Below are 71678 nucleotides of genomic sequence, written 5' to 3'. Positions count from 1 at the left end.
CATCTCACGCCTTTCTAAGTTTTTCAAAACACAAGCAAGGTATACCTAGGTGATTGTGAGATGCTCTGGCTTTAATCTAGGGGTACATGATATCTAGGGGACGACCTAGGCGTAATCCAAATTTTTTTTGAAACTTCTAAGAAATTGGAATTTTGAAATAAGTATTTTCCTAGAATTTTAAAAGTAAATGATAAGTAAACTCAGATTTTGTGAAACTGAATAAGCATGCAAATAAGTACATCCACAGAATAAGGAAGTCTAAACAAGTGAGACAACAATCCACAGAATGATGCATAACAGAGTCATATCAACTAGCAGGATCATCTGCTCGAGGAGAGCTAGCTGGAGGATCATGGGGCTGCTCAGGTGCTGGCTGACCTAGCCGTCACGAAGGGACGTAAATCCGGCAGCCATCTCGGATCGAATAGAGAGAACTATCCGTCGTGTCTGGATGGACTCAACCTCGAGTCGAGCTAGTCTGTCCTCAACGGAGAGTGAGGAAGAGGTCGAAGGTCCAGCTGAAGTGGATGGTCTGGCAGACGGGGAGGGATCCGCGAAAAGATCCTCAGCTAAGAAATCAGCCCACTCCTCTCCCTCGCCTGGTAAATCATCGGCTGCTGGAGCGATAGGGGCAGCTGCCTGCTGTGGTCGTCCTATCCACGCTAGAACTCCATCAGCTGTGATATCGGCACTGGCTAGTCTACAACTACGGGATCCTAGCTCATCATATATAGTAAGAGGAATGACTGTTCCTCTGGTCACATCTATACCCTCTATCGTCGAAAAGAAGCGTGTCAGAATATGACAATAGGGCATGTGGACTATCTTGGAGGTGACTGTCCCAGATGCACAGATAATGTTTTGGAACATATGCAGGGCAATATCGATGTCAAGTCGATGACACAGGGCGTACAAGAAAAATGAGTGTGATGATCTCATCTTCGGGACATCCCGAGATGAGATCGGCAGTATACATGCTGTCAGGACCGTATACATCATGTAGTCGTGAATCCGAAGAGTAACTGACCTGAACTCAGTCAAGTCAGCAGGTCTCTCTCCCCCGAGGAAATACGTATAAATAGTATCTAACGTAATGTGGGAGTAAGGATCGCCAAATGGCAGATCCCTACTGGGGTAGCATAGAAAGGTAGACTCAGAAGCCCTAAGTCCTAGGGTGGTGCGTAGCAGAGTGGGAGTAAGCTCAATGTTCACGCCAGAGACTCTGGTGCTGTACCTATTATCATCAATCCTCTCAAGATTATGATAAAACTGTGCACATAACTCCTGGTTTACTGTATCAGTGCAGTAAACCAATTGATCCAGTTGATAGTGCTCTATCATTTGAATAGTTGGTTGACAATACTGGGTATAAAAAGTCTTATTCACATATCTAGGCTTGATAGGTTCAAAGATGTAATTAGCAAAGGTATCCCTAAGATGTATAGTCGGGAATCTGATATCTGCTGATGGAATTCTAGCTGGATTAAGATCAACATGTCGGCGTTTCCTATTTTGAACGATTTTACCAAAAATTGACAGAAATAAGCAAAAAATTCTAAGTAAAACTTAATGGGAAGGGATTAGGTTTATACCTAGGAGGCATTGTCACGTAGAGAGGGGAAAAAAACGGTTGAGGGCGCCTTAGTTGGGAGGAAACAGCACGAGTATCGCGTGCTCGGCGTCGACAAAAAACGAACAAAAAGGCTTCTGTTCGTTTTGATATAAAGTGTTGGTGCAGTAAGCATCCGACGCTCGAACCTCAGTTTTGATAATGGCAAAGGGATTCAAAGTTAAGATTCCTTGTTATCTAACGTGGTTAAATAAGGTTCAGGAAAGTCCTAACTGCGGTTAGGTAAGGGAAAATCCTAAGGGGGGGTAACCTTAGGTCCTAGGGGGCGGTAACCCTAGGTGAAGGAAAATCCTAAGGGGGGGTAACCTTAGGTCCTAGGGGGCGGTAACCCTAGGTGGAGGAAAACCCTAAGGGGCGGCAACCTTAGGTCCTAGGGGGCGGTAACCCTAGGTGGAGGAAAACCCTATGGGGCGGCAACCTTAGGTCCTAGGGGGCGGTAACCCTAGGTGGAGGAAAACCCTAAGGGGCGGCAACCTTAGGTCCTAGGGGGTGGTAACCCTAGGCGGAAAGTCCAGTCGATCTGGAGGATCGTACTGGCAACAGGTAAATCTCCTGAGTGGAGTAGGTGAGGACGCGTTCCCCGTAGTGGGAACAGTAGGCGTCGGGTCGACCTAGGGTTTCCGGTTGGAAACCTGAAGTCAGACTCGGACAGTCCGGAGACTGTTAATACTTCATTTATAATATCTATTGTATTATGTGCTAACTTTGTGCTGCAGGATAGTGTTTGGGACTAACGTATCTTGCAGGTGCAAAGGAGCAACTTAAAGCCTCGGATGAACAGTGTCCAAGGCGCCTCCATGGAGCTTGGAGGCACCTCGGGTACAAAGGAAGAGCTGGCTGTGAAACAGTGTTCAAGGCGCCTTGAGTGGTGATGGAGGCGCCTTCAACTGTGATAAGCGCAGAATGGTCAGCGCTTATCTGCACGATGGAATCGGAGCGGTGGAGGCGCCTTGGATGGCTTTCAAGGCGCCTTGGATGCCCTTTATAAGGGGACTTCGAGCAGCTTCTTATGACAATAACTTCCAAGCTTCCATTCTGCTGTGTTCTGCTCAAGTGCTGCTTCCGAAGTGCTGTTGCAACATTCCGACGACCCGAAGCTCAGATTCCCTTTCTACTACTGGTGTCGGTATAATTTTAATTGCAGTTACATTTTTGTAATTAATCTGTAATATTCATACGAAATTATAGTTGTTGCCCACGGAAAGCGATCAAGGATCGCGGGCCTTCGAGTAGGAGTCGACCTAGGCTCCGAACGAAGTAAACCACTGTGTTCTTGTGTTTGTTTCCTTTATTCCGCTACTTTAATTACTCTACGAACATTTTACGATTCCGATAATCGAACGAAATAGCCGCGAGCGCTATTCACCCCCCCCCTCTAGCGCGTCTCGATCCAACAAAATATCCTATTACTACATGATGTATGAATGTCATGACATGGTATTTTGGGATTTTTCATAATAAAACATGAATGCAAAACTAGACATGATGTCATGGCATATTATGGGCAAACAATCATGGCAAGATTTAGCATAAATAAAATATACCTAGATTAACTATCTAAGTATCCTTAAAGTCTTAGCTAAACTTACAACTTAAACCTAGATTGCCCTAAAGTGCTACAAGAGAATGCCAAAGCCTAAATTTGGCATTTCTAATTTCCTTGATTTAATGTATGCCAATTGAAAATAAACATGTCCTCAAATGTTGGCATATTCCATTTTTCCTCAAGAGTAGCACTTTTAAATTTAAGGCCCGGATTGCCTTAAATTGCCTAAGAACATACCAAAATCCCAACTTGATAGTTCTTATGAATTTCCCAATATGTGCCATTTAAGATTAAAATCAATTCTTCCACCATTAGGCACATTTTACTCTTTCAAAGAGTAATCAATAGGTCCATTTCATTTTCAAAGGTTAACTAAAACCTTGAAAATGCTCCTTGAGTGTCAATTTCCTCAAAGTTGGGTTAACTACCCTTCTAATCGGAGTTGACACTCTCTAACCCATCTATGGGGTAGAGAAGATGCTCCTAGGAACCCAACACCTATTGGTGCTCCTTGGATGCTCTAGGTACTCACTAGGGATAACTTCCCTAGATACCTTCCTAGTGACCTTGTTGGGCTTCTTAGAAGCCTTGGTCACATTTTCTAGGTCAACTCTAGGGATAACCTCCCTTGTGACCTTGTTTGTGACTTTCTTAGACTTCTTAGAAGTCTTAGTCACATTTATTGCAAAAATACTCTTAGGGATGACTTCCCTAGTAGTTTTGGCTTGACCACTAGACCTAGGGTTTGTTCCATAACTATATGGAACTCTATGGTAAGAGGGCACATCCTTCTTAGCCTTTGGTTTGTATCCCAAACCTCTATGGCCATTGGATGACTTTTGTACCCCTAAACCTAGGTTATGCTCATTTTGCCCTAATAGGATATTTTCCATCCTTTTTAGGGTCTTTTCCATTTTATCAAGTCTTGACCTCAAGACTTGATTTTCTATCACTAAGTCCTTAGTTTTAGATTTTTCATTTGATTCATGAGCATATTTGTTTTTGGGCTTGTATCTAAAATCTTTAGAGTTATTGCCCAAGTGCCTATCTACCTTCCTAACCTTAGGTTGGGTAGTTTTGGCATGTAGGGCCACATGTTTTTCCTTAAAGCCCTCATGCTTTCTATTCTTATGGTAAATTGCATTAAAATGATAAAAATTTAACCTAGCATACTTTTTACCATTTTGTAAGGGAATAGGCTCAATGAAAGTTACCTTCCTTTTTACCTTAGAGGCTCCCCCTTGACTAGTGCCTCCTTGAGCCGTGACCACCTTCTTCCCTTTGGGGCATTGACTTCGGTAATGCCCCTTTTGATTGCAAGAGAAGCATATGATATGCTCCTTGAGTGTCTTCGTTCCGGGGATGGTCTCCTTGGGCTTCACCTTGCCCTTTTGTGCCACTTGGCCCTTCTTCTTGGTCAATTTAGGGCACTTGCTCTTGTAGTGCCCATGTTCCCTACACTCAAAACATATTATATGATTTTTATTATTAATTGAAATATTCATACCTTTGCTTGTAGGGGTGGCATCTTTTTCTTTGGATCCAGAGGTAGAAACTTCCTTTTGATAGGACCTTGATTCTCCTCCATTTGATTTTTCTTGACTTGTGGAGGTAGAAGCTTCTTCCTCCTCTTCTTCTCTTGACCCGGATGTAGAAGCTTCTCCTTCTTCTTGATCCGGTGTCACCAAGGATTGCTCCCCCTCAATCCTAGAGGTGGAGGCTTCATCATCTTGAATATGAAACAAGGAGTATGCTCCCTCCTTGTTCCCTTCGTTGCATTCCCTTGAGGATGAAGCATCTTGGATTTCCTCTTCTTCGGAGGTTGAGCATCTATCAACCTCGGAATCCTCCTTTTGGTCTTGCTCCAAAGAGTCACCCTCTTTGGATTCTTCATGATCTTGTACAGTGGAGGGGATCTCTTCATGAAGCTTGGCCAATTTGCTCCAAAGCTCCTTGGCATCTTCGAATTCTCCAACTCGAGCCAAGATGTGGCTAGGCAATAAGTTGACCAGAAGCTTGGTCACTTTGTCATTTGCCTCGCCCCTTTGAATTTGCTCTGAGCTCCATCTGCTTTTCTTTAGAAGCTTGCCCTTGGAGTTCGTTGGAGCTTTGAAGCCTTCCATTAGAGCAAACCATTGCTCTATCTCCATCATAAGAAAGTTTTCGATTCTTGATCTCCAAGAATCGAAGCTTGCCGATGTGTATGGTGGAGCCACCCTTGTGTCAAATCCAAGTCCATCTTGGAATTGCATCTTGAAGTTGAGCTTGATAAAGTCTTGAACTTGAAGAATTTGCTTCAACTTCTTCACCCTCTAGCTTTTCTTGTTATGCTTGACCTTTCCGGCGATGATTCCGGTGAAGAGCGGCCTTGCTCTGATACCACTTGTTAGGACCAAAAGTAGCTAGAGGGGGGGTGAATAGCTCATCGCGTTCGCTCGTTGCTCGGCGTTGCTTGTTCCTTCAAAGATGTGCAGCGGAAAATACAGAAACAAACACACAACGCTAACACGGTTGGTTTTACTTGGTATCCACCTCACAAGAGGTGACTAATCCAAGGATCCACACCAACACACACACCCTCCACTATGAAAACACTCCTTTTCGGTAACTACCGAGGGCGGAGAAGCCCTACAAGACTCTCAGTACAAGAAGAAAGGAAAGGGAAACAAAATACAAGCGCAAAGCTTACAATGAGTACAGAAAACCCTAACCCTAGCTTCTCTTCTTGCCTTTGATCCGCCTCTTGACTTGGAAAGCTTCCAAGATCCTTCAAGAACTGGCGATCTGATCTTTGAGAGCGCTGTGGAGGAGCTGGCGAGTAATCTGGAGTTAATCGGAGAAGCGATGCCGCAGCCATCACACGCCTGCAGCTATAAACGACGCCAACGGTCGGATCCCGATCGATTCGAATATTCCCAATCGATCGGGGAGGCTTTGGATCGATCCACGGATCGATCTAGAGCACCTCTGTGCTCTGAACCACGCTTCGATCCAGCGCTTATCGCGCGAAGCAGCCGCGTCCCAATCGATCCACTAATCGATTGGGACCTCTGGATCGATCCAGAGGCTCTCTGTTCGCTGGGACAGGTCTGGATCGATCCACTAATCGATCCAGAGCCTGGATCGATCCACTGATCGATCCAGAGCCTGGATCGATCCACTGATCGATCCAGCACTTGATTTTTGTCCAAAACCAAGTCCCAAACCTCCCAAACCAACATCCGGTCAACCTTGACCTGTTGGTATGTCATGCCTAGCATCTAGTCACTCCCTTGACCTGCTAGGACTCCCTTACCAAGTGTCCGGTCAATCCCTTTGACCCACTTGGACTTTTCTCTGTGCCAAGTATCCGGTCAATCCCTTTGACCTACTTGGACTTTTCTTTCATGCCAAGTATCCAGTCAATCCTTTGACCTACTTGGACTTCCCAGCACCAGATGCCCGATCATCCTTGATCCATCTGGATTTTCCCTTGCCTGGCTTCACTCACCAGGACTTTCACCTAGCTTCACTCACTAGGGTTTTCCATCTGCCTAGCTTCACTCACTAGGACTTTCACCTGGCTTCACTCACCAGGATTTCCATCTGCCTAGCTTCACTCACTAGGACTTCCTTCTGCCTAGCTTCACTCACTAGGACTTCCTTCTGCCTGGCTTCACTCACCAGGACTTTTCTTCTGCCTGGCTTCACTCACCAGGACTTTTCTTCTGCCTGGCTTCACTCACCAGGACTTTCATACTGCCTAGCTTCACTCACTAGGTCTTTCATTTTGCCTAACATCCCAGTTAGGACTTCCCAGTCAAGTATCCAGTCAACTTTGACCTACTTGACTCTTCTTCAATCAATATCTTATTGTCAAACATCTAAACTCAAACCAAGACTCAGCTTGGTTACCCAGGTCAACCTTGACCTGAGGGATATTGCACCAACAATTAATTCCATTAAATATTAATTTTCATAATTGGTTTCCAGTACTGACGTGGCGAGGCACATGACCTTCTTGGATATGGGAGCAACCACCACCGACTAGACAAAACCTTTTATAGAAATCTAATATTTAATTTCCTAAAATAACTTTAGATTAACCGAAAAGAACAATCAAATCACAAGGAAAAGAAAAACAAAAGAACACTATATCGAAAACAAATTCGAAACACTAGAATCGTATGCCTTTTGTATTTAGTATTATTTCCAAAAATAACTAGTATGATGCGGAAAGAAAAATACTAGTTATACCTTTTAGAAAAACCTCTTGATCTTCTACCGTATTCCTCTTCTAACCTCGGACGTTGTGTGGGCAACGATCTTCCGAGATGAGAAACCACCAAAGCACCTTCTCCTTTCTTCAAATTTCGGCCAAGCACAAAGCTTCCAAAAGATGAAGATCTTTTCCACCAACCAAGCTCCAAGGGATGTAGGCTTTCTCTCCTTCTTCCTCAAACTAGATCCGGCCACCAATTAAAACTCCATGAGCATGAAGAGGTTCGGCCACAAAGAGAAGAAGAAGAGAAGAAGGAAGGGCCGGCCACACCACCAAGGAAAAGAGGAAGAAAAATAGAATAGAGTCGTTAGCATTGAAGCCTCCTCTACCCCCTCTTTTATAATCCTTGGTCTTGGCAAATAAGGAAAATTTAATAAAAACTTCCTTAATTCTTTTTCCATTGAAAAGGAAAATTTATTTAATTAAAAATAATTTTCTTTCTCAATTTTATTTGGCCGGCCACACCATAAAATTTCCAAGCAAATAAAATTTTAAACACAAATTAAAACTTCCTTATTTGCTTCTGGAAATTTATAAAATTTCTCCAATAATTTTTATCCCTTCATGATTGGTTTATAAAAAGGAAATTTAATAAATTAAAATCTTTCTTTTAAACATGTGAATAAAAAGAAAGTTATCTCTAAAAATTAAAATCTCTTTTAATCTACAAATAAGGAAAGATATCAAATCTTTTCTTAATCTTTTGTAGAAACTTATAAAAGAGAATATTTAATTTTAAACTCTCTTTTAAATCATGAACATGGTTTAAAAAGGAAAGTTTTCTTAAAATTTAAAATCCTCCTTTAATCAACAAATAAGGAAAGATTTCAAATTTTAAACTCTCTTTTAAACATGTAGATGATTTACAAATAAGGAAAGTTTTTACCAAAAATTAAAACCATCCTTTTAAACTACAAATAAGGAAAGAGATTAATCTCTTCTCTTAATCTTTTATAGAAAGTTATAAAAGGAAATTTTTAATTTTTAAACTCTCTTTTAAAATCATGATATCCACATAAGAAATAATTTTAATAAAAATCCTTTTTAATATTCTAGTGGTCGGCCACCTAAGCTTGGGACCCAAGCTTTGGCCGGCCACCTACATGACTCATCCACTTGATCTTGGCCGGCCCTAGCTTGGGTTCCAAGCTAGCTTGGCCGGCCCCATTGGATGGGTAAGAAGGTGGGTATAAATCTCTATATACTAGAGGCTACGATAGAGACCGAGAGGAGGAATTGGTTTTGGTCTCCCGATGAAATTAAGCATCCCGTGTTCGCCCCGAACACACAACTTAATTTCATCAATAATAATTCATTCCACTAAAGAACTATTATTGAACTACCGCACCAATCCCAAATTACATTTTGGGCTCCTTCTTATTATGAGTGTGTTAGTCTCCCTGTGTTTAAGATAACAAATGTCCACTAATTAAGTAAGTTACTGACAACTCACTTAATTAATATCTAGCTCCAAGAGTAGTACCACTCAACTTCATCGTCATGTCGGACTAAGTCCACCTGCAGGGTTTAACATGACAATCCTTATGAGCTCCTCTTGGGGGCATTCTCAACCTAGATTACTAGGACACAGTTTCCTTCTATAATCAGCAATACACACTATAAGTGATATCATTTCCCAACTTATCGGGCTTATTGATTCATCGAACTAAATCTCACCCATTGATAAATTAAAGAAATAAATATCAAATATATGTGATTGTTATTATATTAGGATTAAGAGCACACACTTCCATAATAACTGAGGTCTTTGTCCCTTTATAAAGTCAGTATAAAAGAAACGACCTCTAATGGTCCTACTCAATACACTCTTAGTGTACTAGTGTAATTATATAGTTAAGATAAACTAACACCTAATTACACTACGACCTTCCAATGGTTTGTTCCTTTCCATCATGGTCGTGAGCTACTGTTTATAATTTATAAGGTACTGATAACATGATTTTCTGTGTGTGACACCACACACCATGTTATTTACAATATAAATTAATTGAACAACTACATTTATCACAAATGTAGACATTTGACCAATGTGATTCTTATTTCTAGATAAATGTTTATACCAAAAGCTAGGCTTTTAGTATACACTCTAACAATCTCCCACTTATACTAAAAGACTAAGCTGCCATATCTGCTGCCATACATCTGATTCCCATGCCTTTCAAAAAACTCTTGCCTTAAGGACCTTAGGTTATCATCTGATGCAATCTAGGCGGCAACAACTTCTCCTCGTTATACAATTTCTCGTATTGGGTAGTACTTGCGCTCTATTGTGTTTACTTGCCTTATAGACTCATGGTTTCTTCGAGTTTGTTACTGCACCATTATTATTACAATAAATTGTAATAATCTTTGGACAAACTAGAAATCATATCTAAGTCTATCTTGAGGTAATTAAGTCATTCAGCTTTATGGCTACCTCAGAGGCTTGCCATATACTCAGCTTCTATGGTGGAGTCCAGAAAAACACCTATGCTTATCACTCTTTCATATGAATATGACTTTTCCTCCTAAAGTAAACACAAAACCCCGAGGTCGACTTATTATTGTCCCTATCCGATTGGAAGTCAAAATCCGTGTAACCCACATGGACCAAATTAACTGCCTTGTAAGCTAGCATATAATCTCTAGCGCCTCTAAGGTACTTTAATATATGCTTTACTGCAGTCCAATGTCCTTGTCTAGGGTTACTTTGATATCTGCTAACTATGCGCTTGGCAAAACAGATTTCTGATCTCGTGCATAGCATACATTAGGTTGTCTAACTGCTGAAGCATAAAGAACTGCCTACATGTCCTCAATCTCCTTTGATGTCATCGGAGACATCTCTTTAGATAAAGACACTCCATGCTTAAAAGGTAAGATACCTTTCGAGGAGTTTTGCATGCTTAAAACGAGCAAGGATTTTCCGATGTATCAAGCTTGGGATAAGTAAAATATATTTTTTCTTTCGATCCCTTATTATTTTGATCTCAAAAATATATACATTCTCCCAAGTCCTTTATATCGAATTATTTGGACAATCATACCCTTACTTCTGACAACATTTTGATATTGTTTCCAACTACCAAAAATGTTATCTACGTATAGTACAAGAAATACCACCACGTTTCCATCACACCTTTTGTATACACAAGACTTATCCGTTTACTCAATAAATCCATAGACTTTGATAAACTGGATGTTCCAAGACCTTGAAGCTTTGCCTCAGTCCATAGACTGATTGAGCTTGCACACAAGATGCTCTTAGCCCTTTGCAATGAACCCTTCTGGTTACTTTATATGGATGCTTTCATCAAGACTTCCATTAAGGAATGTTGTCTTGACATCCACCTGCCAAATAGATAAAAGAATCCGGATAGACTTAAGCATGGCTACCAGTGAAAAAGTTTCCTTTTTCATCAAGCCTTGCTTTGAAAGTTACTACCTTCCTTTCTATCCCTCTTTTCCTATTATAGACCTTTTTACACCCAAAGGCTTTTACACCATTTGGTGGTTCTACAAGCTTCCAGATTTTATTAGAATACATATATTCTAATTCTGTTATTCATTACTCTATGCCAAGATGTTGCATCTTTATCTTGGAGTGTTTCGTCATATGTCCGGAGATCAGATTCATGTCCTCCAGGGATCGAGTCCAAAAACTCTCCCAAAACATGAATCTTTTTAGGTTGCCTAACAACCCTCCCACTACGACAAGGCAAATTTTGCTATTGTGTATCATTTGTGATACGTGTTACAATTTCCTTGTGGTATCTCATCTTGTACAGTTGGTACTAGATTAGACATGCCTTTTATTATTTCCTTAAGAACAAATTTTCTTATGGGCACATGGTTTATTACATAGTCCTTTTCTAAAAATCAGTCATTGATGCTAACGATGACCTTCTGATTTTTAAGACTATAAACCTACTTTCATTTCACTAGGATAACCCACAAACAAGTGAATTCCTGTCCAACTTATCATTGTCTCTCTTCTGCATATGTGTTGGACTACCCGAATCCGAATATGCTTCGAAATAGGCTTACGCCTATTCAGCAATTCTATATGAGTAGAGAGTTCTGACTTTAGAAGGTACTACATTCACTCCCGTTTCCAGAGTATATCCTTAAAATGATTTTGATAATATTCTTAATAACTCATCAATCTACTTATTTCCATAAGAGTCATATACCTTCCTTTTCCTACACCATTCTGTTGGGGTGTACCAGGTGCAGTTAGTTGGGATTGAATCCCTATTTCTGATAAGTGACTCCTAAATTCTTCTAAGAGGTACTTGCCACTACGATCTTACCGTAATGTCTTGATACTTTTACTTTGTCGTTTCTCCACATCAGCTTCGTACTCTTTGAACTAATCAAAGCACTTAGACTTGCGGCACATCAAGTAAATATATCCGTATCTCAAATAGTTGTCTATAAAATAGATGAAATATTTGAAACAACCTTTTGCCTGGATGCTCATAGGATCACACAAATCAGAATGAACCAATTCCAATATATCTTTGACTCCATACCCCTTAGACTTAAAAGCTTCTTGGTTATTTTTCCTTCCAAGTAAGACTCGTAGGTTGGAAAGATTTCCACTACTAATGAACCCAAAAGTTCATCAGCTACCAATGAATCCTACTCAAGTTAATATAACCTAGCCTTAGAAGACAAAGATATAATTGGTTCATTTTCGAAGGTTACTTTCTCTTAAAGTTAGAAGATGTGTTACTAATTTCCATTTGTTGTATCGTGAGAGTTATTGGATTTATAAATTGCCAACCAACGTACCAGAACAGATAACTTCCATCTTTTTCTTAATAACAACTTTGTTATTAAAAGAGGCAGAATATCAAGTTCTTTGAATAGTTTAGAAACTGAAAACTAGTTCTTTCTAAACTTGGTGCGTAAAGACAATTACTAAAAAATCCATGTTTTATTCTTATCAAAAGATAAACATCTCCCACTGCAACAGCTACCATTTTTACAGTAGTGCCCATGTAGACGGTGTTTTAATTTTTATTTAGTTGTCGGGTTTCCTGGAACCCTGCAATGAATTGCGGACATGATTAATGGCATCTGTATCTACACTTCAGGTTCTGGTAGATAACACCACTAAACATGTTTCAACTAATGAATTAAATACACCTATATTGTTCTTAGTTCTAAGAAGACAGTCTACCTTAATGTCCAAGTCCTATTTCCAATCATTACAATTGGGATTACTAAGTCTTTCTTATAGTATGACTACTAGGGGATTGACAAACATTTTAAATCCTAAGAATCACAAAAATACTTGGTCAAGATCAACTCAAAAATCTCCATGAATTTTGTATGCCACGTTAGTGTGGACATATACAAAATCGAAGAGGAGATTTTATTCATTAATTTTATTATCTCGTCAACTTTACTTTATGACGAATAAAATTAATAGTTGATCTGTCTTTGATCAAATATTTGGTCAAAAACTTTTGAATTTAAAAAAAAAATATTGATTCTTCAAACAATATTATTTAAATTCACCAACACCTCAAACACCGTGAATTTTACATGCCACGTTAGTGTGGACGTATACAAATTCAACATTTGTAAAAGGAGGGTTTTAACCCATTAATTTTATTATCTTGTCAACCTAACTTTTTGACAAATAAAATTAATAGTTGGTATCATTTGGTCACACAAATAATAGCAGTGACTCCGATGGGGAGGATACTATTAGATGTGTTTAAGTGTATATCATTACTTGACACTAAGTCCATTAATAAGATTATGCCCCTTCCGTTGGGGAAGATCACACGCTCTTAATTAACTTCCTATAGTCATCCAAAAATGGAAGTTTGTTCTAGTGATCCACAAACAAGCTCATCCGTTATGGAGGAAGGCACTCAGAGCCAACGCGCAAGCTTGTTTGCATCACTTACAAACCAGTAATGGAGACCATGAGATTTACTTAAAAATCCCTCTCCCACTTAGTTATTTATAAATGAGAAATTTTAACTATACTAGCCTACTAAATATGTAAACTAACATGCACACATAACACAATATAAAAGCAATAAATAGAAAATCTAATTTCAACTATTATGGCTTTTATCTCTTGTTGTCCTCCGTGTGTTGTCATCCCAAGCTGCTGCCATATTTGGCCACTGCCACCGGGTCTAGCTGTCGCATCCATCTTGCTCCTAGTTCCGCTGCGCCTCTGGTCCTTAGAAGGTTCCACGCTTTGCAAGATTCGATCCGCGACATAAATAGAATTTTACATTTTGATCCTATATTCCTCGAAGGAATGTACATGTAAACTAGATCGAACATAAAATAAAATTTACATCCATTGATCCTATATTCCATAAAAGGATTGTACATGTAACTAGATCAAAAATAAAATCCTAATAAAACTAAATACAGCTCCTGCTGTATTTTATAATACAATCATGCACACACAATAAAATGCCCTTGACATGTCCAAGGGTCCAATCACACACATAATAACTATAAGCCATAATAGTTGGATCCTGCATCCACAAAGTTAGCACATCCTACTATTAACCTGCCTAAATTATGTATGACATGTGCATAATTAAACTAATACCAAATACACAGAGGCAAAACCCTAGCTCTGATACCAATTGTTGGTTGCTACTCGGAAAGCCTAGAGGTTCTACTGTACAAAAATTTTGTACAAAGGTCTGAACCTTTCCTAGCTACAATGTGTTCTTTTAAATTAAATTTTGGATCGCTTGCGAAACTTAACACGTTTGATCCAAAACTTAATCTATTTGTTCTTTTAGATTTTGACTTGGATCTCCTGCGGAACTTAACACGTTCGACCCAAATCACCTTAAGTTATTAATTCCATTAAATATTAATTTCCATAATTGGTTTCCAGTACTGACGTGGCGAGGCACATGACCTTCTTGGATATGGGAGCAACCACCACCGACTAGACAAAACCTTTTATAGAAATCTAATATTTAATTTCCTAAAATAACTTTAGGTTAACCGAAAAGAACAATCAAATCACAAGGAAAAGAAAAACAAAAGAACACTATATCGAAAACAAATTCGAAACACTAGAATCGTATGCCTCTTGTATTTAGTATTATTTCCAAAAATAACTAGTATGATGCGGAAAGAAAAATACTAGTTATACCTTTTAGAAAAACCTCTTGATCTTCTACCGTATTCCTCTTCTAACCTCGGACGTTGTGTGGGCAACGATCTTCCGAGATGAGAAACCACCAAAGCACCTTCTCCTTTCTTCAAATTTCGGCCAAGCACAAAGCTTCCAAAAGATGAAGATCTTTTCCACCAACCAAGCTCAAAGGGATGTAGGCTTTCTCTCCTTCTTCCTCAAGCTAGATCCGGCCACCAATTAAAACTCCATGAGCATGAAGAGGTTCGGCCACAAAGAGAAGAAGAAGAGAAGAAGGAAGGGCCGACCACACCACCAAGGAAAAGAGGAAGAAAAATAGAATAGAGTCGTTAGCATTGAAGCCTCCTCTACCCCCTCTTTTATAATCCTTGGTCTTGGCAAATAAGGAAAATTTAATAAAAACTTCCTTAATTCTTTTTCCATTGAAAAGGAAAATTTATTTAATTAAAAATAATTTTCTTTCTCAATTTTATTTGGCCGGCCACACCATAAAATTTCCAAGCAAATAAAATTTTAAACACAAATTCAAACTTCCTTATTTGCTTCTGGAAATTTATAAAATTTCTCCAATAATTTTTATCCCTTCATGATTAGTTTATAAAAAGGGAATTTAATAAATTAAAATCTTTCTTTTAAACATGTGGATAAAAAGAAAGTTATCTCTAAAAATTAAAATCTCTTTTAATCTACAAATAAGGAAAGATATCAAATCTTTTCTTAATCTTTTGTAGAAACTTATAAAAGAGAATATTTAATTTTAAACTCTCTTTTAAATCATGAACATGGTTTAAAAAGGAAAGTTTTCTTAAAATAAAAAATCCTCCTTTAATCAACAAATAAGGAAAGATTTCAAATTTTAAACTCTCTTTTAAACATGTAGATGATTTACAAATAAGGAAAGTTTTTACCAAAAATTAAAACCATCCTTTTAAACTACAAATAAGGAAAGAGATTAATCTCTTCTCTTAATCTTTTATAGAAAGTTATAAAAGGAAATTTTTAATTTTTAAACTCTCTTTTAAAATCATGATATCCACATAAGAAATAATTTTAATACAAATCCTTTTTAATATTCTAGTGGCCGACCACCTAAGCTTGGGACCCAAGTTTTGGCCGGCCACCTACATGACTCATCCACTTGATCTTGGCCGGCCCTAGCTTGGGTTCCAAGCTAGCTTGGCCGGCCCCATTGGATGGGTAAGAAGGTGGGTATGCGGTGGGTATAAATCTCTATATACTAGAGGCTACGATAGGGACCGAGAGGAGGAATTGGTTTTGGTCTCCCGATGAAATTAAGCATCCCATGTTCGCCCCGAACACACAACTTAATTTCATCAATAATAATTCATTCCACTAAAGAACTATTATTGAACTACCGCACCAATCCCAAATTACATTTTGGGCTCCTTCTTATTATGAGTATGTTAGTCTCCCTGTGTTTAAGATAACAAATGTCCACTAATTAAGTAAGTTACTGACAACTCACTTAATTAATATCTAGCTCCAAGAGTAGTACCACTCAACTTCATCGTCATGTCGGACTAAGTCCACCTGCAGGGTTTAACATGACAATCCTTATGAGCTCCTCTTGGGGGCATTCTCAACCTAGATTACTAGGACACAGTTTCCTTCTATAATCAACAACACACACTATAAGTGATATCATTTCCCAACTTATCGGGCTTATTGATTCATCGAACTAAATCTCACCCATTGATAAATTAAAGAAATAAATATCAAATATATGTGATTGTTATTATATTAGGATTAAGAGCACACACTTCCATAATAACTGAGGTCTTTGTCCCTTTATAAAGTCAGTATAAAAGAAACGACCTCTAATGGTCCTACTCAATACACTCTTAGTGTACTAGTGTAATTATATAGTTAAGATAAACTAACACCTAATTACACTACGACCTTCCAATGGTTTGTTCCTTTCCATCATGGTCGTGAGCTACTGTTTATAATTTATAAGGTACTGATAACATGATTTTCTGTGTGTGACACCACACACCATGTTATCTACAATATAAATTAATTGAACAACTACATTTATAACAAATGTAGACATTTGACCAATGTGATTCTTATTTCTAGATAAATGTTTATACCAAAAGCTAGGCTTTTAGTATACACTCTAACACCCCCCCCCCCCCCCGTCTAGCTACTTTTCGGTCCCAACAGATACACATGTGAATCAGGTTGATGGTTTCAGGTCCGGTGAAGGATGGAGCATCCGAGGGACCATGGACAAGGCAGCGAGGACAAGGGCCGAGGGAAGCGACTTCGAGGCATACTCGAAGGATGGCATTGGGGACGAGTCACGGGCTTGAATGCATCCGAGGGACGAGAGCCAAAGGAAGTAGGCTTGAAGGCAAGAGGTCAAAGCTGCAAAAGAAGCGTCAAGTGAGTCATAAGGGTGAGGGTACGAGTGCACGAGAGATTGTACTCAGAGTAAAATCCTAGTTTTTGGGTTTTACTGTAGCAGTGCTGTAGCGTTACTGTAGCAGTACTGTAGCAGTCGACTGTATGTTTTAGCAGTCGACTGGTGCAGTCGACTGGGTGCGAACAGAATAGTTCTATTCGTTCGGTCAGTGTGGATCAGTCGACTGCATGTTTTAGCAGTCGACTGCACCAGTCGACTGCTAAAACTTGCAGTCGATTAGTATCAAGCCGTTGGGATGTAACGGTCAAATTTCCACAGAGGGCAGTCGACTGCATGTTTTGGCAGTCGACTGGTAGGCGGGGTTTTCAACCCGCGGCCTATATAACCAAAGCTTGGGAGCTTGGTTATAGTTGACAAAATTAGTGGTGGGTAACCTCTAATTAGTAGTCAACTAGTGCCCTAGCAATCCAAGTGCTCTTGATCGAGTTGTGGCGAGGTTTCTCCACCGACAAGGAAGATTGTGCTAGCCGGAGTTTCCGGGGATTAATCCATCGACGGATTGAGGGATCGTCCACCTTACGGACAGCCGGGGAGTAGGAGCAAGTTATCTCCGAACCACGTAAACGAGCTTGTTAGTGGTTTGTATTCTTTCTTATTCTTGTCTTTAGTTTAGCTTGTTTGTTTTGTATTTCCGCTGCGCAAGCTAACAAGTGTAGTAAGCAAGGATTTAGGGGTGTCGTCTATCCAACCCCCCTTCAAGCCGGTCATCCGATCTCCAACACGAAATTCCATGCCAACTCGTGCCCGATAATGGAAGACAGTTCACCGGTCGAGAGCTTAGAGAATGGTGCAAAGGCTATGGAGTTCAATAAGCTTTCACCTCGGTGGCCTACCCTCAGAGCAACGGACAAGCCAAAGTCACCAATCAGGAGATCCTCAGAGTTTTACGCGCTCGGCTCAATCACATGGGAGGCAGCTGGGTTAACGAGCTCCCCAGTGTATTGTGGACTCTCTGCATGATTCTGAAGGAGGCGACCGGCGTAACTCCATTCTAGTTGGTGTACGACAGCGAGACAGTTGTCCATGTAGAGGTTAGAGTAGAATCCGATCGGGTGCAACTATATGACGAAGGAAACGTCGAACGGAGGATGATGGAGCTCAACTTGGTGGACGAGGCGCGGGCAAAAGCCGTCGTTCGGCTAACGGCGTACCTAAAGCGAATGAAGCAGAACTACAACTGGCGAGTGATCCCGAGATCCTTCCAAATCGACGATCTCGTCTAGAAGAAAGTGAAACCGGTCGACGACGTAGCCAAGCTCGAGGCACCATGGGCAAGACCGTTCAAAGTCATGCAGAAGCTTCGTTCCAACGCCTACTATTTGGAGGACGAAGAGGGAAGGCAACTCGAGAGGCCATAGAGCGCAAACCATCTTCAACCCTACCGGGCGGGATGAGAGGTGCGCGAGTGAATACTATATTTTTTGTATTCTTTGCATGCCTTCCGAACGCAGGGCAACCCATGAATGAGAAACGAAGACTTCCTACCAGTGCGTCTTCGTGCACGGTCGAGCGGCGACGTTAAACATGAGTCTCCATCAAACTGTCGAGCGACAACGTTAAATGCGAGTCACCACCAAATCATAGAGCGGCGACGTTAAACGCGAGTCTTCACCAAACTGTCGAGCGGCGACGTTAAACACAAATCTCTACCAAACCGTCGAGTGACGACATTAAACTCTTGTCTTCATCAACGGTCGAGTGACGACCTTAAAACCGAGTCTACATTAAATTGTCGAGCGACGATATTAAACGCGAGTCTACATCAGCGGTCGAGTGGTGACCTTAAACTCAAGTCTTCATGAATTTGTCAACAGCGATCGAGCGACATTCTCAAACACAGACATTTATCAACAGTCGAGCGGTGACTATAAACCCTTGAGTCAGAAACTCCCGTGCCGCTTGGCAATATTTGAAATTGCATTCAAGTCACGAGCCCGACGTTCGGAACTCATATCTCCCCCGTTCGGGGTCAAGCATTCTAAGTCTGCAAAAGGCGGAAACTGTTCGACGCTAGCCTTTGGAACATGCCCCGGTCAAGCGAGAGGCCGCGTGAACATGGACTCTGGCTACCAGTGGGTCGGTCGGCTGATAGAAAAATTATGAGTGGAGCTAGGAGCTTTGACAAATAATCAGAAGTCGAAAAACATGCAAGGAGGAAGAACTCGTCCAAACGGATGAGCATGCATTAATACTTCAAAATTTACAAAAGAGAGATTACAAGGATAGAGCTCTCAGCCTCACTCAAGGTAATCTAGGACGTTGTCGGGCAGTGCGGCTGTAAGCTTGTCCCGGCTTATGACCTTGCTGGTCAGAGCGACTGACATGTGGCCTCCCTCGCGAAGCTGATCGATCGTCCTGTCGATTGCCAAGTCGAATAGTCGGAGGGTCCGGTCGGTGACTTTATTGAAGAATGCGTCCGAGCAGATGTAGGCTTGCTTCATGGCCTCAAAGCTACTCCCCTCGGCGTCCTGATAGATCTTCAATACCTCCCGAGAACCCTCTAGCTCATCCTTTGCGGTGGTAATTTGACTGCGAAGGGTCGTTTCTTCAGCTTAGCGGTTGTGCCGCTCGACAACCAGGAAGTCTTCAGCTTCCTTCAACTTCTGGGTGAGAGCCCGGGCCTCCTTATTCTTCTTGTCCAGGTCGGCGATGGCCCAGTTCTTCCTCGCGTTCGCCGACTCAATCTTGTTTATCAAAGGTGGCGACCTGCTTATTCAGCCACTCCAGCATGGTGGTCTGCCCAGCGCTCTTTGTCCGTTCGGCCTCGAGCAACTTATCGCTCTTCTCCAGAGCGGCTTGGAGTCAGGCCACCTTGGCGTCTATCCTTTCCTGAGTGGCGGAGGATTGGTCGTTTGACAGCTTCAGTTGTTTTACTTTCTCATCTAAAAACGTGAGCCTATGACACATGGCTAAGCTCTCCACCCAGTACTGCGTATAAGCAAAAAAGAGTTCGTGAGTGCCGATCTGAGGTACATTATGAATTTACATTAAAATACTTACTCCAATGGATATTTGGGTGTAGCTGTTCGCAAGGGTGCCTGGAGGCATCATCGCTGCACAGGCTCGTGCGCCCTCCCAGATCTTGGCGAGCAATCCTTGGATAATGATCTGATGCTCAGGGCCTCGATACCCGGGACTCGGCTCACTGTACTCTTCGGTGGACAAATGGAAGATCGCAGTGATATGGCGCTGGCCGTTCGGGGGTCAACTGTGCCGAAGTTGCTCGACCTGAGGGGCGAGACACAGTTGTCGGACAGACACGGGACTTATGGACCTTGGAGGGCTTTGAAGTCAGTGGCATGAAGGCCACCGACGACACGACAAAAGTCCCTTCAGGAAGCTTAGTAAGGGACGACGTTCGATCAGACGACGCAGATGGCACTGATTGTTGAACCGGAGCGGGGGTCGAAGTTTCGACCCGCTCGGCTGACTGCATCCTCGAAGTGGCGGAACGCGAGGAGGGTTCGACTTGGCGCCTCTTGCTCCTGTTCAGTGGCACATCAAAGGAGACCGAGCCCGATGGCTCCTCGGTAGGAATAATGGGCCGTCGCTTGACTGGAGGGTGTGAGCTCGTGGCAGCTCCCCCTCTCGGTGCATGGTTGGGTTCACCTTCGCCCACCACAACGAGCGTCTCCTCGCTCACGCCGAGCAGATCGTCATGTGAGCCGACCGGCTGCAGGCCTCGACACGCCAGTTCTTCACTGGCCACCGCATCGATCGCGGTGTCCTGAAGCTTTGCCTTGCCGGTCATACGTGCTTGCATCATGACTTCGGCTGCAAAAGAGAAGGAGAAATCAGTCAGCATCAAAGGAGGAATTAAAGAAGCTTCATACCTAGGTTGGTCGACAGCCGAGTGCGGATCAGACTCAGGCCGAAGATGTACAATATGCCCTCCAATAGCAGCTTATGAATGTCATACTTCTGACCGGCCAGCATGGAGGCAGCGTTCAAGTAGTTTGATCGGCTCTTGTAGCTTTTCAGAGAGGGCTGAGGCGCCACTTCGAGCTACAAGCTGGCTGGGAAATCTTGCCGCTCGGGAAGTCGCATGAAGAAAAAGTATTCCTTCTAGTGTTTATTGGAGGTCGACATCTTGTCGAAAAAGATTAGATCGACTCGAGACTGGAAGAGGAAAGTCCCCCGGATCAGACAGTTTGAGATAATAAAAATAATGAAAGATTCGGGGGGGTAAGAGGGATGTTGTGCAGCCGAAATAAGACAATGACGGCGCACAATAGTCGGAAGGAGTTTGACACGAGTTGATTAAGGGAAATGTGAAAATATTTACACATTGCGGGAATGAAGGGATGAAAGGGAAACCGCAAACCGGCAATAAATTGGTCTCGAAAGAAACAAATGCAGCCGGTCGGCGCAGAGTTGGGCCGATTGGACGAAGAAGGTAGAATGATCTGATGATCAGAAGGAATTTCAAAGGCCTCGCGAAGGCTCTCAGCATCGCCTCCATCAAATCTAGACTCCATGGATGAGTACCAGGTCCAGGGACGGGCGCAAGCGACTGAGAAGAGCTGACCATCGCAAAAACAGAAGAAAAAGGATAGAAACGTGATTAAAAAAGAAGAAAGGTTGCTCGAATGCTATTAGAGCAAAAAGAAATGATGAAAAGGAGCGAAAGCAGACGCAAAGGGGAGAAGGCTTACAAGAGAGAGGTCATCGGGAAGTCAAGACCGTCTCGGAGAAGAAGCACTGAAGAAACCAGAGATCGAAGGAGGCAGGAACTCGAACGCTGGGGAACTCGCACGCGAAGTGTGCAATGGAAGTAGCGCAGCGGGCTAAAAGGTCCGGGCTCGACTGACTAGAACCGCCCGATCTAGGTCACAGAAACCCAAGCCAAGATCTCACTGTTGAATTCAAAACCGTCAAACGTCACATCATGTCTGTCACATCAGGCGTGCGGTAGTGGGGGGCGTGACACGTGGCACACCACCACAGGTCAGCAATTAAGGAAGACATGGGAATATGTTCAGTTTTAATGAGCGGGGATTTGCACGATTCCCAAGAAATCTGGATGGCGTCAGCCTAGCCCGCGCTCAAGACAACCCAAGGAAAAATTCTACAAGTGCAAACCTCGTCCGTCTGATCGGATCGAGGGAGCATGCTTATGGCTGAGCGACAAGCTTCAAAAGGTCGATCGACGAGGATCGAACCTATCCTGATCGGAGTCCATATAGTGATGAAGGTCGATCGGGAGGGAATCTGCTCACACAATTGTCTAGTCAGACGGACTACAACCTCCTTCAACTAGACTTGAAGGGGAGGCTTATGATGCGGTGATGATGAGGGGCCCCACCCCGCATCCACGGTGGAGGTCAAAGAGGTCAAAATCAAGATGGTCAACGGGCGGACGGTGTTGGCCGGTCAGGTGAATCATACTTCGACAAGAGATTAGGCACCAACCCACTAACACAAGGAATAATCAAACCAATGCTCAAGGGACACGCAGAATCCGAGCTGAGCGGCTCCTCCACTCGGTCTAGCAGCAGACTCGAGACCAGTCGAGCACGCGGACAGTAAACTGTCCGCCGAGCGGCTATCCCGCTCGGTCGAGCAATAGAGTAGGTGTACAATGGGCTTCCGGCCGAGCGGCCATCCCGCTCGGCCCAGCAACGGATGACACTCGGACAAGGGACTTTCAGCCGAGCGGCTATCCCGCTCGGCATGACAGCAGACAGCGCAAGGATAGCAGAATTCCAACCGGGCGACCATTCCGCTCGGCCAAGCAACAGACACAGCAAGATATCCTTAGACATCCTTCTGGGATCTAGTGTCGTTGATAGGGGGCATGGTCAGACAGAAGATCGTACGACAAAAGCTTCCACTGTCAATTCAGAGATATGCTTGACCCGTTAAGGTACTGTGTTGGGGCACTTTACTGACACGTCTTTTCAGGGAAAGGTTTGAGATGCGTGCTCGCCTGAGGAAGCGTGCACGCACGCTTCCGTAGTTCTATATAAAGGGGGTCCAAGTATTTGCGGAGGTATGCTTTATACGTGATTTCTACTGTTGCAATACATTCTTTTTTCTTCTTCTTGCTTCGCCAGAGACTGACTTGAGCGTCGAAGGGCCATCGTCGGGGACCCCTTCCCTGGCTCGACACTAACACTGCTTGTGTTGCATGCGGGAGCGAAATCAACAGGAGGTCAGCAGAAGCGCCACGCCCCCAGCATCCATCCTTTCGACTTTCAGACATAATCAAATTGGTTAACCGTTTAGAAGGCCATGTGCTTTCACGTGGTACAAAAGATAATTTGTTCATCCTCAACGTCTTATAAATACATCCTTAGGTCAACACGGAGGAGGTATATTATGGGTGACTACTAGCTATTAGTATAAGTAACAAGATATAGAAGGAAAACATGCTCGAACACATCAAATTTTAATTCTAAAATGATCATATAATAATATTCCATATTTTAACCATCGGACCGCCAGCCGAGGACCGGCCATATGCTCTCAGAACCATGTTAGTGGATAAATGCAGAAAATTTCATTCGGCCACTTTATAAAGAAATATTCTAAAATTAAGTTTAAATAAATAAAATAAGAAAAATTAACAAGTTAAAAGAGAATAAAAGGGTAGCAGAGTTGGGTTTAGTAGGTAAGTTGAGTTACATTGAAAAAACGAAAGAGGGAATTACATTTCGCTATCCTATAGTTTGGAGAAGAAAACATCCCGATCTTCATACTTTCAAAACATTACATCGCGGTCCTAGAAATTAAAACTATCCGGTCCCTACAGCCCTCACTGTTAGTTTAATTTTTGATGTGTTAATATAATTTTTTGACTGACAAAACTACCCTCGTGGTATATTAAGGTAGACATGTTTTGTAGTACTTATTATATGTTATATTTGGTTGGATTTGTTCAAATTTTTCAACATCTTAGTTCCTGCATCCCAAAAGAAGCACATAGTATCGAGTGAAGAACTACATCGTAGAGTACAAGTATTTGATTGTAGCAGTTTGCTCATTAATATGGTTTTAATCGGACAAAGATTTTTAATTTGGTGGGAAGATAATGCCTATGTTTCAATTAAATTTGGAGAAAAATTATTAGGATTCGAATATGTTAAAATAATGATATTATTTCATTATTGTAGGTTACATCAATGGAGTCTTCTTTCTATAATAGCGCCACAATCGATAACTTACAATTTGAAAACATCTCTTGTGTTTGTGCTAGAAAGACAACTGTTTTGGTGTCAAAATGACAAAATCTCAAAAAAAAAAATAATCAAGTAGGTTGTATTATTGTTGCAGTACTCGTGGATGGTTGAAATGGATTGTTGCATGTGTGGTAAATGACAACAATTGTTACGCAAATGGTAAGAGGAAATGGAGGACTGAGCATTGAGCATGGTTATTAATCAAGGAACATGAAAATAGAGAGGAACGAAGAATACAATTTCCCACCAATGAACTTGAGTGTATTGTATAGTTTGGTGTTGGTGAATTTAACAACAAACAAATTAGGTCTCTCAGGTAATTTCAATAGCAATAACAAAATTACTTTCTTTCCATTTATTATGATTCTTCTATATTTTTTCAGATATATCCGATAGGAGAACTACGTATGAGTACTCTTTTAGATCAACATTAGCAATATAGTACACCATTTTTCCAAACATTACCTCAATTGCAACTTTTACCGAATAACTAAATAACAACTCAAATCACAATTTTCTTTACATGTCAAAACAAAGAGTCATCTAATCATTACATGTATATCAAACTTCTTACACATTCAAACTGACTACTTGCAATATGTACAAAATTTCTAAAATAAAATCCTAACACCCCCTGTTTGTTTCTGAAATATTAATCCAATAACCAACCACACTCATAATCGATTCACCATATGTTAATATGCATGATATATAGCTTATAAAATAAGGAAAATAAAAAAAGAACCTTCCAATTCTCCAAAAGTATTATACTAAGAAGCATCGATATACGAGTACACAAACAATCACAACATATGATCAAATAAATGAAAAAATCTTGTCGGATACAAGTTATTTCAAATCATTAAGATAGACGTGTGGCCATGCAGTGCGTGAAGTTCCGTTATTACTTACCATTTTTTTTGTCTTCCTTTACAATAATAATGATTCTTAGCATTTAATATGCACCGGTTAAGGGCCTTCGATTGTCATCATGAGATTAACAATAGCTTTCTAAGTCTCTGAATACCACATTTCAGTCAGGATCCATAGTCATCTTAGTGAGCAGCTTAGTTGTTGTGTATGAGGATTTTTATTTTCTCTGAGTGCTTGTTTGAACGATAAAGACAAAAAGCCAACATTTTTCTTTTCTTTTGTATATTCAAAAGACAGAAGGTATATGTTTTTCTTTTTTTTTCCCCAATATTTTAATGTAGGAGTTTTTGGTCTTTTTCAGTGTTTGTATGAATTCACATTAGTTTACACTAATGTGAGTTTGTTGGACCTTATAGAACAAACATAAAGATTAGGCTAGTAAGGTTAGTGCCCTGAGTAGATTGCTTAAGGTGGTACATTCAAGTACACAAATCGAGAAGAGCAAACCAAGGTCAAGGTCAAGCAGGTGTTGGTTCAATCGCTCCCAAAGTGATTGGGTTCTATCGAAAATGTTATAATAGATTTGTCTGTCTCTAATATGTGATTTGAATTTGTAGAGATTGAATAGATAGTAAATGGATTTGATTGATATCGATGAAAGATGTTGTGAAATATATAATGGACTAGAAGTTTGATTTAAGATGGAGTAAGTTGGGTATTCAAATATGGATAGATGTGTTTTTTTTTTTAAAAAAAATTTTATATAAAAAAGTGTGCTTTTGAAGATATAGATAATTAGAGGGGTTGTTTGCATGAATTAAAAGTTTAAAAAATATATCTGCGTTTTTCCAATTAAGCCCTTTCTCTCTGGCTCATTGGGTCCGTGTGGTTTCACCATCTCGAAATCAGTCCCATTCGAGCCCACACCAAGATTTGAGTTCACGGCTGAGCCAAGCTCGCTCGCTGGGAAGTCTTTAAATGGGAGACCTTGTTTCCCTTGAAGAGACGAGACTGAAGGGGAGAGAGCGAGGCGTTCTCGAGGTGGGTGGCGATGGAGCACTCTCCGCTTCCTCCTCCCCTCTTCCTCCTCCTCGTCTACTCACTCCTAGCACTCGCCTCGCTTCCCTTTGTCTCCTCGGACCAGAAGATGCCTCTCCGTGGTACGCTGCCCTCTTCGTGAATCCCGAAGCCAAAACACGCTTTTCCCCCTGCCCTAGCAAAGCCAGGGAATTATCCTGACGTTTTCATTTCCAGTAGTCATTTGTTTTTAACATTCTCTGAAGATATCATCGTTCTCTACCTATCTCTTGGATTATATCGTAACTTTCCATGTTTCAATAATTAATATTGTCTATTTGAATGTGTCTAAAGTTTCTAAAGTAATAAGAGATAAAATTTAAAGAATATATTCGCAATAAGCTTAAGATGAGTTATCTTGTCATCGATTATTTATTTATTTGGAATATTGCCTCTGGACTTATTTTTCTTGGAGCTAACATCCATGTTATTTTAGAATTCTTTTCCATAGAGTTATGAGTTACCAAAAAAAAACGTTCCTCGCCTGTTTGATGCAGATATTAATTTGGAAAATCCAACTCTTGAATTTGGCACAACACTTTGTCAGAGGATTCATGTGACTGGCATATCAAGGTTGAACCTTAAATTTTATGCCAGTGTTGTGCGTGTCAATTTGAAAATTGATGAAGTCACTCCTGACAGACTTCGTGAAAAGATACAAATATGCTTCCATAGGTCAGATTCCTTGACAATTATTTCACATGTTAATTCCAAAATATATTACAGATCATTGATTGTGCCTCTCCTAGACAATTTACTTATGAATTATTTCCCATACAACAACAACAACAACCAAGCCTTTTCCCACTAAGTGGGGTCGGCTGTATGAATCCTTTTACGCCATTGAGCTCTATCTCCTATTATATCATCATCTATATGAATTATTTCCCATATTTTGAATTATTTATAGAAATGTGTCTATGGGTCTATGTCAATGCAACGAGGAAGTCTGGGAATCTCTTCAACACGGTCAATGGAGTTCAGTGATCTCACCTTACGAAGATAGATATATTGACATTAATACTGATGATAAAATGTCTATTGCCTTGACAGTTTCTCTTGATGAAGGTTGAGCCATCTTTACTAGCTTTGTTACTATTCATATGAACTTAAATAGATCTGAACTACATTTAGCTAATTGCCTACCTTCTTTTTTCTTTTTAAAATTTTTACTATTTGCAGAGTTTCAACAGTGGCGTCTATTTTTTCTTGGTCTTGGATTTGTCTTACTTCTAGTTGCCCCTATTATCAGCAGTTGGGTACCATTTTACTACAGTAGTTCTATGGCCTTGGGGGTTGTTCTCATTATCTTGATACTCCTATTTCAGGTATGAGATGGAATTGATGCTATTGGTGATAATTGATTATTTATAATTGAATGTTTTCACAAGTTCATGCCATATTTTCAATATCATGATTTTTGCAGGAAAGTACCATACTAGAGCTCCACTTTCTCAATCAAATAAACATTAGAATTGTCAGGCTTATAATAAATGTGGAAATTTGCTAGCTTTTAAGCCTCAGCTCAGACTTCAGTTATTGAACTCAGCTGGGTTGAATAGGAAATCAGATTCAATTTGACTGGACTACCATAGGTTTAATCGAAGTGGATCAGTTTCAGTGAAGGTTTGAGCAGTTCATGCATTGTAATGGGTGTGAGGTTGGCTTTGGTGGTGTTTGAAACTAGACTATTGGATTTGGCGGAGTCGATACGTTGCTGGTTGAGGCAGAGAGAGTTAAATGAGCTTGTCTGAGGTGTCAATTAATCATTCTTCACAGCTCTGTGCTCCCCTCTTGTAGGCCTCAAAGGGAGAATCTGTCCTCCTTAGGGTCACTTGCCATGTAGACTGAGGCCCGATGTACAACTAGTTTTTCTTCATAAGATGGCCTTGTGCCAAGTAGGTTGAGTGAACATGTGCCATCTTTTAACTTTTTGATCTTGCAACACTTGATTCAGTCCCTATTCACTTTGTTGGCCCTCTAAAATCACACAAATCTTCTATGGTTAATCTTACCCATAGCTATTGTCCCGTCGTTTACTTAATAATAATTTGATAGTATGATTTCAAAATTAGGCCCAAGTTCGCTACTAACAAAGCACAAACTAAATTTTCTATTGGTGCCTACTTAGCTTGACCTACTTCATTTTTATGTTTTTTATTATATAACACATCTTATGCTTCACACATTTCTCTCTTTTAGAATAATAATAGTCACTGGATAGACTGATACTACCAACGGTACTATCAATTGTACTCCTATATTTGCTAGATTTCTGTTGTGTGAATTTGCCCAAAATTTTTTAGCCCTTTAAAAACCTTTTTTTTGTTTGGCATCACCGGAGTATACTATCAGTTGCACTCCTATATCTGCTCAATTTCAGTTATTGTGTCTGGCTGCTTCATCATTGGTGGAAGCTTGTCAAACCCCCCTTAGCTGCTTTTCCTTCTATATAATTGGTTGTCCGATCTGTCTAGACTTTGACTTCCCGTGGTAGTTTGAGTTGCATCATTTGCCATGACATATGTACTCTCTATCACTTGGGTATATGTCCCTTGAAGGGGGTTTCATATAAAAGTGTGGATCTTGTAATGAATCAATTAAGAATCAACTAATAAATTGACAGGCTTGTTTTTAGCGCCATGTTGTTTATTTCATCTTTGTTGTAGGGGATGAAGTTACTACCTACTGGAAGGAAAAACATTCTATATATTACAATCTATGGATCTGTGGTATGAAATTCTTTCCCTGTTTGTGTCTTGTTCATTATTTTATTAAAAGGTACTTTTTGAATAGAAGAGGGCTTGTATTATTTTTGTTATTTGCAGCTTGGTCTTGGTTCATTTGTTGCACACTACTTTTCCATATTGGTTAATTCTCTGCTGGTTAGTTTTGGATTGAATGAAGAGTTGCACAATCCTGTAAGTGTTCCCATCTGTAATTCTGTTTTTGTGGAGAAGTTTCATTTTCATGTTTTAATAATTATTTTCACACTAAGTATTGGGTATTACTCTAATAAAATCTTCTTTGTTTATTTTGCACCACTTGCTGCTTATTAGGCAGATAGTTTAAATGATGTTCCTAGGCCTTATTTGGAATGTGTCAATCAGGATACTTGGTTACTTATGTTATGTGCTTTTAGAAATACACTTGGCATAAACATATACTGGCCTTAACAGACTTTAAAAGTTCCTGTTTTGGTTACATATATCTCTCAGCAACAATTTATGTAAATTTGAATTCAAAATTTTGCATATATTAGCCTAAATTAGTAAAAATTATGTCTGACACTATGACCTATGTCACACCCAACAAGCTTTAGGCATGTAGATTCTAAATGTCCATGCATCTGTTTGTCAGAGTCACAAACCCTTTTTATGGTTATAGGTTCCATTATGTTGAATCTTACATCTTAAAACATCCTGTGTAACTTTGTACAGGTTTCAGTTTTTGTAGTAGTGGGAATAGTCTTAGCAGGAGCTGCTTTAGGCTACTGGACTGTGAGAAAATTTGTTCTCTCTGATGATGGAAGTGTAGATGCTGGCATAGCTCAGTTTGTGAAGTGGGCAATGCGTTTAACAGGGGTGATATTTGTTTTGCAGGTATGGTATCCTCTTAACAATTTATGTAACTTATGATTGGTGTTTGATTTGTAGTGTTTCAATTCATATTATAAGCTGGTACTTAAATGACAATTTTAGGCCAGCTAATCCATTGCATAGTGCAGAGCCATGCGCCCGGGTCTAAGTGATCAACATTAAATTGTAACAAAAAAGGTGATTACGCTCACCTAGGCGCCCCTCAAAGTCCCTTCCTAGGTTATGTGAAGGGAGGTAAATCACGGGGTTAGCTTATAGCCGACTATCAAGTAGCTAGGGGGTGAAAGGAGTTTTTTTTTCCCGAGGGCATGCACTTGTCGGAAATTGATCCCTGTCTCATTGTAATAAATTTGTCATCCTCTAACCAACTGGGCACTCCTGTGGGGGCTAGGCGATCAACATTAAAGTAATATCCAATAGAGTACTTAATTAATCAAAATAAATGAACAATAAAAGTAAACAAGTGATAATTGATAGGACTGTGAATGAATAGATGAGTAGGGTGTTCATAGAGTGATGAACTTGGTTCGTTAAGTTTCATGGAGTAAGTTCGTCAATAATTTGTAAACCTGGATATTTGTTTATCTAAAGCTCAATTTTCATGTTGTTTATTTAGTTTTGTATTCAAATATATAAAAATATAATTGTATTTTACAAATTTTAGAATTTCATATTACCTATTTGGTGTTAAAATACATAATATATTTCTTTTATTGTAGCAATGCCTTAACCAAATTACAAGGACAATAATGTCCCGAGAGAAGCTCAATAAAAGGTTGAGCTCTATAACATTTTTAATAAATAAGTTTCAATAAGCTAGCATAGTTGTTAAAAGCGCTCGCTTAAGCGCAAAGCGAGGCGAAGCCTAAGAGGTTTAGGAAGCAAGCACTTCGCGCAGAAGCGACAACAATCGCTTCGCAAAAGCATTCCTTTTTTATTTTTTATTTTATTTAAAGCCTTAATTAAACCTCTTTAAACCTTCGTCTCTTCGTCTGTCGTTGTTGCTTCTTCGCGTCTGCTGTTGCTGCTGCTTCTTCGATCACCTGCCTCTTCGTTTTGAGGTTAGCTCTTAGTTTTTGTTAATTCCTTAAGTTCGAGGCATCTTGGGATTCCTGCGTCGCCGGAGGCGTCTTATGCCGCTTCTGGCAGTGCTGGAGGCGTTGCGGGAAGCCTCCGTGGCGCCGGGAGGCATCGTGGGATGCCTCCGACGGCGTTGGAGGCGCCTCTGGTGTCGCGGTCGTGAGTTGTAGAATCACGTTTTTTTTTTTTTTTCAAACTTTGCATTTAATTTATTCAATCAACTCCAAATTTAAATAGGTAGTTCAAACCTCCTTTTAGAAAATCTAATTAATTTATCCTGATAAAATATATAAAAACATATTTAAAATAAAAAATTCTAATAAATTTATTAATTTATGAAAATTAAATTTAAATATATTTAAATAATTGTTTTAATAGATTTTATTAAATCACGAAAATCTAATTTAAATATATAGAAAAATTAAAATATAAAAAATTGATAAATTTTATTAAATTCATATAAATTTAATTTACAGATATAAAAATAAATTAAAATTTTAAAAATCTAATAAATTTTTTAAATTTATATAAATCAGATTTAAATATACAAAAAAATATTTAAAATAAAACAAAAAATATATTTAAAAAAATCTAATAAATTTTATTAATACATATAAATCAGATTTATATCTTGATAATTTATTTTTTACTGTTTTATATTTTTTTACTTATTGATTGTTTACTATTGATTACAGCGGTCTTGACTCTTGATTCATAACCATGTCAAATATAACAATTTCATCCACTCGAAAAGATATTGCTTGGAATTATGCAACATGTGCGGATCCTAAAAATCCAAATATTGTCGGTTATATTTTTTGTGGTAAAATAACAAATGGAGGAATTTATTGACACAAGCTACATTTAGTTGAGGGCAATACAAATGTGAAAGCTTGTTCGAAATGTCACGAGCATGTTAAAGAAGAAATTAGAGAGTTCATGCAAAAAAAAGAATAATTTGAAGAATCAAATGGATGATATTCCTCATTTTGATGATATTGATGATCGGGAAGATTTGGAAGAACATGAAGATGATTATCAAACTAAAGTGAAAGGGAAACGACCAATATTTGATCCAAGCATCCATCCTACAGTCCAAGGTAAAAAGTGTAAACAAACTGGACCTATGAATCTTTATTTTATGAAAGATGCTAATGAAATTGTCAAACAAAGGTGTGCAAAAAAAAGGACAATTTGATGAAAAGGAAAAGAAGCTAAGAGATAATGCAGTTGAGAAATTTGCAAGATGGAATGATTCTTGCAATGCTGTTAAATATGATTCTTTTGAGCCTTGTATTGAAGCTATTGGACAATTTGGATCGGGGACGAAACCTCCATCATATCATAAAGTGAGAGTTAAGTATTTGAAGAAGTTGGCAAATACAAACTTGCTTCTCAAATTCCATGAAGAAGATCATGTTAAATTTGGGTGTGCAGATGGATGGACGGATAAAAAGGGTAGGACTCTTATAAATTTTTTGGTGAATGGTCCCAAAAGAAGCATATTTGTTGAATCAGTTGATGCTTCAGGCTATTCACATTACTTTCTAAATTTGTTATCGCATTGGAGAAAAAAATGTGGTCCAGATTGTAACAGATAATGCAAGTTGCAATGTCAATGTAGGTAATATTTTAAATTTTGGTTACTTCCAATTAATAATTGGATCATATTTTTAATTCTTTTGGACTAATTTTGTTTTTCAGGTTGTCTTTTGGAAAATCGATTTCCACACTTGTACTGGCTCCCTATGCAGTTCATTGTTTAGATGTTCTCGAGGATATATTCAAAATTCCTCATCTTAGAAAATTGCATGAATGAGTGCTGATGGTGAATGATTATATTTACAACAGACCATAAGTATTGAGCATGATGAGAGAGTTTATTAGACGGAGACATGGTAAGAACTGCAAAAACACATTTCGCAATTGCTTTTTTTTTTTTTTTTTTTACTTTAAAGTGGTTTCATGTACAAACAAGCAAATCTAAGAAAGATGTTTACATCTGAAAAGTGAGCAAATAGTCGATTTTCTAGAAAGGCAGTTGGAAAACATGTAGCAGAAGTGATATTGTTGCCTTCTTTTTGGAAAAATATGGTGTTTGAATTAAAAGTTGATAGCCCATTAGTGAAAGTATTGCCGAGGGTAAACGGTGAAAAAAATGTCTCCTATAGGTTATTATTATGAGTTAATGGACAGGGCCAAAGAGGCTATTGCTGCGTCATTTAAAAATGATGAAGAGAAAATATCGTAGCGTTTTTTGAATTCATTGAGACAAGATGGAACACGTTCAACTCCATCGACCTTTGCACGCAGCTGGATATTTCTTGAATCCAGAGTGTTTTTACTCAAATCCTGACATAGAAAATGATACAGAAGTGATGGAGGGTTTGTACGAATGCATATCTAGATTGTTGAGAGGTGAGGATTTACAAGATAAGATCACAAATCAATTGGAAAAATATAAGAAAGCAGGACTTTTTGCAATAGCTATCGGACAAAGAACTTCAAAATCACTAGATAAATTTATAAATAATATATTGTGCAATATCAATATTGGATGGTAATAAAGTTAATCTTATAATTTATATGTTTTGTATTTCAAGTTGATTGGTGATCTTCTTATGGTGCATTAAAAACATTTGCAATGAAGATTTTAAACCTCACATGCTCTTCTTCAGGCTGTGAACGTAATTGGAGTGTTTTTAAATATGTAAGTTGAAGTTTTTTTAATACATATTAAAATTTATATTATGGACGTAATCTTTTGCTTTTTAATTTTTTTTAGATACATTCTAAGAAAAGAAATAGGTTGTCTCAATAACGATTGAATGATTTAGTATATATCAAGTACAACAGAGCTTTGAGGCGAAGATATGACATGTGAAATAAGATTGATCTTATTACTTTGTCAGAGATAGATGATAGTAATGAATGGTTGTTAGGAAAATTGGATGACAGTGATAAAGACAATGATAGTGATTTTGTCTATGAAGGTGAAGATTTGCGTTGGAGTGATGTAGCACGAACATTTGGGGGTTGGTGAAAGTGCATATGGCTTTCGATCTCGAAATGCGTCTTCTTTAAAAAGAGCATCATCATCTGCTTCAGCGAAAAGAAAGGAATTTTCAGTTCAAACTAGTCTTGTAGATGAAGAGATTAACCTTAACGATGAAATTGAAGAAAAAGATACCGATGGATACAAATCAAGCGATGGAGCTGATGATGACGTAGATTTGGACAATGAAGATGAAGAAGATGATCATTTTGATATTTGATATTTTATCTATCACATTTTCAAAGACTTTTGACTTTTTTTTTTGAGTTTTTTTGAATAATCTACAGCTTTATCAAAGAATATTTTGTTTATGGTTATTTGGATTTTTAAAGATATTTTCAAAGACTTTTAATAAATATAATAGTCCTTTTGTTTATTACGTTTTTTTCTGTAAAGCTCGCGCTTCGCCTTGTGCTTTAAGCCCCAAGACCCTTGAGTTCTTCTTTGCGCCTTACGCTTTTGACAACTATGTAAGCTAGATAAGAAAAGTAAACAAGCTTGAACATAATCAAAGTTATCTTGTTGACTGCAGTAATAATTGAAAAGCAAACATATAAAAACAACAAAACACAACATATTTGTTGGATCCAATTTAAAATGAACATAACCAAATGTCTTAAAATAATAAACCAAAAAGAAAACTGCAAGCACGTTAGGAAACAATATAATAATGAGGTGATAGAATAAATTATGCTTGTGCTGTGAGAAGGATAGAATTACACTCTAGACTTGTAGAAGAGGACATATATATATATATATATATAATGCCCCAATTAAAAATGGGAAAATAGGAAAGAGAAGTTGATGGAGAAGAAGATATGTTTTGATGTGAGAAAAAAATTAAAGAAAATAGTGGTAAGAGAGGATAAGCTGCAAAGCAATCTACAGAAAAAAAAAAAACAAACTAGAATTAAAGTCGAGATTAAATGAAGAAAATTCTACCAATAGAAGAGAAGAATAGACAAGAGAAAATGGCAAAGACAGAGAGAAAAGGAGGAACATGATTGAAAGGTTGGAATGATTGTATGGAATTACATAATCAAAGTTTTAAAGTTCTTATCCACTTAAACAATAGATGGGTTACATAATACATGTGCAACATATATAAGCACAATTGCAAGAATATATGGTCCTATTAAATAATTTTCTAAAATTAATCACTCAAAATAAATTTAATAGCTGTGGAGAATTTATGCAACACCAAAGCGAATCTTTAAATCACATAGAAGATTGAAGCAAAATTAATGAAGTAAAAGAAAATAACTTGCAATAGAGAAGTGAAATGCAAATTCTTATTGATTGAAACAAGACAATCAAGACAATTAGAGGGACTTTTTTTTAATAGAGCCTACCCTAATGAAAACTAGGAAACAAATAATATAAATCAAGAAATCTTACCAGACCATATTTGAGAATACAATTATTCCTAATTAACTACCAAAAAGAAAAAAAAGAATGACAACCCTGAATTACGAAACATTTTTCTCCAAATGATAAAAATCTCTCTTTAAATTAAATTTGAAGATGCACCAATTTTAATATATTCTCTAATTATTGCCTTTAATTAAATCTTAAATTATTCTCTAATTTATATCTAATATTGTTTCTTTTAATACGCTATTAATTTCCTTCTATCCATTATTCTCCCCCACTTAGGAGAACTCGAGTACAAGTGAATTGTTTTCTTTTTTTGGGTTGTCGCTTCTAAGTATAGGGAATAATTGTTTTACTAACTTTGCTTCATTTTTGTTGTCTTTGAGTGTCTCTTCTCTGAGTAACAAATCAATGCACTTTCCTCTTATAACGCCTTTGACTTTATGCTATTCATTTTTGGCCACTCATTCTAAAATAAGCAAACATACAAGTTTGTATAGGATGAAAATGTTGGATGTGAGGTAGTTAATGGTGAGGATGAATCTACACAACGTGATAGAGTTAACATATGAAGGTGAACAAATTTCTCTTGACAAATTAGCATATTTTCCAATTTTAAAATTGAATTTGTGTTTAGATAAGTTAGAAAGATAAATAAATAAGCATTGTAATTATTTTTTCTTATAATATGGTCGAATAAATTAGATACCAAGAATATGAATTCATTTAAAGTAGACATGATGAGGAAATTAAATCCATAAATGTAGTTATCGTATTACTAAGTGCTTTATAATAAACATTACTCAGAACAATTTTTTCTAGTATCGATAGATATAACTCTCATATACAAAGTGGAACTCTCAATTTGGTAGATATAAACAAAATTTAATTAAGTATAATGAACATTGTGGTCATAATTAATTATGAAGGAATCATGCCAAATAATTTGTAAATTTTTAAGTTGATATGCAAGTTAAAGATGTTGATGATCGAACACACTAGGTGTCACCGTTTGTAGTTTGGAGGCAAAGGTGTCTTAGACGATTATTGAATTTAAGTGGAGAGGAGTCAACTATAGTGCAAAAGAATGTGTCATGGTCAAGTGATATAATCTTTGAGAATTTTACTCTATATTAAATTCTCTCCTAGTCTTGCCAATCCTGAACAATAACTGAATCAACATTAATGCTACTGTAGAATTTAGTAATTTAGTATGTTTACTGTAGAATTTAGTAATTTAGTATGTTTAGCGACAAATAGTTGATTTAAAAAAGTAGGTATGCATAGAACCAAACCAACTTGTAAAGATGGTTGAGGGACTAAACGAGCATTCATTCGTAAGATGATATGTAGGTTTTAAATGCAAAGAAAAGGGAGTTATTAGACATGCTTAAGGCTTTAAACTCTGAACTTGAAGTTTGAGTGGTGCAAGCAATAGGATGACCTCCAAGAACTAATGAATGTTGAAACTAATTGAGATGTAAGTTGTATACTGAGCAACTTGCCACTGAAGAAAGTCTCTCTACTTGTCAATTTATATATCGATGGTATGCCCGTGTTGAAAGCTTTACCATCAAAAAACCATTCCAAGAAGGTGAATTTTTTTTTCCATAAATTGGAGGTTTCACAATTCTGGATCACTGAGATATGGAAATTAAGGCTTAGCATATCAGCAATAATAGGTGCTAGAAATCTGGAACAGCACTAGTCTGATCATTTTTACAAGATTGGAGATCCTTGTTGCTGTCACTACCAGAGATAACCTGATGAAGAAATATTATTCTCACTGTTCAGGAGCAAATCTGGTCATATTCACAGCACTCTGCAGTGAAGTAAATAATCAAACTAATTTGGGACCAGCATTTGTAGCTGAAATTGGTATAACGAACAGTGGAATCTGCAGGGTTGCAGAATAGGAATCTGATGAAGAATTGCAGAAGTGAACTGTTATGAATAATCCTTGTTAAGCAGAATACAGAACTTTTCTCAAAGAATTATGATATCTGCACTACACAGAGAATGAGAAATTGTAAACTGCTGGAGAGGAGGTTGCTTTCCTGTTTTTGGATGAGAAGGAAACAGAATTGGCAGATAGATGGACTTGATGCGAGACATAAGCTTACAGCTACAAAGAGTCAACATGCAGAGAGAATCATGCAGTGGAAGACTCAATGTGGAAAATTTGCTAGTTGAAGTCAGGCTTGTGTGAAACACATGCTGATTGGGGAAATTAATTATTAGGGTTCTTTCCCCTTGGCAGTCCCAACCATATTGTTATAGATTACACATTATTAGTTTTTTGCCCTTTTAACTTTCTAGCTGGTATGAACTTGGTTTCCTCTCTGTCTTATGCTGTTTTTTTATCATTATTTGCTATCTTAATAATATGTTTGACTGGCTGATCCTGTTCTCTCTTTTACCAGCTAGTTTCCATGTGGTTCCATTTTCCTGTTAACATTTTAGTAGCATTTTTACCACATTATGTTGTCTTTTTCTTTGTAGAGCACTCTTGATATTCCTTTGGCATTGGTCTCACTAGCTGTCTTTTGGAATTTCTGCTCTCTTTTTAATTCAAAGATATGGTGAGTTCTTCGTGGCTTTGTTATTATTAGTCTACGTTTACTTCTTTTGCATCCAGTAAATAGTTTTTTTTTCTTCAGGCGGCACACATCAAAAAAGAATGGAAGTGCATTGCAGCAAAACACATTGTCCCATAGGCAAGCTGAATTTTTGACTCCTACATCTAAGAAGATGACAAGAGTACTTTGGGCAAGCTCAAGTCCATACACCTTATCTTCGCCGCCAATAAGAGGTTTGAACATGTTCGCTTGTGGAACTTATTTTTCTATACACATTGATGGAATTTGGAAAATAATTGGTTATTATCAAGCAATCTTAACAGGCTGAATCATATGTTGGACAAATTATATTTATGTGCATTACACTAAAAGATCTGTTTCTGATTTTGTGTGCCCTCCATTTCTTCCATGGGTTGTGCGAACCACTACGTCAGTGGTGTTTTGACTGGCATAATTTTGCTCACAATAACACTTTCATCAGTGGTGATTCTACTGGTTTGTCATTCATCAACTAAGTATTGCTTTCATATATGTATTACAGGAAAGAGCTATTCATCGCTAGCTAAACGAGCAAAGCAGCAAAACAATCACTACTACTCAACCTATCACAAGATACCAGCAAAAAAGTTTACAAAAGAAGAATGGGAAAATCTTACTCTCGAGTCAACTAAGGCTGCGCTGCAAGAATGGGCTTCAACTCCTGAAGTGGCCAAATGGATTGCTGATAATGCTAACCGGATGCGACTAGACCAAGGGAATAGCTGCTCCACTGACACAACAGAGAGCTCATCAGATTCATCTGAAGAGACCATAGAGAACGACAGTAGATTAAGCTTCTTCAAATGGTTATGAGCTTGCAGTATCTATTGCATGTTAGTGTTGAGAGGCTTTAGTTTAGGTAACTCAGCCAATTTTGCAATACTCGATCCTTTTGGTTAGCAGGAGTTATGCTAAAAAGAAAAGGATGCCCGGATTTTATCGGAATAGGGTTTTTTTAGTCTGAATGATATGGCTTCGTTGTTATTTGTTGCACATATTATGCCAATTAAATGGTGCTCTTTTGTCAAGATAAATATATTACGGGCGTCCTTTTGATCATTAATAAAAACAAAAAGAGATATCCTTTTAACGATAGTTAAAAGGAGCACATATAGTATTTTAGGATTTTAAAATTAATTTTATTATTCAAATTTTAAAATAATTATGCAAAATAGAATTATGTAATAGATAATTACATGCATGAGTAATATACAAAGATAATCTTATCTTGATCTCGATTAAGAAGCCTTCTAAGATTTGTCTCAATTGGGATACGATTTTATTGTTCTTTTCAAAAGAACTATTCCACTCTAGGAGTTTATCTTAAGTTACTTACAAAATATCTAGTCCTTTAGACTTGTTTGGATTTCATCTGCCATTTAATGTTTAAGTGGCCCAATCAACTAAAACTTTCCTATAATACTGAATTAGCACAATGGATACAAATAATAAATGTAAAACAATGTTAGTGATATCCAATATAATGGTTTGGTCGACTGTACTCCTCTAAACTTCTCACTACTTCCCTAGGATTTTCTGTTTGCTTAGAGTTTACTCTTCCAAGACTTCACCACCTAAGGCTCACTCCTTTAAGATTTTCCTTTGCCAAACATTCGATTACCTTAACTTACTTGAACTTGCTAATCACTAGGTAGACTATTTATCCTTGCTAGATGATCATGTCCGAACGCTGAATCAACAGACGCTGGGCACGTGGCGCTCTCTGAATTGCTGACGTAGATCTTCGACCGGTCGTACGGACCTCCGGCGAACCTGCAAGGAAGTCGAGCCGGGAAGGGGTTCCCGGCGACGACCCTCCGACGCTCAAGTTAGGCAAGTGGACAACAAAGAAGTGGCTCTCAAATCAGAGAATGCGTATCATAGGCGAAGTGTGAGGCCCTTTATATAGAGCTGTGAATGGGATCACGCACACATATCGAGACGAATACGTGTCCTCAGCCCATACCTCAGTATGTGCTTGTTAGAAAAGCTTACCTGACACCATACTGCTACAGTCCGAGCACATCTATGATGGGACAACGGAACCCTCTGTCATAAGATCCTGAGTATGGCCTGGTTGTTGAGCATATCCGCTGTCAGAAGCTGTTCCCTTGTCCTTTTGTCTCTTTTTACGCCATACCGAGCGTCCGGTCGGCCGACAGTTCTCTCACGTCCGGCCGGTCGTAAGTGATGGTCCGCTCGGGAGATTCCCGGTCGTGTACTCTGTGGACTGTTCGAAGTGTTGCTACTTTATGTCTTTGGCCGAGCGGGTTCCCCGATCGGCCCAGCGACCTTGTTCCCCATGAGCGTCGGAACCCCGACTCCCCGCCAGGGTGTCTTTCAACCTTGCCGGTCACCCCAATCTTTATCCGCTCGGCCAAGCCTGTGGTTGATCTTTTGCCTTTCAACCTCCACGTGGCGTTGACTCTGCTTAGGGGGGGGGCCCTCCTTACTGCCGGATCACTTGCCTCCCCTTCAAGTCTAGTCGAAGGAGGCGATTAGTCCGACTGACTGGACCATCAGTTGGGCCGAGCGGCGCCCCTGCAACTACCATCCACACGGAAACCAGGGGCAGCTAAAACGCCAGTCAACGTCAACATTCCTCAGCATCTCTTCGAAGTTTCCGCCAATCTCCATCATTAAGGTCGAGCACGCGCTCATTAAATGCGTTCCAGTAGCTGAATGCCACGTGGCGGTGTTGCCGTCATTATACGGCGGAGGCGTGGTGTTCTGATGGGATCGAGGCGGTTCGAAATGAACGGCGCGATGCGTGCTCCGATTTTCGCGACCTGGATCCGACGGTGGAGGCCGCTCGGGCTCCACCCTATAAAAGCTTCGCTTTCTTCCTTCGCCGCATTCTTGCTCTTGCGTGCCTCACAGCTTCTCGCTCTCAGTTTTCCGGCGACCCAGCTCCTCTGCTCTCCGACGATCTTCGGTGTTCTTCCTTCGATCCTCCTCTTCGTTATAAGGTTCTCCTATTTTCTCTCCTTGGTTCTGGTGTTTTCTTTGCATTTCTTTCCCAAGTTTTCGTCCTCGGGGTACTGTTTCGTTGCCATCTTCTTCCTTTTATCCTCTTTCGTCTTTTTTGATTTCGTCCGCTCGGACAATGGCTAGCTCTTCCCAGCCACAAGACCAAGCCCTCGGCCCATGGTATACCACCATGGAGTCGCGCTTCGATCGGCGCGACGCCGACATTATGATAGATAGTTTTGACATCCCCTCCAACCTTGAAATCATCCTACCCACAGATTCCGCTCGGCCACACAAACCGCCGTGCGGAGCTTTTTGTGTTTTCCGCGACCAGTTTACAGCCGGTCTGCGATTTCCGATCCATCCCTTCTTTGTAGAAGTTTGCAACTTTTTCGACATTCCGCTCGGGAGTCTGTCTTTGCCGCCTGTCGGATATCATCCGATCGGCTTCACGAGGGCGCTGTCGCCTGTCAGATGATGGCGATCGACGGTGGCCACCTCGGGGCACGGGGTGGGCGATCAAGGGAAGGCTTCAGCAGTCTCTTGTATTATGCGTGTCTGTCCGATGAAATGAGCAAAACATTGGGGTCCATACCTTCTTTTTAGGTTTGGGCCGCTCGGCAGACACTTCTTGAATGGCGTGGGATCTTGCATGTTGCTAATCGTCTCTTTCGACTAAACTTGAAGGGGAGGCAAGTGATCCGGCAGTAAGGAGGGCCCCCCCCTAAGCAGAGTCAACGCCACGTGGAGGTTGAAAGGCAAAAGGTCAACCACAGGCTTGGCCGAGCGGATAAAGATTGGGGTGACCGACAAGGTTGAAAGACACCCTGGCGGGGAGTCGGGGTTCCGACGATCATGGGGAACAGGGTCGCTGGGCCGATCGGGGAGCCCGCTCGGCCAAAGACATAAAGTAGCAACACTTCGAACAGTCCACAGAGTACACGACCGGGAATCTCCCGAGCGGACCAGCACTTACGACCGCCCGGACATGAGAGAACTGCCGGCCGGCCGGACACTCGGTATGGCGTAAAAAGAGACAAAAGGACAAGGGAACAGCTTCTGACAGCGGATATGCTCAACGACCAGGCCATACGCAGGATCTTATGACACAGGGTTCCGTTGTCCCATCATAGATATGCTCGGACTGTAGCAGTATGGTGTCAGGTAAGCTTTTCTGACAAGCACATACTGAGGTATGGGCTGAGGACACGTATTCGCCTCGATATGTGTGCGTGAGCCCCTTCACAGCTCTATATAAAGGGCCTCACACTTCGCCTGAGGTACGCATTCTCTGATTTGAGAGCCACTTCTTTGTTGTCCACTTGCCTGACTTGAGCGTCGGAGGGTCGTCGCCGGGAACTCCTTCCCGGCCCGACTTCCTTGCAGGTTCGCCGGAGGTCCGTACGACCGGTCGAAGATCTACGTCAGCAATTCGGAGAGCGCCACGTGCCCAACGTCCGTTGATTCAGCGTTCGGACAGGATCACTAGACATTTGCTCACCTCGACCTGCTTGGACTTGTTAGTTACTTGGTAGAGTACTACTCACTCTTGCCAAATATCTGGTCATCTCGACCTGCCTAGACTTGCTAGTTACTTGACTAGGTCAACTTTGACCAGACCTCATTAAATATATTGTCAAATAAATATTAAAATCATGAAGATTGATTACACTAACAATAACTTTTACAACGTGTAAAAGCTAATAGCTTTGTATTATCTTATCACTAGGTTGTGTAGAAGTTAATAGCCTTGCATTATCTAATTACTCGATTGTGTAGAAGCTAGCATGCAACTTCTACAACATATAGAGTTAGTTGCTAGCTTCTACAATAATAACTTTATATTATTTTGATTTTGTTTATATGAATAATAAACTGATTAAAACAACATTTCAACGAGTAAAATAACTGATGTAGACTCCATGATACTCATTACCTTTCAAATAAACATTATCTAGCATGATCTACCGTAGAAGCTAGTTGCTAGCTTCTACAACAACGATTTTATATCATTTTAATTTTATTTATCTAAGTAATAATTTGATTAAAATAATATTTCAACGAGTAAAATAATTAATGAAGACTCCATATCACACATTATATTTCAAATAAATATTATCGATCTATCAGGTAAAAGTTAGCATGTAATTTTTATATATTGTAAAAATTAATATGTAGTTTTTACTTGACCGAATAATTAGAGAATAAAAAGATATTGACTTTAGTTAGGGATGAGATGTCCATTTGATAATTTTATAAATGATGGACGTTTTTTTAATTTTTTAGTTTTGCCCTTTTTTATTTATGTAAATTTTTAAATCCGGATGAAAAAGATTAAAGGTTGCTGCTTTCTTTGTAAACAACCCAAGTATTATACACCTTTGAAAATTTTCAAAAGTTGAATGCGCCTTTTTGTAAAATTTCCATTACTTTTTGCTACTTCTAAAAATTACACAATTTAATTATTTTATGAAGTATTATTAGGTAAATAACTTTAAGTCCATGTATTTTGTATGGACTAGCCGTTTACCTTTCTATATTTAAAAAATAAATTTAAAGTAAAAAGAAAAAACATTAGTAAATGATCAAAATAACTTATTACTTTACTATTTAAATCCTAATTTTAAATGTTGAAATTATTCTGACTAAAATATTCTTATTGAAAAAGTAACCATAAATTTCTAGAATAAAAATAAAAAAAAAATTCATATGACTATTAAAAGTTTAATCTTAACATTTTAGAAGGTGAAATTATTGAAGTCTTATTCTTCTTCTATTTCATTTATTCATCAGAAAAATTCATATCCATCATTTTTCTAGATGCAAATAATAGCTAACATCTATTAGATATTAGTAGTTTTGAGTTTATATGATATATTATAATGTTTGAGCACAAATCTTGTAGTCACAATAACTTATAAATTTCCTTCCTGATTTTGTAATATCTTTGATGTGCATATTGGTACAATTTAACATTTCATTTATATTTTATTATTCTTCCCATTTGATAATGAGAAAGAGATTTTTAATAATGAATTTTATTTTATTTTTATTTAATTTTGGTTCATCAATTTAAAATTTTGATTTTTTTTAAATTTGGTGAGGACGATGGAATAATTTTTTTTTTGATGATAATTTTTTTGAGAGTTTCTTTTTTTTATTATTTATGCTAGTTCATATATGAATTAAAAATTTTTTTTTCAAAAACAACTGTGATTTTTATCAGGTCGTTAAACTTTAACGGTTTTAGAGGATTATTTTTTAAGTATAAGGTTATTTTTAGTAAGGGGTTCAAATCAGAATAATTTTAATATTTAGAATTTGAATTTAGATTAGCAAAGTAGTTCTTTACTTTTTTTTTTCTTTTGACTACATATTAAGGGGATTAAATGCTATTTTTTAAAATAAGGGGCAAATTAGTAGTTGATAGAAAATTTAAAGCTTAAAGTTATTTATTATTATTATTATTATTATGTTTTTTAGTTCTATTTGAATTAACCATTTTAAGCAGGTTTAATTTGACTTTTAAAATAAAAGTTGGCACATTTGGGACTATACGCAGTCACAGATAAGGAAGGAAGCAGCCGGGAGATAACGCGCTGAAGGGACGATGCAGCATCAGGTTACTAGCTTTGCTAGCTATGGTGCATTCAGGACGAGCACGCCGCCTCCACCGATATCTCCATTCAGCGGGGCATGGAGGAATAAAACGCGTGGAATCAAGGTTCAATGCTCCTTCCTCACCCTCCCTCTGCATCATTCGGCAAAAAAAACCCTTTTTTTTCTTCTCGTTTCCTTCTTCTTTGGTTTATGAGGAGCATAATTTCATGGAATGCAGACGGAAACAGGCGGAACACGACTCCCGAGGCACGCCGCCATCGTCGCCCAATTGGAACTGAAGCCCCTGCCTTACTCTTTGGTACACGAACTTAAACTACTTCCTTCCCTTTTATACTTCGGCTTGTAGTTCTTTTTTGATGTTTGTTATCGTTGTCATCGTCGTAGGATTGCTTAGAACCGCACATGACGCGGCAGACGTTGGAGTTGCATTGGGGAGGGCATCACCGGGCCCATGTTGTTCGCCTCAACAATCTCATTGCAGGGACGGACCTGGATGGGAAGGGACTGGAAGACATCTTGCTTGCTACATATAACAAGGGCAACCCACTACCAGCCTTTGTTCATGCGGCGCAGGTAATATTGCCAAACTGTTGCCTGCTAATTGAATTGCATGCCCTTAGCCTTTTATACCCAGAAATGCCTTCTTGCTCACCATCTTCCGGTAGAAAAGAGGTCATATTGTGTCAAATATTTATGTTATATATGTTTACTGCTGCAATTAGTCAGCGGTGTTTAATCCTTAATCATCTGTGCGATGCTTGCTGGACATTCCTAATGCACTCGATGTGCTTGTAAGTTTGTATCTTAGGTCTGTAGAGAATTTGGAAAATCTGAAATTGCTTGATCTACATGCCTAGTCAAATGCCTAATTTTGGATAAACCGCACTTCATCTACACGGATTGAGTTGTAAATAGTATCCTACTTCACTAACTGATTGAGGATATATTGTAAGCCTCAAGGTTAGGGATATCCTTAAGTAGCCTTGGATGTTGCTGATTCCCTTGGCTACCAGTCTTTCGTTGGATAACCCCATTTACAAGTTACAACCTATAAGTTTTTTTCTATAGCAACTTCACCAATGCCCACGTTTTGTTTTTCTCTAATGCTTCTGTTTTTTCATTCATAGCTTGTTTCTATTTCTCATTTGATAAAGCCTTGGATAAGGTGGTAGGTGGTGTTTAGATAACTAAGAAGGCTCTATGTGATGGTCAAAATAATTATTTAAATGATAGGATTGCACAAGGAAGTGTGCAAGAGGATATAAAGGTCGTTTTTTGCACTCTCTGGTTCCTTTCCTAATAATAATAGAAAGGTCTAGGCTCTCATCACCTACATGAAATTGAGTTTGAACTTGTAATGCAAAATTAGAAATTGTTACCTCATTCTTAGCATCTGGGTTGGATTCTTGTACTTGTACTAGTTCAGGGATAGCCATCTTCTTCTTCTAGTATGCCTTGTTAAATTTCACATTCTCAATGACAGAGTTGAGAGATTTAGACAGATTTGGCTCAAGTTCTGACATAGGATTTGGTATGAACTTAGATACTAATTTAGATGCTAGAAATAATGACAGGTTGAGTAAGAATCCTTCATCCTTATCTTCTAGTATAAAATTCTCCACTCAAAGATAAGGCGTGGTGAAGTAAGATTCTTTCTTGTTAAAAGTAACTTTTATTAAGACGAAAGAACTTTGTAAACCCTTTTAGAGTTGAGAAATAACTTACAAATACACATTTTAGTAACACGCACTCAAATATGCTAAGGAGTAAGGATAAGATTATTTGTAATGTACATTTTAGATAAAACTCTTGAATCCCAAGATTTTGGAAGATAAACAATTTATAAGATGAAAACTATAAGAACTTTCTTCGAAATGATTTAGGCACACTTTTATGGAATAAAAAAAGCTCAGGTTGACTATAGGAGATGACCATTTTTTCCTTTATACAATTTTGTTTTGTTGCCTTATTTGCATTCCTTGTTCTTTTATCAGTAAAATTTTGAAAAAACTAATTTGATTTCGAAATTAAAATTAAAACTGAGAAACAACATTCTTTTTTCCACGCATCTGAAAACAGGTATATGAGTAGTTGTGGGAACCTTAAACTTCATTCCTGTATGGCTTAAATTGTTTGGCTACAGGTTCATAGCCTTTTTATGAAATAGAAAGAAGAGTCAAGGCACCACTGACTATGCTTTGAATCTCTTTGTTATCCACATTTTTATTCCTTGTTGTATGAGAAGTCAAACAAAATCCAACACATTTATTTGGAGTTCATCATGATTCTTCTTGGAATTGCAAATTACCTCTTAAGCATTTTTACATTGTTCTTGCCTGCTAGGTTTGGAATCATGATTTTTTCTGGCAATCCATCAAACCAAATGGCGGAGGACATCCATCTGGAAAACTCATGGAGCTGATTGAGAGAGACTTTGGTTCATTCGATACGATGTTGGAAAATTTCAAACAAGCTGCAGTAACACAATTTGGTTCCGGTTGGGCATGGCTTGCTTGTATGTAATGATATGGTCCTTTGTTCAAGGCATTGCTACCAAACTCTAAGCACAATTTAACGAGAAACTAAAATAAATGGCTTGCAATAACACTTTTGCTTCTTTGGAATTGATATCCTCGTTTTCTTCTGTTTCAGATAAGGCAAATAAATTAGATGTTGGCAATGCAGTTAATCCTTGTCCTTCAGAAAAAGACAACAGGCTTGTTGTGTTAAAGTCTCCAAATGCCATAAACCCTCTAATTTGGAATTATGCTGTAAGTCTTATTTAACCAAATAAATATACTATTGTGATTTTATGTAATCATTTAGTAGTTGACCTGGGCATTATTTCTATGTAGCATTGCTTCTTGATTTTAATTGTTTGTTGAGATGCTCATAATTGGAACCGACCAATGGACATGCTAGCCTATGTAGGCAAGATGTATTTGGAGATGCTAACCCATGTACGTAAGAGTACATTTTCTCTTGTTCGATCCCAGTTTAAACTTGAATTTTAGCCTGAATCCAAGCTTGATCTGAAAGGGACTTTCCATGCCTATGTATTAAGCTTTTATTATTACAACAAAAAGATATTGTCATTAAAATAAACTCAAATTATAATACCGATTGGGCATTTTCATTATGTCAGATAATTAGCTCTGCTCATCATTTAGGCATTTGTATGAGTTTTGAAATCATGATTATCAGCAACCTAGACCTTAGTGAACATCTTTCTTGTCTAGTATTAGATAATTGACTATTTCCTTCACCGAGGAACATTTGAATTTTTTATCTTTGTTTGCTTCCTTTTCCATAGAAAATTCCATGCACGCAATACTAGCTCTTCATGGAAACTCTCAACAATGCCTATCTACCTTTCTGGACTCTTGGATATTGATGAAATGATCAAATAACGCCAACCAAAGACTTCTCTTTCTCTTGATTAATCATTTGGCACCTATATTGGGGGTTAAAAGATTCAATTATGTTTTCTTCCTCAATTGAATCAAGTTTTAATGAAGAAGAAAGTATGATAAAATAAGATTGGAACTTCTTACTTTTTTAAAAAGATGTGTTGTGTGAATTTCACATAAAATGATTTCTTGTTTTGCTTTACTGTCTCTAGAGAAAAATTATTCTCACTGGTAGTGCCTTTTCCCTCTATCTACTTTTATTATTCATAGATGTAAATTACAATTTAAAAGAAAATCATCAATATTGGCTGCTTTCAATTCAGATCCCTGAATTGGATCAGAATTGGTAAAGGCCGATCTACATTTTTTCTGAGAGATTTGTTATCTCACAAAAATTGTTCAAGAAGTTTATAAACTTCAAGTTTCAAAGAAGTTATGTATAATAACACACTAGAATATAGCTGAAACCATTAAAACTTGGTCAAATCAATAGCAGAAATTGATGATCACTTGCAATTTAGAACTCAGGGATTTAGCAAACCATGCTTGAATCCTAGTAATTATAAACACACACAAGAGGATGAGAGACTCTTCTTCACTCTTTTTAATTCCAACTTGAAATTTTCAAACTTGCCACTTGGCCTTATTGTCACATAGATTTCTCTATCTTAGAGTTAATTGAGAAACATACTATTGATTGAGAGAATCCGATATACCCAATTTCAATGTGGTTTGATTCTAAACTTAGACTTGTAATATCAAGTATTTGTCAATGTGAGTTAGTTCTAAACTATGCCTTATAATACCAAATTTTAATTTATAATGTGAGATTATTTAATTTTATAATAATAAATTTAATTTTGTTATATATATTTTTAACTTTATTATTTATTATGATACAATTTTGTCATTTATTGCTTCCATATTAATAGATATGATTTATTATTTATTAATGTTCATGTATATATACATTTATATTAACTAAAAGTTCTAAAATATATATTATCTGTTGGTGCAATATCCCTCAGGTCAAGGTTGACCTGGGTAACCAAGCTGAGTCTTGGTTTGGGTTTAGATGTTTGACAATAAGATATTGATTGAAGAAGAGTCAAGTAGGTCAAGGTTGACTGGATACTTGACTGGGAAGTCCTAACTGGGATGTTAGGCAAAATGAAAGACCTAGTGAGTGAAGCTAGACAGTATGAAAGTCCTAGTGAGTGAAGCCAGTGAAAGGCCGGATGGAAATCTGGTGAGTGAAGCCGGTGAAAGTCCTAGTGGTGAAGCTAGGCGATGAAAGTCCACTGTGTGTGAAGCAATGGAAAAGTCCTAGTAAATGGAAATCTGGTGAGTGAAGCCGGTGAAAGTCCTATGAGTGAAGCTAGGCGGTATGAAAGTCCCGTGAGTGAAGCCGGGTAGTGAGTGAAGCTAGGATGGAAATCAAGCTAGGCGGTGAAAGTCCTAGTGAGTGAAGCTAGGCGGATGGAAATCCTGGTGAGTGAAGCGAAAGTCCTAGTGGTGAAGCTAGGCGGATGGAAAACCCTAGTGAGTGAAGCTAGGTGAAAGTCCCGTGAGTGAAGCCGGGCAGGAAAATCCAGATGGATCGAGGATGATCGGACATCTGGGGGAAGTCCAGATGGATCAAGATTGATCGGATACTCGTGAAGAAAAGTCCAAGTAGGTCAAAGGATTGGATGGATACTAAGAGAAAAGTCCAAGTGGGTCAAAGGGATTGACCGGACACTTGGTGAGGGAGTCCTAGCAGTCAAGGGTGACTAGATGCTAGGCATGACATACCAACAGTCGAAGGTTGACCGGATGTTGGTTTGGGAGGTTTGGGACTTGGTTTCGGACAAAATCGAGTCTGGATCGATCGATGGATCGATCAGCTCTGGATCGATCGGTGGATCGATCCGGACTGTCCGGAGATGGTCGGATCGATCCGTGGATCGATCAGAGGTCCCAATCGATCGGGATCGATTGGGACCAGCTTCGCGCGATAAGCGCCGGATCGATCCGTGGATCGATCCAGCGCTTCGCGAAGCAGTGCCCGGATCGATCCGTGGATCGATCCAGCGTCCCCGATCGATCGGGAACATTCGAATCGATCGGATCCGACCGTTGGCGTCGTTTATAGCCGCAGGCGTGATGGCCTGCGGGATCTCTTCTCCGATTCACCCAGACTCCTCCACAGCGCTCTCAAAGATCAGATCGCCAGTTCTTGAAGGATCTTGGAAGCTTTCCAAGTCAAGAGGCGGATCAAAGGCAAGAAGAGAAGCTAGGGTTAGGGTTTTCTGTACTCATCGTAAGCTTTGCGCTTGTATTTTGGTTCCCTTTCCTTTCTTCTTGTACTGAGAGTCTTGTAGGGCTTCTCCGCCCTCGGTAGTTACCGAAAAGGAGTGTTTTCATAGTGGAGGGTGTGTGTGTTAGTGTGGATCCTTGGATTAGTCACCTCTTGTGAGGTGGATACCAAGTAAAACCAACCGTGTTAGCGTTGTGTGTTTGTTTCTGTATTTTCCGCTGCACATCTTTGAAGGAACAAGCAACGCCGAGCACCGAGCGAATGCGACGAGCTATTCACCCCCCCTCTAGCTACTTTTGGTCCTAACAAGTGGTATCAGAGCGAGGCCGCTCTTCACCGGAATCATCGCCGGAAGGGTCAAGCATAACAAGAAAAGCTAGAGGGTGAAGAAGTTGAAGCAAATTCTTCAAGTTCAAGACTTTATCAAGCTCAACTTCAAGATGCAATTCCAAGATGGACTTGGATTTGACACAAGGGTGGCTCCACCATACACATCGGCAAGCTTCGATTCTTGGAGATCAAGAATCGAAAACTTTCTTATGATGGAGATAGAGCAATGGTTTGCTCTAATGGAAGGCTTCAAAGCTCCAACAAACTCCAAGGGCAAGCTTCTAAAGAAAAGCAGATGGAGCTCAGAGCAAATTCAAAGGGGCGAGGCAAATGACAAAGTGACCAAGCTTCTGGTCAACTTATTGCCTAGCCACATCTTGGCTCGAGTTGGAGAATTCGAAGATGCCAAGGAGCTTTGGAGCAAATTGGCCAAGCTTCATGAAGAGATCCCCTCCACTGTACAAGATCATGAAGAATCCAAAGAGGGTGACTCTTTGGAGCAAGACCAAAGGAGGATTCCGAGGTTGATAGATGCTCAACCTCCGAAGAAGAGGAAATCCAAGATGCTTCATCCTCAAGGGAATGCAACGAAGGGAACAAGGAGGGAGCATACTCCTTGTTTCATATTCAAGATGATGAAGCCTCCACCTCTAGGATTGAGGGGGAGCAATCCTTGGTGACGCCGGATCAAGAAGAAGGAGAAGCTTCTACATCCGGGTCAAGAGACGAAGAGGAAGAAGTAGATTCCACCTCCACAAGTCAAGAAATATCAAATGGAGGAGCAAGTGCCATCCCTATACAAGAAGGTATAAATGTTTCAATTAAAAATAAAAATCATATAATATGTTTTGAGTGTAGGGAACATGGGCACTACAAGAGCAAGTGCCCTAAATTGGCCAAGAAGAAGGGCCAAGTGGCACAAAAGGGCAAGGCGAAGCCCAAGGAGATCATCCCCAACACAAAGAAGAGCAAGGAGCATATCGTGTGCTTCTCTTGCAATCAAAAGGGGCATTACCGAAGTCAATGCCCTAAGGGGAAGAAGGTGGTCAAGGCTCATGGAGGAAGCTCTAGTCAAGGGGGGCCTCTAAGGTAAAAAGGAAGGTAACTTTCATTGAGCCTATTCCCTTACAAAATGGTAAAAAGCATGCTAGGTCAAATTTCTATCATTTTAATGCTATTTACCATGAAAATAGAAAGCATGATAGCGTTAAAGAAAAACATATAGCTTTTCATGCTAAAACTACTACACCTAAGGCTAGGATTGTAGGTAAAAATCTAGGCGAAAACTCTAAGGATTTAAGATACAAGCCTAGAAACAAAAATGCTCATGGATCAAATACTAAGGACTTAGTGAGAGAAAATCAAGTCTTGAGGTCAAGACTTGATAAAATGGAGAAGACCCTAAAAATGATGGAAAATATCCTATTAGGGCAAAGTGAGCATAACTTAGGTTTAGGAAAATCAAAGCCATCCAATGGCCATAAAGGTTTAGGATACAAACCAAAAGCTAAGAAGGATGTGCCTAGTTATCATAGGGTTCCATATAGTTATGGAACGAACCCTAAGTCTAGAGGTCAAGTCAAGGATACAAGGGAAGATATCCCTAGAAGTATCTTTGCAACCAAAGTGACTAAGACTTCTAAGAAGTCTAAGAAAGTCACGAACAAGGTTACAAGGGAGGCTATCCCTAGAATTGACCTAGAAAATGTGACCAAGGCTTCTAAGAAGCCCAACAAGGTCACTAGGAAGTTATCCCTAGTGAGTACCTAGAGCATCCAAGGAGCACCAATAGGTGTTGGGTTCCTAGGAGCATCTTCTCTACCCCATAGATGGGTTAGAGAGTGTCAACTCCGATTAGAAGGGTAGTTAACCCAACTTTGAGGAAATTGACACTCAAGGAGCATTTTCAAGGTTTTAGTTAACCTTTGAAAATGAAATGGACCTATTGATTACTCCTTGAAAGAGTAAAATGTGTCTAATGGTGGAAGAATTGATTTTAATCTTAAATGGCACATATTGGGAAATTCATAAGAACTATCAAGTTGGGATTTTGGTATGTTCTTAGGCAATTTAAGGCAATCCGGGCCTTAAATTTAAAAGTGCTACTCTTGAGGAAAAATGGAATATGCCAACATTTGAGGACATGTTTATTTTCAATTGGCATACATTAAATCAAGGAAATTAGAAATGCCAAATTTAGGTTTTGGTATTCTCTTGTAGCACTTTAGGGCAATCTAGGTTTAAGTTGTAAGTTTAGCTAAGACTTTAAGGATACTTAGATAGTTAATCTAGGTATATTTTATTTATGCTAAATCTTGCCATGATTGTTTGCCCATCATATGCCATGACATCATGTCTATTTTTGCATTCATGTTTTATTATGAAAAATCCAAAAATACCATGTCATGACATTCATACATCATGTAGTAATAGGATATTTTCTTTTGAAAATTATTTTCTTTTGATGTATGCCATAACATAATCATGCATTAAGTTTAATTCCTTGTAATTAAGGACGAATGGCATTTAACGACACTTATTGACAAGTGACATCCTGGGTGGATGTCTAATATCTCTAAAATGCCTAGATAGATATGCATGATCCCTAGAATAGGGCAAAACCAAATTTTACATCTCACAAAGACCTCTAAGATGACTTGTATGTGTTTTGTCCACAATAGATACAAGTGAGATGTTAGGATGATGAACAAAACTCAACATGTTGATTTAGTGCATTCTTTTGAGTTTTAGGTTCATCAAAACACATAGTTATGTGTTTTCCCATCATTGGGAAAGCTAATGTACAAGTCATGTGCATTAAGCCCAAGGAATGTGATGGGATATTGGTTTTGGAAATGTTTTTAAAATGTTTTTGGAAAACCTTGGTGAAGGCTATCTTTTGATAGTAATCACCATTGAATAGTTAGACACAAACTTGAAGAAAAACACTAAAGTTTTTGCAAGTTTTCAAGTTTGTGTCAATCTTTGAAAATATGAAGTATTTTCATAGAAAACTATTTTTCCGTGATAGTAAACGCCCTAAATAATGTCTACACGAAATTTCATAATTTTTGGATTTTTGTAGAATTTTCTAGGGGTTTCTGAAGTTGACTGAAATGGAATTTCAGCAACTATCAGAGCTCCGATCGATCCATGGATCGATTGGAGTTCCTGAATCGATCCATGGATCGATTCAAACGGCAATTCCCGCGAGCAGTCCGGATCGATCATCCGATCGATCAGGAGTCTGAATCGATCGCTGGATCGATTGAGAAGTTCAATCGATTGGAACCCAACTCCAATCGATCCAAGTTCTTGATTTTCTGGGAAGGCTTGATTTCAGATTTTGAACCTCTTTTGTCTAGGTAACCATTCCAAACCCTTAAATACATTTGTATACATACAGAAAGGGTGTTTTCATGTCGAAAACAAGGATGGATCGTTAACGAAGACTAAGTAGAAGTTTAGGTTGAGGTTGTTTCAAATTTTGAATACTTGAACCTCAAAACTTCTAAATTGGGTTTCTAATGTTTTAGAGATTCCAAGTCATTGTTGGTGCAACGACAGAAGTTCATGTCTTTAGGGGAGGGACTCTTTAAAGACATGAAAATTATTTTTCATGAACCTTGGAAGGTGGTTAACCTTCTGTTGTGAACTTGCTCAAGGTTGAGCATTTAAACTTGAAATGGGGAGAAATGGGGAGTGGATATCCTCATTATTTCAAGTGGACACTCAAGTGGTAGATAATGCTCAAGGTTGGGTAGTTGTCTACATTGAGGGAGAAGTTAAGGATAAATGAAGGGTATGAGACCTTCATTATCGTGTTGATCACAACGAGTGATGTTGTGAACAACGATGAGCAACTCTTCAGGGGGAGAGTCTTCAACAAATGGATTTGTTGAAGTGTGCCTAGAATTGGAACATAGGTTGATGTGTGTCCAACGATGGGTTGATGTGTGCCAATAGGGGGAGAATGTATGGTTAAGCTTAGACCTTCATTACCTATGGGAAGGTCATAGGGGGAGAATGAAAGGACTCATGAAAGGGAGTAAGTTAGGCTTTCATTACCTAGAGAGAGTTTGCCCTCTTAGGGGGAGAATGAAGAGCTTAATTTATGCTTTCATTACCTAGTGGCATGAAGAAGAAGGCTATGAGATTAGCCTAACTTACATATGGGATTGTAAGTGTTATTGTGGTATTGTCAAACATCAAAAAGGGGGAGATTGTTGGTGCAATATCCCTCGGTCAAGGTTGACCAAGCGTGAGTCTTGGTTTGGGTTTAGATGTTTCAATAAGATATTGATTGAAGAAGAGTCAAGTAGGTCAAAGTTGATCGGATACTTGATCGGGAAGTCCTAACTGGGATGTTAGGCAAAATGAAAGACCTAGTGGTGAAGCTAGGCGTTATGAAAGTCCCGGTGAGTGAAGCCGAAGAGTCTAGTGAGTGAATCTAGGCGGATGGAAATCTGGTGAGTGAAGCCAGGGAAAAGTCCTAGTGGTGAAGCTAGGCGGTATGAAAGTCCCGTGAGTGAGCCAGGCGGAAGGAAGTCCTAGTGAGTGAAGCTAGGCGGATGGAAATCCGGTGAGTGAAGCCGGTGAAAGTCCTATGAGTGAAGCTAGGCGGTATGAAAGTCCCGGTGAGTGAAGCTGGGAGTGAGTGAGTGAAGCAGGCGGTGAAAGTCCTAGTGAGTGAAGCTAGGCGGATGGAAATCCTGGTGAGTGAGGCGGTGAAAGTCCTAGTGAGTGAAGCTAGGCGGATGGAAAACCCAGTGAGTGAAGCTAGGTGAAAGTCCCGTGAGTGAAGCCGTGCAGGAAAATCCGGATGGATCGAGGATGATCGGACATCCGTGGGAAGTCAAGTAGGTCGAAAGGATTGACGGATACTTGGCGTGAAGAAAAGTCCAAGTAGGTCGAAGGATTGACCGGATAGAAAAGTCGTGGGTCAAAGGGATTGACCGGACACTTGGTGAGGGAGTCCTAGCGGTCGAGGGAGTGACTAGATGCTAGGCATGACATACCAACAGTCAAGGTTGACCGGATGTTGGTTCGGGAGGTTTGGGACTTGGTTTTGGACAAAATCGCGTCGGATCGATCGATGGATCGATTCAGCTCGATCGATCGGTGGATCGATCCGCACTGTCCCAACGATAAGGTCGGATCGATCCGTGGATCGATCAGAGGTCCCAATCGATCGCTGGATCGATTGGGACGCGGCTGCTTCGCGCGATAAGCGCTGGATCGATCCGTGGATCGATCCAGGCGCGTTTCCAGAGCACAGAGGCGCTCTGGATCGATCCGTGGATCGGTCCAAAGCCTCCCCGATCGATTGGGAACATTCGAATCGATCGGGATCCGACCGTTGGCGTCGTTTATAGCTGCAGGCGTGTGATGGCTGCGGCATCTCTTCTCCGATTCACCCCAGATTACTCCTCCACAGCGCTCTCAAAGATCAGATCGCCAGTTCTTGAAGGATCTTGGAAGCTTTCCAAGTCAAGAGGCGGATCAAAGGCAAGAAGAGAAGCTAGGGTTAGGGTTTTCTGTACTCATCGTAAGCTTTGCGCTTGTATTTTGGTTCCCTTTCCTTTCTTCTTGTACTGAGAGTCTTGTAGGGCTTCTCCGCCCTCGGTAGTTACCGAAAAGGAGTGTTTTCATAGTGGAGGGTGTGTGTGTTGGTGTGGATCCTTGGATTGGTCACCTCTTGTGAGGTGGATACCAAGTAAAACCAACCGTGTTAGCGTTGTGTGTTTGTTTCTGTATTTTCCGCTGCACATCTTTGAAGGAACAAGCAACGCCGAGCACCGAGCGAACGCGACGAGCTATTCCCCCCCCCCCCCCCCCTCTCTAACTACTTTTGGTCCTAACATTATCAAATCATAAGTTACAACAATCACAAACTCGTTACAATCATTAGAAAATGCATGCGTGAATGACAATATTAAAGGTATAAATATGCAGTGGAAAATAAATATAAAGAAGCACAATGCTAAAATGGATATTTGTGTCTTCAAGACTCACTCATCCATTTATGGCCTTTGCTGTGTCCTATTGCGACAACACCAGTAGAACCCATCATCACCATGCTCCTTAACCAAGGCAATAAAGTAAACTTCTTCAAAACAAGGATGAAACTCACAAGCTAGAGAGCTTTGCAGAAGGAGAAACTTCATGGAGGATGCAGTCACACAAAAAACTTGGCTCAAATCTGCAAAATTTTTATTACAAGATGAAATCAAATAAGGATGAAAGCTTGATGTAAACAATGAGATTTCAAATCTTGTCGCTCTAAAAACCCTTGAGAGATTCTCACCTCTTACCCAAAATAACAACATCAACCAAGCTTTTATCCCACTAAATGAGGTCGGCTATATTGATCTTTCTACGTTATTGGGCTCAATCCCTCTACTATATCATCATTTATATTTAAATAAATTTTATCTTATTTTAGACTGCTTCAATAGCGAGCCAGCAACTGATGTTACCAAAATTTGTTTTCATCAATGTAGCTTCATTTTTTCATTGCCTAAATGTATATCTGTATATGAACATTCTTGTTGTATGGCTGGTAGGAATATATTTTGTTTCCCTGTTTTGTGAATGCTAATGCTGCTGTTTACTTACCTAACTAAAAATTGTAATATTGTTGCAGCCGCTCCTTGCTGTAGATGTCTGGGAGGTAAAACTTACCTTTTCTTGAGTATTTCCTGGTGTTACTTCCTACATTTCTTTGTACTAACTGAATACCAATCTTGGCGCAAATCCATTTTCCCCCAGCATGCATATTACCTTGATTATGAGGTCAGTTTCCTTAAAATGTGATTTACGGAAGGAGTTAAGATGTGTAGAGAACAGTCTCATCGCAGCTTTTACATCTGCAGAATAGAAGGGCTGATTTTGTTTCAGTATTTGTGGAAAAGCTTGTTTCTTGGGAAGTTGTCAGCCATAGGCTTCGGATTGCCATGGAACAAGCAGCGGAGAGAGCACGCAAAGAGACGAGAGAAGATGACGACGAGGAGGCAACTCGCAGTGACGCGGTGGAGATGTACTTGGACAACGAGAGTGATGACTCGGAAACTGAATGAAGAGTAATCGGACCCTGAGACTGAAAGTTTTAGCCAACTAGCAAATGTTCTACAGTGGGAAGTTACCTTAGATAATGTAGCTGGATATATTATGCTGAGTGTATTTCTAGCTTATTTAGCATAAGCATTTTATCTGTATCGAATTGTATCGTTTTGATCTACAGAAATACACTTGTATCTGTGCTCGTCAGCATCGTAAACTTAGTGAGAAAGATGCGTGTCTATTACTCACTCACTGCAGAAGACAAAACGAACAATCTAAGTTTACTCAGTTCGGTTCTACTGGAAAAGCTAAGAAATAGACAGTGCGAATAAAGATTAACAAAAAGGTGGAAGGGAAGGATAATCGGCTCATGAAATTGAATTCCTCCATCTCCTCTGGCCTTTCTTCTCGGACTCCCCTCCCGGTGCCCCTGGCATCTGAGAGCCAATCTCATGCGCCTCGGTCGACATCTTGGTGAGCTTGCTCAGTCTCTTCCACCCTGTGGTCCACGGCGACGACGACTGCTTGCTGGTGGGTTTGGAGGGCGGCGCCTTCTCCATCTGTCGCCGCAAATTGTCCATGTCATTCTGCAGCTCCAGGTACTTGGTCTTCATGCTCTCCAGCTCGAACTTGAGCGTGTTGATGTCCTTCTTGGCGGCCGCCCATCCTTCTTGGAACGACTGCGGAGTCCCTTCCAGTAGCTGCCGGCGCGTGGACACCATGGATTGAAAATGAGACTCCACCGTTTCCTTGAGCGATGAGTTTGCTAGGGCGTTGCTTATTTTGACTTGCTCCGAGAAGAGCACCTGCACCACCACGCGCAGAGGCAATCGCTCGTTCTGCGCGGCGTGCATGCACGCATCCACCGACAGCTTCTGGCAGTCCATCACCCGGCATAGCCTCTTCCTCTCGTGCTCTGTTAGCATCGGATGAGCCTATATAATTTATAATATACAATATATTCAGCCTTTGATCTATATCTAAATTCTAAAGAGAGATTGAGATCGCCAATTCAATAATCCTTACCTTGAGATAGGAGTCGACTGCTCGGTACAATCCGTCGTCGCAAGCCCTGGCCGCCTCCGGCAGAGCTTCCGATAGAACTTGGAATTTGGTGAGGGAGAGATTGCGGTCCCTCGACACCTCTGTGAGATAGCTGTCGAGCAGCCTGGCGACTCTGTTCTTGGCAGTCGGGCCAGTGGCATTTCTTGGATTTGCCTCATAGATGCCGTGTTTCTCTAGGCACGGCTCCCTCCCGGGGCTGGACGATTCGATCTGTTCTTGAACCAAGAAGTGCTCCAGCAATCTCTGTACCAAATCCACGTCGTACATCGTGTCCATCTTCTGGAAGGAAGGGATCAAGAGATCGGGCAACGTGGCTTGCTCCAGCTGCATGCCCACCCGCTTCTCCAACTCGGTCACCAGCGCCGGCGCCACCTTCAGCATATTGGCCAGTCTCAGAAGCCGGAGAAGGAAGCTGCAGGAGACGCAGTCCTTGTGCGGCGGAATTATGCTGATGAGACTCTCGATCACCATGCGCTGCTCGCGAATCTGGGAGCTCGACAAATCCTCTTTGCTGGCGATGATCAAGTGGAGTCCGGTGCTGCTCCCTAATTGAGTACCACTCCACGACTCCTCGCTGGCGGGCAGCGAGGGCTCCTTGGCCATCCCCGGCAGCCACTTGGACGCATAATGCATGATGGCGGCGCCGATGAGGTCGAACCGCATGCCCTTCACCTTGATGGCGGTGACGACGCGGACGAAGTGGTCGATGCGGAGGATGGAGACGTCTTCGAACCACCAGTCCGGGGGCACCGGCTGGCTCCGGCTGGGACTGTTTGGGTCTTTGGAGTCGGTCCCATTCCACCGAGGACTGGAAGAAGCCTTGGCGGGCCTGCCGGTGTAGGCCCACCGGATGCCCCGGGGATTGGCGCAGGCCTTCCAGGCGATGGACTCGCTGCAGCGGCGCACGATCTGCAGGTTTTCTGCCCAGGGCGACAGGCTCTCGCAGCTTTTGAGGACCACGATGGAGTCCCGCCAGGAGGAGAGGACTACGTAGCTGAGGAAGGCCTCTGTTTTGAAGATCAAGTTCCCCTCTTCCAAGTCCTCCGTCATCTCCAGGTATTCGGCGGCGCAGCGGAGCCCGGAGATGTTGGAGGCCGACAGATCCACAGCGATGCCGTAGCAAAATTTAGCCGCCAGTTGGAACGCTTCCGGACCGCCGGGGATGTCGTCCAATTCCACCATGCTCGCTTCACTTTCCCTCGATGATTCCTGGATCATCCTGTTCATTCGTCCGCTTCTCGACAGCAAAGGATACTGCGATCCAGAAATATATCCATACATACATACATATCAAGCAGTTCATCGTCAAAAGCTCATATAAAAGCTAAATCAGCAAAAAGATTCTATAACCTTGTGCAGATGGAAGCTGACACATCCCACTTTAACCAGCAAATTGCTAGGAATATCGCTGGAAACATACCTGCACATTCCAGATTGTTATTATTGTTTCATTATTTAGTTCGATTTAACTTGCGCCATCTCCAAGAACAAAAACACAAGTTCTCTCTCTCTCTCTTTTAATTTTTTTTAGTAAATCTCATGCTGACTGTTTAACAGCTGAATGAGAAACATACCAGGACTGATCTCTGCGCTCGAACACATCGGTCTTGAGGCTGTCGTGGTTGTCGAAGTCGACCGAGCTCACTCCGGGGTCTCTTCGGCCGCCATGGGCCTCGCTCTCATACTCCCACATGCTCATACTTGGACGATTGGAAGACAGAAATCAAAAGAGACGCCTCAAAACACGGAGAATTCGACAGACAAACGCCGCAAAAGGTTTCACTAAACGAAACTAAAAAAAAAAAAAAATAGAAAGTCAGGAAAAAAACACAAGAAATTTCTGGAATCAGCTTCTTGTACTCTGCCTAGTTACTTGCCATCCACACGGCTCGGACTCGAATAGAAAGCAATGTGTACCTGAATCAACTACGCTATAAAACTCTTCAGATTACCTGCGAAGATTATAGCTTACCTCAGTTAAGAAAAGGAGAAATGGGCACTCTGCGAGAGTGGAGGATGATCATGAAATTATCACATGGGATGTATTCTGTCTCATGGACTTTTCCAAGATGTTGTATCATGGGCGCCCCTCACATACTCTGATGTTTTCCAGATTTTTTTTTTTATTTTCTTTCTCTTTATCTAAAAAGAAACCTATTTTTTAATCAGACGGAAAAGATGTGGATCTGTTCATTTGCTCGATCTCTATCCTCCTCGATCTAGTCATCTGGCTGAAGACGATGGGTCAGTCTTCGTGGCTTTTCTGTTTGCTTCTTCCATTGATATGTTAGTTTTTTAGCCGCTCGAGAGTGGATCTACCTCACTGAAACTCCTCGGCATTGGACATCGTTCCATTATTGGTGGTAATTGGTAAATATGTCGATCATTAGTATTCTCTTATGGCATAATTTAACCGGATATTATACGTCGATCGTCTGAATCAATGGCTACTTGGCAGCACTAGGACCTCGTCTTTCACAATTAGATATATATATATTTTCCTTCCGTTTATGGAAGTAATTAAACCACGTCGACATTCTCTTTCAAAGAGTTGGGTCTGTTTCTGGACGCGAAGCATCAACATCTTCCCCGAGAGTCTTCTGCAGCTCTATGTGCAATTAATTAATAAAACGGGTATTCAGATCAGAGCAGATCAGATCAGGGAATTAGACAAAACAGATCTAAGGGGATTCGAGACAAAAATTCTGCTTGTTAATGAATAAAAAAATTTATTTAGAGTTGATGCTTCGCACCATGCCCCCAAAACTAACCCCTACCTAGAATTTCAAGATCTAAACATCTATAGTACGAGAACCGGTGATAACCAAACTCTATACATACTTAGATAAGCATCCAAAATGTTAGAGACTAAAAATTAGGAAAGAAGTCTCTGACGCAAGTCCTCTAACGCTCAAGTTAGGTCTTTTTCCCCAGAAGAATAGTGTACTAAAGAAAAAGAACGGTTGAAGATGACTGTGTATGTGCACGTACCTGCTCAAGGGAGAGGGTCTCTCTTTTTATATGACTGTGCGTACCTACTCAAGTATGACCGATGTCAGGGGATGTTGAGGTGTCAGGGTCTGTCGAGTGAGAGAGGATGTACGATGACATCTCATTAGTAGAAGGAAGGTTCTATTCTCAGGGAGTGACAGACCATTGGAATATTCTTTGGTGGATGACAGTTATTCTCTAACAGGAAGTTACGATTCTATGACATTGTTGTCGTCTAGTGCTATCTGCCTCACCCATATTTTAGTAGAAGGCCGCTTGGGCTGACCGCTCAGATGTGCTAGCATGATTAAGCATTGATGAAGAGAATGAGCTGTAGTGGGCCACCCGGGTTTTGTCTAAGACTGTAGCAAAAAGGCTAGCTTTCACGATCTGACCGCTAGGGAGCCAGTCGGGAGCTATCTTAGCCAAGTACCCGGACCATCTATAAAGCATGATCTTCCCAAGCTGGGAAGATCTGATTAGTCAGGGCAAGCCTAGGGTTAGTCCAAACCTTGTCTTATGTCCCAGATCTGGGGGCCTGGTCTGACAGTGACCGACCAGGAATTATGCGACTAGTGACGCGGGGTAGTTTAACTCCCATCCTTCCTTGACTGTTGATTGTCACGTTCTTTTTTACTATTGACTGTCACGTTCCTTTGACTCTTGACTGTCATACCCTCTTGATTTCTGACTGTCACGTCCCCTTGACTTTTGACTACCACGCCCTCTTGACTCATCGTCCCCTTGACACTTGACTGCCACGTTCTCTTGACTTTTGACTTCTTGACCCCTTCAGGGCCCTCATTTATACACTGTATCACAAGTCTCCCCTCCAAGTCTAGTCGAAAGAGGTTCAAGTCTGACTAACTAGACCCTAGTCCCTTTGTTGCTCCCTCCGTCGTGCAAGGGACTAGGGTGTGGTCGACTATCTCAGTAAAGGCCGAATCTGTTGGTGCAGTTTGCACTAACGGTCTAACTCAAGTTTTGATGAATGACAAGTAAGTTAAGTTAGATTGTGTTGTGATTTAACCACTTGATCAAGTGTGCAGGAAAACTCCAGACAGGTCAACTGGCTGACCGGATATCTGACAAAAAATCTAGCTAAGTCAACAGGTTGACCGAATAGCTAGTACGGAATTCAGATAGGTCCAAAGGCTGACAAGATATCTGGCATGAAGTCCAGCTAGGTAAACAGGCCGACCAGATAGTTAGCATGAAGTCCAAACAGGTTGACGGGCTGACCGGATGTTTGGCAAGTTGGCAAGTTAAGGTAAGTCACTGGAGGAGAGTGACCTTGTGAGGACGCGCCCCGATTGAGAGACAGTAGGCGTCGGTCCATTTTAGGTCCATTTGGGATCCCTAAAACTGAGATCGTGACTAGTTCCTGGTCCTGGGAGGACAGGAACTAGCTACTACTCTTTATTATTAATTGTTATTGTCCTAGTAATTGTTTTGTAAGTTATTTGGACTAACCTTGTTTTGCGGAAAAAAAGAGCAAATTTGCCTTCGGATGTCCGAAAACATCTTCAAGTAGTGAATGCGCCTTCGTACTATTCATAGAAGACACCTTTCGCAGGATAAAATTTTGACTTTGCTGCGGATAAGTGTCGGGCTGTTCGGGATCGAATTTTCCAGGTTGAATGCACCTTCAATAGCTATGGAAGGCACCTTCCATGCCTTATATAAGGCAGTCTCGAGAAGGCTTCAATACAACACTTATATACGAGTTACTGTGCATCCGTTTGAGCTTCTGACTACTCCAGGCTCCTACTATGACTTAGTTACGAAGCTACTGCACCCGACAACTATTTCGAGAACTTCCGATCGCGGTCAGTAGACCGACACCAACACACGAACGCTCTCACACTTGATCCTTACGTGTTGGTAACAAGTTTTATTTGTGTACTTAATTACTGCAAAAGGACAAGTGCAATGTGTTACACTTGTTCTAATCTTCTTATACTCGATTCCCTTTTCTCGAGGTACCAGAAGAGACTTTTTAGTGGATTATCCATCGATAGATCCGTGGGACCTGGGTCTTGGAGTAGGAGTCGCTGAAGGCTCCGAACTAAGTAAACCAACTGTGTTTTCTTGTGTTCTTTGTTCTCGCTTTCTTATTTCTTTCTCCGCTACATACTTTGTTTTTAGATTTTAAAAAGAAAAGAAGAGTTTTTGAAAATCACGTGATTCACCCCCCCTCTCTCACGTGTGTATAGATCTATCAAAATCCTGCTTGAGTACGAAGACAGCTAGCACTTTCTGCAAAGCGGCTCCAGTGCAGTTGTTAGTCAGGTGTCATTGATGCTTGAATGGGGGTGATAATTCAGCAGGCCTATAGGGAGGAATGTGGGAGATAATTCGGTAGGCCGACAAGGAGGTCGTTGGTTGTGAGAGCATGTTCGCTTATAACTCGTGCTAGGGTGAGAGTCTAGAGAGTCAACCAAGAGGTCGTTAGTCGTGAGAGCATGCTCGCTTATAACTCGCACTAGGGAGAGAGTCTGGAATGCCGACCGAGAGATTGTTGGTCATGAGAGCATGCTCACTTATAACTCGCGCTAAGGTGAGAGTCTGGAACACTGACTGGGAGGTCGTTGGTCATGAGAGCATGTTCGCTTATAACTCATGCTAGGGTGAGAGTTTAGAAAGCCGACTGAGAGGTCATTGGTCGTGAGAGTATACTCACTTATAACTCATGTCGAGGCGAGATTTTATAACGTCGACCGGGAGGTTGTTGGTCGTGAAAGCATGCTCACTTATAACTCGTGCTGGGGTGAGAGTTTGGAATGCCGACCGGGAAGTCGTTGGTTGTAAGAGCATGCTCACTTATAACTTGCGTTGGGGCGAGAGTCTGGAATGCCGACTGGGAGGTCATTGGTCGTGAGAGCATGCTCACTTATAACTCACGTTGAGGCGAGAGTCTGGAACGCCGACCGGGAGGTCGTTGGTCATGAGATCATACTCACTTATTGTTAGGACCTTTGGTGGCCGGCTAAAGGAGAGTGAATAGCCCCTGCACAAATTAAGCAAAACAAATACCTTTCTCAGACTTATAACTTAGAATAAAATACTTGCATAGACAAAATAAGAAATAAACTGAAAAGACAGAGACACAAAGAATTTTCCTTGATTACAACCGGGGAGGTTGTTAATCCAAGGAATAAAGTCGCGCTAATTTCTCCTTCAAGCAGAGAAGCCTCTTTACAGCAATGAAGCACAGAAAGACGAAGCTAAAACAGACAAAAAAGTGTGTACAAAGTGTTGCTTGAATAGTTCTTGTTCTTTTTAACTTCTGGGAGCAGGGCTACTTATATAGCCCTGCTCGGGGTGCCTAGAAAGGTTCTAGGTGCCTGGAGAGGGATAAAACCTTATCCCCAATGCGCCGGTCAAAGGTCACGTCGATCTTGATAAAATTTGGGTTCCGGGCGCCCGGAGTCCGGGCGCCCCGACCAGGTTCGAGCGGCCCGAAGGGTGAAAGTCAACAAAATGTTGACTTTCACTTTGGGCCTCCAGCTTCGGCTCCGTTTACTTTGGTTCGAGTCTTCCGCTCCGACTCCTCTCGCTCGGTTGATTTCGGCTATCCGGAATAGGGCTCACCCGAACCCAACTTCCGGCGTTCTCGAGTAAGCTTTCGCTTCAGCTTCTTGTCCCTCGGAAACGCCGCACGCCTCCTTCTCGTCCGCCCGCGTATTCTTCCACAACCCTCGTCCCTCAAACGCACCGGGCCTGTCGGCTCTCTCTAGTGCCATCCTTCTCGCTAGCTACATCTTTTGCTCAACATCCTGCGCTCCTAAGTTCCTGCACACTTAGACACAGGATTAAACACAATAAGACCTAACCTAACTTGTTTGATCACATCAAAATAGCCTTAGGGTACCAACAATCTCCCCCTTTTTGATGTGAGCAACCCAAGCTAAGTTAGGGTAAACTAACATAAAGTAAAAGAAATAAATTTGCAATTTAAAGTGCAAAAATTTAAAACAGTTAAACTAGCTTCCCCTAAACTTAATCTTCCCTTCTCCCCCTTTGATCACATAAGAAAATGGAGTACCAAATAAAATCTAAGGGTAACTTTTAAAAAAAAAATTAGTTTTTTTAGTTTAAAAAAAAACTTATCAAGTTTTTGAAAACTTTAAAAAAAATTTAAAATTATTTTGATATAACTTAGAAAAATTTACAATTAAATATTTTATTTCATTAATTGACTTTCAGGTTATGACGAGGCACTAGGTCTTCTTGTTTATTGGAGCAATAACTACTTTCTAGACAAAACCTCTCAAGGAAATCAAACATTTAATTTTCTCGCTGGAAGCGCTAATTCTAATTATGATTTAACTTATATAAGATTTTGAAACCCAATATAGTTTCCTTCCAATTGGATTAATTAAAAATCTCTTAGGAATATATTTCTAATCAAATTTTCTAATTTGTCCCTTGTGGTAATTAAAATACCAGTTCACATTGTATTTCCTAATATTTTGATTTTTAACATTTAAGCATGTATGATTTTTCAAGTCTTCTACTTGTATTTTCAATTTATCATTTTTCAATTTTAATTTTTCAAAATCTTCTAATAGACAAGATTTGGCTAGAATTTGTTTTAATTTTTATTTTCTTTTTCTAGTTTGCAACAGTCTTTAGATAATAATTTAACAAATTTAAATAACTTATCGGGAGGAACAGATCATACCTAACTTACCTTGTCGATCTCGTTATCCATAGCTCCCCCTGAACTGCCGCTTTTTTCTGATGTCGCTGCCTCTTCATCGATGTTCTCGATACTCATTTCGGACAAGCTTGTTTCGTTTTCATCTTATTGATGACTTGCCATTAACGTAAGTCCGGAGTAAGCCTCAATCTTTGATTCGGGCAACGTTTCGTCCCACGTCGCCTTCAGGTTTTTTTTGCTTGTTAGTTTAGATGGGCTTCTTGTTCTTACCCTTGTTCTTCAATTTAGGACAGCTATCTTTAACATGTCCTTCTTCATTGCAGTGGTAGCATTTGATTTTCCTTTTCTTTCTACCCTTAGATGGTTAGTTTTCTAGATTTAAATAATTTTTTAAATTGTCTTACCATCATTACTGTTTCATCGTCGTCCAGAGAGGATTCTGAATCTTGTTCGTTAATCTTAGCCTTGAGGGCAATATTGTGTTTCAGCTCCTTTTTCGAATATGCACATCTCATTTTATTGACTTCAAATATTTAAAACATTTCTTCTAACGTGACATCTTCTAAATCTTTAGAAATGTAGTAAGCATCTAATAATGATGCCCACTTAGTAAATCTAGGAAATGCATTAAGTGCGTACCTTAGCGAATCTCGGCTGCTTACCTTTTCTCCGAGATTTGTGATCCTGGTGATTAGTTCCTTCATTCTTAACTGAAGATGTGCAACAGTTTCTTCTCTTCAAGTTTTATGTTGCTTAACTGATTCCTTAGCAGATCTCCTCTCACGAGCTTGGCTTCAGACGTCCCTTCGTGTAACTCAAGGAACTTCTCCCAAAGCTCCTTTGCTGAGTCGTAGGCGCCGATCTGATTGACTTGTTGTGGTAGTAGGGCGCTCAACAGATGGAACTCTACTTTGTCGTTTTCCACAAAGTCAGCCTGCTCCTTCTTCCACTGGTATTCCTCTTTACCTTCGGATGCTACAAAACCGAATTTCATTATTAAAAGTAATTCAAAGTCAGTTTTAAAGAATATCTCCATTTTCTTTTTCTAGCTCGCAAACACCCCCTCGAACTTCGGTGGGCAGATGCTCGGTCCGACCATCTCGTGTGTTTCATTCGGCAGTTAGTCCTCCTGAAGTAACCTGACTCTGATACCACTTGTTATAACCCTTGGCGATCGGCTAGAGGGCGGTGAATAACCCCTACACAAATTAAACAAAACTAATACCTTTCTTAGACTTATAACTTAGAATACAACACTTGCATAGACAAAATAAGAAATAATCTGAAAAGACAGAGACATAGAGAATTTTACTTGATTACACCCAAGGAAGTTGTTAATCCAAGGAATATAGTCGCGCTAATTTCTCCGTCAAGCAGAGAAGACTCTTTACAACAATGAAGTACAAAAAAACAAAGCTAAAATAGACAAAGAAGCGTGTATAAGTGTTGCTTGAATAATTCTTGTTCTTTTTAGCTTCTGGGAGCAGGGCTGCTTATATAGTCCTACTTGGGGTGCCTAGAAGGGTTCTAGGCCCCTGGAGGGGCATAAAACCTTATCCCGACACGCTGGTCAAAAGCCACGTCGATCTTGATAAAACTTGGGTTTCGAGCGCGACACACCGGTCAAAGGTCACGTCAATCTTGATAAAACTTGGGTTCCAGGCGCCCGGAAGGGTTCCTGGCGTCTGGAGTCCGGGCGCTCCAGACTGGTCCGGGCGCCGGGCGCCCCGGACTGGTCCGGACACTCCGGGCCTCCAGCTTCAGCTCTGTTTGCTTTGATTCGAGTCTTTCGCTCCGGCTCCGCTTGCTTGGGTGATTTCGGCCATCCGGAATAGGGCTCACCTAAACCCAACTTCCGGCCTTCTCGAGCAAGTTTTCACTTTGGCTTCTCATCCCTCAGAAACGTCGCACGCCTAGGGCTGTAAATGAACCAAGCGTTCGTGAACAAGCTTGGTGTTCGGCTTGGTAAGAGCTTGTTTATGTTCGTTCAATATACATAAGATTAATTAAACAAACAAGCTTGAAAAACTCGTTAAGCTAAACAAACAAGCTTGAACACATATGTGTTCAGCTCGTTAACGTTCGTGAACAACGTTCGTGAACAACGTTCGTGAACAATGTTCGTGAACAACGTTCGTGAACAATTTTCGTGAACAACGTTCATGAACAATGTTCACGAACCATATTCATTAATAAAACTCTTTTTAATATACTAAATAAATAATAAAATAATAAATTTAAATTATCAAGCTCAATAATTAATCAAACATCTAAAAGTTTCAAACAATCAAATAAACTTGAATTGAGAGGTTGATAACATCTAAACGAACTAAGCTCAAGTCAAGCTCGAACCAAGCTCAAGCCAAGCTTGAATTGAGAGCTTAATAACATCTAATTGAACCAAGTTCAAGTCAAGCTTCAAACAAGCTCAAACTCATAAAAAATAAATCAAGCCAAGCTTGAACAGTCATTTCAAAGGTTTGGTTCATTTTAAGCTCGGCTCGGCTCAGCTTGGTTACCTTATCAAACAAGCTTAAACACCCCAAAACTTGGCTCGGCTCAGCTCGGCTCGGCTTGTTTACAGCCCTACGCACGCCTCCTTCTCATTCACCCGCGTACTTTCTGCAACCCTCGTCCCTTCGACGCACCGAGCCCGCCAGTTCTCTCCCGTGTTGTCCTTCTTGCTAGCTGCGTCTTTTGCTCGACATCTTATGCTCCTAAGTTCCTGCACACTTAGACACAGGATTAAATACAACAGGACCTAACCTAACTTGTTTGATCACATCAAAACAACCTTGGGGGTACCAACACTTATAACTCACGCTGGGACGAGAGTCTAGAACGCTGACCGAGAGGTCGTTGGTTGTGAGAGTATGCTCACTTATAACTCGCACTGAGACGAGAGTTTGGAATACTGACCAGATGGTCATTGGTTGTGAATGCATGCTCACTTATAACTCACGTTGGGGCGAGATTCTGGAAAGCCGACAGAGAGGTCGTTGGTCGTGAGATCATGCTTATTTATAACTCGCGCTGAGGCGAGAGTCTGGAACGCCGACCGGGAGGTTGTTGGTCATGAGAGCATGCTCACTTATAACTTGTGCTGAGATGAGAGTTTGGAATGTCAACTGGGAGGTCGTTGGTCGTGAGAGCATGCTCACTTATAACTCGCGTTGAGGTAGAGTCTGGAACGCCAACCGAGAGGTCGTTGGTCGTGAGAGCATGCTCACTTATAACTCACGCCGGGGCGAGAGTTTGGAACGCAGACCGGGAGGTCATTGATCGTGAGAGCGTACTCACTTATAACTCATGTTGAGGTAGAGTCTGGAACGCCGCCCGGGAGGTCATTGGTCGTGAGAGCATGCTCACTTATAACTCGCACTAGGGCGAGAGTTTGGAATGCCGACTTAGAGGTCGTTGGTCATGAGAGTATGCTCACTTATAACTTACGCTAGGGCGAGAGTCTGGAATGCCGACTAAGAGGTCATTGGTTACGAGAGCATGCTCGCTTATAACTTGGGCTGGGGTGAGAGTCTGGAAAGTCGACCGAGAGGTCGTTGGTGATCAAAGGAGATGCACCCGTGGACTTAACCTTTGTGACCAAATTTGAATCTTCTCCTGATTCCGAGGTTGGGTGAGGCACCAAGTTTTAATCCACGATTCCCGCCGCCTTCTAATCCTTTTCCCGAGGTAGCCGCATGAAATTTTCGGTCCTCGAGGTATGGTGATAGTGAACATGGTGTCAATGCTCCCATATCAGGCTTATGATTTTTCTATCATTTCCATCATAAATTCCCTTTCATAAGAAACTGACACATGTCCTACTAACTTTCTTCGATACAATGCCTGACGCAGACTTTCTGCACGTGACTCAATGGTGCTTCATTTCCTTTGATCCAATGGCTACCGTGTGCAGCACTGTTCCGATTATCCGGCTCACATCCCTATGCTCCTTAAGGTTTTTGATTTAAAAGCCCTAAAGGCCTCAAGCGGCTATTCATCGGTGCTTCTTCTTCCTCTAACCTTTCCTTCTCTGCTTGTTCACGTCACCTTTCGTGTGTCTTGTTTGTAAGTGCTTCTTCTCCCTCTCCCCCTACTCTTGCGTTTTTTGATTCGATTATGTCTGGAAAGACTTTAGCCCCCTGATATGCTTTCTTCCGCTTTGATTTTGATACGAATGACCTTAAGTTGGTGCATGCTAGCTTGTAGCTTTCTAAAGCATATTAGCTTCACATTCCTAGGCCTGACGACCATCCTTATTATCCTCCCTCTCGTTTTGTGACTTCTTCAAGGACCAGCTTCTTAGTGGTATGCATTTCCCCATCCCTTATTTTTTTCTCGATGATGAGTCAATATTTCTGTATCCCTTTATCTCAATTTGCCCCCAATGTCTTCCGTGCTATGTGCGAGATGGTAATTTTGTATCATCTGTATGACATTCCTTTAACTCCTCAACTCTTTCATCATTTTTATTCTCTCAAACGATTGGAACTGGGTGTTTTTATGGTGCAGTCTAGGACTGGGTATAAATTCTTCCAGGGCATACCTTCTTCCAATAAAAGTTGGAAGTCTTGTTTCTTCTATACACAACTACCCGAGTATGTGGCTTGACCCACTGAGCGGTGTTCAAGCCTTCCCCTTACTTCTGAGTTAAGTGACTACTAGCATAGGCCAGATTGTTTCACGGCTTCTGGGAAATTGGGTTGGGTGCAACTCCAACTCTCCTCCCTGCTATGGGAAAGTGTGTTGTACACCTTCGGGCTGAGCCCCATCTGGACTCCCTTGACCGCACCTTTCAGTAAGATCAAACGACTCCTCCTTCATATCTTCACTAACTGAGGTATCTTCTTTTATCTACAAAAGTCATCATGCTCAGAGCTTTCACCCTTGACTCCTCTACAATGCCCAGTGACATTCTGCGAAAACATGGAAAAGAGATCATGTCAGGCCAGGAGGTTCACCAGGCCAGTGCCTCTGCATGAGCCTCCTCTCAGCAAATGGGAGAACACGAGACCCTTGAAGAGGAGTCTCACCCTTCAATGGAACCACCCGTCGTTGTTGCAGATAGTGAGAAGACCTCTTCTTTGACTTCAGAGTGCCCCCTGTGCCTTCAACGCAAGAGGCGACGAGTTACTCCCTCGGTCCAGTCTTCCCCCTAGAGGTCGCCTCTGTTATGAGTGCTTGCCCAAGCTACCCAGGTCAAGAATCCCACTCGGGTAAGCACTCTGGCCTCCTCGACAATCGCATCATCTTCTCCCGTCCCCGCCCAAGTTCAGGAATAAGCACCCTCCCAATCGGAGGGTCGGTCAGTGACTTCTGCTCCTTCTCTTCCTCTGGCTTCCTTGAGAGAACCCTCTTCGGC

General features: G+C 40.4%; 3 protein-coding genes across 9 annotated transcripts; 2 read left to right on the top strand and 1 right to left on the bottom strand.

Annotated features, from left to right (window-relative positions):
* Positions 1-26074: 26074 nt before the first annotated feature.
* Positions 26075-38961, top strand: LOC122019742. Of its 4 annotated transcripts, none has more exons than XM_042577239.1 (10): positions 26075-26259; positions 26674-26851; positions 27087-27244; positions 27359-27504; positions 28855-28908; positions 29005-29097; positions 29617-29778; positions 37787-37866; positions 37945-38096; positions 38405-38961. In XM_042577239.1, exons 1-10 carry the CDS (start codon positions 26151-26153, stop codon positions 38713-38715), a joined length of 1443 nt encoding a protein of 480 aa, XP_042433173.1. In that variant the 5' UTR covers positions 26075-26150; the 3' UTR covers positions 38716-38961. The 4 variants fall into 4 exon arrangements, with proteins under 4 accessions (XP_042433173.1, XP_042433172.1, XP_042433175.1 ...); XM_042577238.1 differs by having other exon boundaries at positions 26076-26259; positions 28846-28908; XM_042577240.1 differs by lacking the exon at positions 26674-26851 and having other exon boundaries at positions 26121-26259; positions 28846-28908.
* A 5456-nt stretch (positions 38962-44417) lies between these two features.
* Positions 44418-57801, top strand: LOC122018737 (superoxide dismutase [Fe], chloroplastic-like). Its single transcript, XM_042576138.1, has 8 exons — positions 44418-44596; positions 44711-44791; positions 44878-45066; positions 46837-47008; positions 47146-47264; positions 57179-57205; positions 57304-57327; positions 57408-57801. Exons 1-8 carry the CDS (start codon positions 44483-44485, stop codon positions 57609-57611), a joined length of 930 nt encoding a protein of 309 aa, XP_042432072.1. The 5' UTR covers positions 44418-44482; the 3' UTR covers positions 57612-57801.
* An 11-nt stretch (positions 57802-57812) lies between these two features.
* LOC122018736 (root phototropism protein 3-like) lies at positions 57813-60789 on the bottom strand. Of its 4 annotated transcripts, none has more exons than XM_042576134.1 (5): positions 60632-60789; positions 60234-60451; positions 60010-60079; positions 58621-59913; positions 57813-58529 (listed from the first exon to the last, which is right to left on the bottom strand). In XM_042576134.1, the coding sequence occupies exons 2-5, from the start codon at positions 60356-60358 to the stop codon at positions 57963-57965; spliced, it is 2055 nt and encodes a 684-aa protein (XP_042432068.1). In that variant the 5' UTR covers positions 60359-60451; positions 60632-60789; the 3' UTR covers positions 57813-57962. The 4 variants fall into 4 exon arrangements, with proteins under 4 accessions (XP_042432068.1, XP_042432071.1, XP_042432069.1 ...); XM_042576137.1 differs by having other exon boundaries at positions 60234-60359; positions 60632-60786; XM_042576135.1 differs by having other exon boundaries at positions 60537-60785.
* Positions 60790-71678: the final 10889 nt, after the last annotated feature.

The sequence above is a fragment of the Zingiber officinale genome, chromosome 9A, assembly GCF_018446385.1.
Source record: "Zingiber officinale cultivar Zhangliang chromosome 9A, Zo_v1.1, whole genome shotgun sequence".
Taxonomy (NCBI): Eukaryota; Viridiplantae; Streptophyta; class Magnoliopsida; order Zingiberales; family Zingiberaceae; genus Zingiber; species Zingiber officinale.
Note: the sequence above shows the minus strand (reverse complement) of the source record. Positions and strands in the feature narration are given on the sequence as shown.

Excerpts from the sequence above, each read along its gene's own strand:
- LOC122019742 (XM_042577238.1), top strand. The coding sequence starts at position 26,151 with ATGGAGCACTCTCCGCTTCCTCCTCCCCTCTTCCTCCTCCTCGTCTAC. Across the intron at positions 27,245-27,358 it reads GACAGTTTCTCTTGATGAAG|AGTTTCAACAGTGGCGTCTA; the intron begins GTTGAGCCATCT and ends TACTATTTGCAG. Across the intron at positions 29,098-29,616 it reads ATGAAGAGTTGCACAATCCT|GTTTCAGTTTTTGTAGTAGT; the intron begins GTAAGTGTTCCC and ends AACTTTGTACAG.
- LOC122018737 (XM_042576138.1), top strand. The coding sequence starts at position 44,483 with ATGCAGCATCAGGTTACTAGCTTTGCTAGCTATGGTGCATTCAGGACG. Across the intron at positions 44,597-44,710 it reads ATAAAACGCGTGGAATCAAG|ACGGAAACAGGCGGAACACG; the intron begins GTTCAATGCTCC and ends CATGGAATGCAG. Across the intron at positions 44,792-44,877 it reads AGCCCCTGCCTTACTCTTTG|GATTGCTTAGAACCGCACAT; the intron begins GTACACGAACTT and ends TCATCGTCGTAG.
- LOC122018736 (XM_042576134.1), bottom strand. The coding sequence starts at position 60,358 with ATGAGCATGTGGGAGTATGAGAGCGAGGCCCATGGCGGCCGAAGAGAC. Across the intron at positions 59,914-60,009 it reads TCAGCTTCCATCTGCACAAG|TATCCTTTGCTGTCGAGAAG; the intron begins GTTATAGAATCT and ends TCTGGATCGCAG. Across the intron at positions 58,530-58,620 it reads CAGTCGACTCCTATCTCAAG|GCTCATCCGATGCTAACAGA; the intron begins GTAAGGATTATT and ends TAAATTATATAG.